Source organism: Gymnodraco acuticeps, unplaced genomic scaffold, assembly GCF_902827175.1.
Source record: "Gymnodraco acuticeps unplaced genomic scaffold, fGymAcu1.1, whole genome shotgun sequence".
Classification (NCBI taxonomy): domain Eukaryota; kingdom Metazoa; phylum Chordata; class Actinopteri; order Perciformes; family Bathydraconidae; genus Gymnodraco; species Gymnodraco acuticeps.
Genome location: NW_022991154.1, coordinates 928,309 through 1,000,397, shown reverse-complemented (window position 1 = coordinate 1,000,397; position 72,089 = coordinate 928,309). Strand labels below are relative to the sequence as shown.

Sequence of the window (72,089 nt, the reverse complement as noted above, 5' to 3'; positions counted from 1 at the left end):
ATGGGGAATATATTAAAGCAGTGTTGCAATGATGGTATCAACGGATGACATCTGACACTGAACAGAAAATATAAGCTGCCATTAATCCCTTGCATCAACTATAAACCAAGCTTAAATCCAGTAAACTGCACAATAAACATCGGTAGCCTGCAGTATATTAATTTAAAGCTAACAGACGAACCAAGAAATTAGCATTGCAAAATAGCATTAAGAGGAAGCTGTTGAAAAGTTTCCATCCTCATTACCCAGAAATGATGTAAGGTTATGTCAGTAAACTGCACGCAGAAAACAGATAATTACCAACGCAGCTGGTCTGTGATGCTTCATGATAAAGGAGAACATATGCATGATTATGGAAAGATCCAGTGTTGTCAGGCTCCCTTGCTTGGAGTGGAGCAGTCTGTCATCACTGCTGAAGAGTTATTCTCCAGCAGCCCATTCTAAGGAGTCCTACCATTACTGCTCAACTGGCTAATACATTGTCTTAAAGGTCCCATGTCATGGCCATGCATTTCTACTGATCATAATTCCATTGATGAGGTATACTAAAATACATTTATATTGTGTAATTTTCCAAACTCACATTGGTTTCTCATACAGCTTTTCTTTATATGATGTGTATTCACTCTGTCCTAAACGGCTTGTTGGAGCTCCTGCCCCCCCCCCCCCCCCCCCCCTCCCTGTGAGCCCAGTGCCCAGGCTGAGTTCCGCGGTGTCTCGCCAACCCCACACCAGTGAGCAAGCTCAGTGTCCCGCTCCTCGCAGCGAGCCTCGCAACGTCCCGCCGAGTGTGTGTGTGTGTGTGTGTGAGGAAGTCCGGGGATTGGTCCAAACGTAACGGCTCCGCGGACGTAATAACGGCTCCGCGGATTGGTACATTTGGACCAATCTGCGGAGCCGTTACGTTACATCACTATACCCGAAATACGTCACTATACCCAGGAAGTAAACAATGGAAAAAGAGAAATCGCCAACGAGGCGTTCTGGGGCAGCATAGACAGGTCTTTTCTGTGTTAGAGTTTTACTCGCTACAGGGTGTACTTTTAGGGTTTGTGACTCTGCAGACCGTTTACATGCATACAAAGCTACATAACACACAAGGGGACGGGTAATAACCAGCAAAGCAAGACATGGGACCTTTAAAGGGGACCTATCATGCAAAACGCACTTTTGGATATATTTTATACATAAATATGTGTCCCCGGTGTGTCAGGGAACTCACAAAGTGTCAGCAAATAAAACCCTCTCCCTTTTCCTCCTTGTGCAAATCTCTAAAAACGGGGGTACAATGGAGCTGATCCAGATTTGCCATCCGATATGACATATCAGAATCAATGCGTGTTTTGGACGTATGATGGTCTTTGTTTACATTAGCAAACATCACTAACAACAAAAGCAGGAAATTAAAAAAGAACTCGCCTTGTGGTAAACCCGCAAGAGAAAAAACATTTGAGCTCCATACTGTTTCAGAAATAATCCTTGATGTGTTTGGAGCATGATATGGCATTTCATCACCGTAGCATTTAGACAGTATCTGCCGGGTCAAAAATGTTAGGCATGGACTGAGACTTCTCCCAAAGTCTCCTCACAGACGTAAACTGATGGGAGACACGTCGTTTATGTTTTTTTACTTGGTGGGTAAGTCCTTAGTGATTTCTCGATGTCCATTGGTCATTTCAGATCATGATGGCTGCCGGCCGAGATTTCCTTGACGGACACACCAATCCACCAATCCCACACAGTCTAAAGTCAAGCTGCTTTGAGCGGCCATATTGGCTGCTGTGCCCTGTTTACAGTCTCACAGGAGATACCGCTGGAAAGTTACCCTTCCAGCGATTCTGCGGATATCTGAATCATATTTCTACTCCTTATAATCAAAAATATATGATTAATTACGTAAAATTATGCGCACACTCCAGAGGGTTAATACTAGACACTTCTTATTATGGGAAATACGAAAACGTCTTTTAAAACTACAACTCCCAGTAGAGACGTGCCCTAGAGCATGTTGCGAAACACAATAGCCAGCATGTGTATTCTGGGGACGGGGTGGGGTGGGGACGGACGGGTTGGACCCGTTCAAATCCAGTTTTGGACAGTCTGCCGTGGTTCCATCCCATTTCAAGTGCTGTTCGACGCTCTGCACACTCTCCAATCACAGAGCTTGAGGACTATCACGGGGTTTGTCAAGCGAAGCGGAGAGAATACTTACTTCTGGGTGTAATATTCTGTAAAGTAAATGAGCTGCTCCGACCCTCGGTCCTGACGGACTCCAACTTGTGTTTATTAATCAAACAAATAAATAAACACAAGGATAATTATGTGTTATTTTTGAGTAAATGGAGAATTGCACAGGGGAAAATAACGTATCTATGCCACAATTTTAGATGCGGATTTTGTTAAACTAATACGTTTGCGCTGTGGACCAACACTATAAATTGAAAGGGAAGGGGGTAGCAATAAAGATAACACCATTAAACAGTTACACAACATAACAGAAATAATATCGATAGCAGCGTCCCTAGCAACCACCTTGGTGACAATGAAAACGTTGTATAGACACAATTTCCTGAAGTAATCTTCGTAATAACTAGCAAACTAAAGATCATCTACATCCACTGCACACATAATCTGAAATAACAACTCCTATTTCTCGCATCAAATGACATCAAAACGCATTTTAATGGCCAAACTAACTTTAAAATAGGCATTTTACACCGAGAATAAAACGAAGTTCGGCCATTTTTTCTGCAGGGAGAAATTTGAAGATTACGTTACATACTGTAGATGCCAGCCATTGGAATGAATGGTGAAAAAAAACGTAGGGATCTTACAATTTCAGAGGCGTTTTTGTAGAAATACTACGTCCTACGTTGTGGACCAACGTAGTTATTACACGTTTTTTTGTGAGACTGGGTTGGTAAAAGCTTACCCTGAATCAGCACTTTAGTAACAAGGCTGAAACGGAGGAATATGATACATGGCTAGAATGGGTGATCTGTTTGGTATTTTGAGCAAAACACTTCATAGACATTTTTTTTAATATATTTGTATATATCTGAGACCTATGCTATTGCCTACAAATTGCATGATAGTAGACCTGTAAACTGTAGTTCTCTCAAATGCAGCCTCCTTTTTTCATATGAGAAAACAGTTATAGTTCTACCTGAAGGAAGGTTTCTCTACCATTAGGAGAGCTAGGTAGAACGGATTTGGAGCCTCGGTGGAAATATGTTCAGGCAACGGTGGGGAAGGGAGAGCTGCCAGTTATGACATAGAGAAGAGGGTTGGTGTGTCAGCCTGGACAGAAACCTTGACAATACAAGGTTACACTTCCATTAGTACCAGGGTTTGGAATTTGATATAAGCAGCCACAGGGAAATGGCACAAAGAGTAGAGGAAGGAATTACACAGTACAGAACATTTTTTGCAGACCACAATTGGTAGAATAACATTTAATCAGTGGCGAACCGTCAGGGCCTTCAAGGTATTCAGAGAATACCCTGGAAAACTTAGATAAAACAAACAAAAAATAGATTTAATTAAATAAAATATAAATAAATTGAATAAATGAGAATCGTATCTGTGTTGTTGATCTGTAATATTACAGTGTTACGTTGATTGGTTTGTCTTTCTCGGTCCATGCACTACACATTTGAGTGGTTTTGTGTTACAAAAAAATGCAACCAATGAGATATTTTTCTGGGTCTCTGGGTAGAATATCCTTCAACCAAGGTATTCTACATCCTTGATAGAATGCCCTGGCCGTTGCACTGAATGAACGTACGTTTGGACTGACAGTTTGATCAACCAATCATATTGATTTGTAGCCAATGGGCGTATTCTTTCAGAGTTTCCCTCGGTTCCAGGGTACTCTAGAACAGTGGTTCTCAACTGGTGGGTCGCGGACCCGTTTCGAATGGGTCGCAGATGTGTGAGAGAAGAAAATAAAATAGAAAACAAATAATTCTTTTTTTTTTATAAAAGTCCCACTTTTATTTTGAAGGCCCGTTGTCTAACGCTGTGCATGCAGTTGGACTGGAAGTACCGGAGACCATAAACAGTTTTGAAAACTTCTGTCACGTAGTGATCATCTTGTTAATAAAACATCTTTGCTGATGTTTTTGCGAGTCTTCTGGCCAATCAGAAACAAGATTGTTGCCGGAAGTCCCCACGGAGAATAACTTTGCGGTATAACTACTCTATAGGCTACATCCATGGGTACATCTTCAGATAAATATGAACACATAATGAAATATGACCCCCGGTTTGATGATTGACAGGTCACAGAACAATGAGAGCTATCTACCCTACCCACAATTGAAAGTAATTCACAAAAACTATCTCCTCTTTGCTCTTCTCTTGCTGGGGTTGGGTTTTCAGCATGTGTGCCTTTTTATGTTATACTGTTCAGCTTTGATTCCATCATCTCATTAAACCTTTTTTTTTTAAACACTTTAGTTCTGTGAAGGGATACAAGGGATGTATTTCACTTTAGTTAATATTGTATGCTGAAAAGCGTATAGGCCTATATTACAGATAGATCATATAATAGATTTGAGTGGTTCAAAATTTCGGGTCGCGATTTATTGACAAAGGAAAAAGTGGGTCCCGAGGACTGACCAGTTGAGAACTAGGGGTGGGCGATACTACAAAATCTGGATTCGATCCGATACCAAGTATTTCAGGCCCAGTATCGCCGATACCGATACCTATACTTTTTTAAATGAAAAGCGTCTTATGTAGCCTACTTTCATATAGGGGAGAGCTGCATGACATGATTTTTGAGCTGAAAGCATCATACATAGACTAAATCTGAATTCATTTTCATGATTAAAGACAGGACCGTTTTTATAGACAAATAAACGTTTTACTTTTGCAAATGTAAAGTGCAAACATGAAAATAACAATACAAAGTGGCCACAGTAGCGAACTGCCTTCTTGCACACATCACAGTTCAACACACTCTCACTCCATAATCGTCCAGGAGCGACGCTTGGTCAGGGTCCTGTGGCGTGCAGTTGTGACGCTCCTAGGCTCCTTCAGCTTCATAAAGGGACGCAAATAGCTTTCAACTGATTTCAATGTATTCCCAGTTGCGGCGGGATTTGACGCTCATGGAAGCACGGCATTCATTTATGTCGGCAGCTCTTAAAGGCAATGTGAGCGTCCATTCCCATTGGATAACGGAGAATTGTACACCCGGAAGTAAGTATTCCCCTTACTGTCGATTGATTTTACAGTGATATCTGCACTACTCATCGACTAAAAAACACCAGATTATCCTTGTTAATTACACAACATTGATTTGTTTAAATTGTGTGCAATGCTTTTGTATTTTTCCCCTTCGATTCGGAGAAACAAATATATTTTCGGAGTAAAGGATAGCAGAAGACACTACACTACCCAGAATCCCCAGCTATCGTTTAGGACTAGACCATGTGCTCTGTTTGACAAGCCCTGTGATTAGTTCTCAAGCTCTGTGATTGGTTGACCTCCAACTGCAATTCCATTCATTCCAATGGCTAGCGTCTATGTCACGTGATCTTCAAATTTCTCCCTGCAGAAAAAAAAACATGGCCGAACTTCGTTTTATTCTCGGTGGAAAATGCCTATTTTAAAGTTAGTTTGGCCATTAAAATGCGTTTTGATGTCATTTGATGCGAGAAATTGAGAACCACTGCTCTAGAAGGCCCGTTAGTTCACTGGCTCGAGACAGAGGATCCAGATAAATGGGACGAAGCAATTCATATGCCGTTGTATTGTTTTTAACGTTGAAATGGCAAGTGCAACAGGTGAAGATGATGATGTTGCAGAATTCTTGTCAGTACCCTTTTCAAGACGACAATTCAGTGAAATCACGGACATTATAACGGCGGGTGGGGGGGCGGTGGCGGGGGGTGTGTTTGTGTCTACAGAAGTTCCAGTTGTGATATACACGGTTCGCTACTGCATTTAATACAGTTTTCTTAATTCACCAATCCTTTTCTAAGTGTTTCAAAGAACCTTAAAGGTCCTCTCTAGAGCCATCGTGTTTTGGTTTCTGTATACTTTGGATATTTAAGGTCTATTTTTTATCCAAGTTATATCCAATAAAAGCTAAACTGGAGTTGGTGAAAACCAAACAGAGTTGCCTATCACAAAAGTAATGCTGATAAATGACTTGCTTATTGGCTGGTTCACATTTATCGAGCTGTTTTCACTTGGTTTTTCAGTGTAGTTCTTTATGGTACAATCAGTGTTTGTCCATGTATATAAAACTTTTGAATGCACAAGTACCTCTTCCCTTTCCCCAAAAGGTCCAAGGAGATTGACTAATCCAACAGTTTTTTCAAATATGTGTTTATTTACTCAATACACCAAGGTCCAATGGCTAAATCAGGTTTCACATCCATTTCAATTCTGCAATCTCCAGACAATTTGACACTTTTTGTTTGTGTGTCGGTTTTGACCTCAATCTGCCCTATCCTGAGCCTAATCAAGCTTGATTATCTCCTGAGAATTTCTCTTTACTGTTGTTTGGACTCACTCAGATGCAAATAGACCTTTCTCACTGCCTACATTTGATTTGGCAAAACATGGAGATTATAAAGTTGACAATGGTGCTGTTCGATTTAAAAAACCATCCCCGTTTCCTCCCAGGTGTAGCAAAAATAACCCAAAGAAATTCTATGAGAGAAAATGAAAATTAATAATTATACCATCCAATACTGCTTTGTTTATTATATGAGTGTGCAACCAAGGTCAGAGTTGAAATAATTTGTACTTTGGTGGGAACTAGGTTGTGATTTTTGAGCGGTGTGCCATGCCAATGGTAGCGTTACTGCCTGAAAACATCGATAACAATTTATTATCATGTGAAGGCATATTTAGACCATTGTGAAGCTATACAGTAGATGATATATTATCCTACAAGTATTCTCATTAACGAAAAAATAACTACAGATTTGAGGTAGACTTTATTTAAAATCCAAACCAGACAATTAATTCATAATGATACAGCCTGTTGGCATCTCTGTGTGACTTTCTATTCAACATTTAGAGCATGTTCTTTCCTGAAAAATAAAATGTTCAGCCATACATCAACATTTGCTTGTATTGTATAGCCTTTTCTCTCTCAGAGAAGTACATATGGCTTGTGTAGGCAAGAACGGTATACCAATTAATTATACTAACATTGGACATATATGCAGCTTGCACTTTAAGTACAATATTTTATTCAACTTTCAGTGCCAATTTGGGAAATATACATATATACGTATATTTTGTGTTTTTCAGCCTATACTTTCTGACTGATCAGAGCATTTGCAATCACATTTATTATGTATTACTTGATGGTGTTCAGATCAGGGGAGCACAGGTTCAAACCCCACTGCAGTCAGCATGTCGTTGTGTCCCTGGGCAAGACACTTCACCCCAAATTGCTCCTGTGGGGATTGCCCACAGTATTGAGTATGTAAGTCGCTTTGGATAAAAGCGTCTAACAAGTAACATGTAATGCAATGTTGATATTCGTTTTTCTATCATAATTCCTTCTTTGTTTTGATACGAGGTCTACAGTAGTGGTTGTAAAATACAGTAGAAGAATTGTAGTGAATAGCAACTTGTTAATCAAGTATTTTATTTGGATAATAAAATAACATAGCCAGCTGGACTCAAAAGAGTAGTCGACCACATGTCTGACAGCTGGTGCTCTGCTACAATAAATATTTTATGATTTTAGTGGGAGTGATTGAGATTTAGATGGCACAGGCATATCCGGGGACACCCGTTGCTACGAGGCTGCCTTGAACCACAGGTGGGAAAACATTGGTATGCGTTGGTTGTAGGTTGGCGCATATGGGCATCATGGGTGCTATAAGAGAGTATAGACTTTTTTACAAAACTGCTGTACTTTATTTCAAAAGTCACAGTTCAATCCAATACAAACATTCACTTATTTAACAATCCCTCCCACTCAACCCACACGGCCATAATCATGACTGTGACCTTTCAACTGTCACTGATAGTACTAAACTAATTAAAAGAACTAAGCAAGAAAAGCCTTGAATTTATCGTTTCTCTCAAATTGTCTGTTTTAGGAATTAAGTGAGAACTGGGACTTATATCTGCTCCAATTTCAAGGCTGCCACTTTTATGTAGCCCCCCCTGTGCCGTTATCTTGATTCTTGCATTTTGTTTTAATGAAACCCTGGATGTTACAAGTTTCAAGCACAGCATCAATCACCTCAATTAGGCAAGAGGGAGCTTCGTTATAGCGTGTGCCTCCTTTGTTCCTCTGTCTGTGTTTGTGTGCATGAGATAGGGCGGCTGCAAAGAGCTTCTTACAATAAAGTTGACTAAAAGATGTACATGTCGGTGTCCTACATTCAAATTGTTGTATATAACCTTGCTGCTTTATAGTTTATACGCTTTGGAAAATGTTGGCGTTGTCTACATCTGGATGTTTTCATTGTATTGTCATATTTTCTCCGCACATCTTTTTTATTTTTCCCCTCTTTTTCTTTTCTACCGTTAACTGAGGCCTTTCAGCAGATAGGAGGGACGAGCACAATGTGAGATTGTCAGGCTTGTCTGCCATCTGCAAAAAAGGCTTGTCACAATCTCTTCTCTCAGCCATATATCTCCGGCAAATGGCTGCGTGCTCCTCTGTGTTACATCCAGCCGCCGGTATTCACCAACAAGGTCCCCTGAAGGTCTCCTCGAGCCACGAGCACTTCAACAGTAGGGTTTGTGGATGAAAAGTGTGAGAAAGAGGGGAAGATTGAGGCGTGTGTGTGTGTTTGTGTGTGCTGAAAGAAATGTGAGAACAGCTGTCATGCTGATGTCAGCATTATAGGACTTAATCTAGCAGCTAACTGTATTGGCAGTGTTGGCTACCAACCCTTCTAATCACTGGATATATTGACACAAATAATAACGTGGTGTATTGGGTCATATATTTTACACATTTTACAGATTATTGACTCCAGAATATGCACATTTTGAATTATGCAGCAACTTTAATGTCTGAAAAGAGAAAAATGCGGAAGTGCCTTAACTATCCAGACATGAAAGTTTAATTATTTTAAAAGGCTAGCGACTTCTGTAGTTGCAAAAGAAAGTCATATTGTATAGAAATGACCTTATCTTTCAGTTGATTTTTTACCTCAGTAAACATTTTCATGATGAGCGTATGTTCTCAATTGATGATTGCTAAGTCCTTCAAAACTGCATGATGTTTATTGTTCAAATAATGAACCCGATTGTGATTGACAGGATGCTAGGGGTTGTCTGGTATGGTTGTTGAACTAAATTACAATAATGAATGACAGCCTTTTATTTTGTTTGCCTAGAACAAGGACATCAAAAAGATACAATGTTTATCTGAGTGTAGGTCACTGCAAATGGCAAATTGACCCACTACTGCCCTAATACTGTTTTTGACATCAGATACCCTGGTGAAACTACAGCTGTGCCCCATTTCCATCCCATACTGAATGCACTGTGTGGTAGTACATATAGTATGATCTGGCATTTAAAGCCTCTACAAGAGGTGAGTGCACTTTGTCATTGTCATAGAACATGACATGCATCTACAGATATGTAATAATCATATTTATTTTAGTTTGTTTGTCTCCTTAAATATTAAAAGGACATTCATAACCCTCTACAATTGCATACTTTTGGTGCATTGTGAAATGGGACAACTGAACCTTTGCTAAACCCTGCCCCTTAACCGCAGGATGGCCATAGCGTTTGGTCAATCAGTTCAGATGTCCTTCATTACAACCAGGTTGGAAGGAGTTACATATTTCTGAACTGTTGTGTTTTAAAGAAAAAACATACAGCTTATGGTGATTGTAGCCGGCGCTACTGTTTTCTGGATTAGCTGTCAGATAATTTCTTCACGTGGCTGGGCCGCCACTGGCCCTTTAAAACACACCCCCCCTTCTTTAGTCAGCTGGCCCTTCCATATAAGGAAAACGCCCAGCTGTACGTAGTTCAGCATCTCCCGCCACACTTTAAATGCCCACTCACTCGTCCTCACCCAAATCAGCTGTGACTATTACGAGTGTTCTTGTTCCAGTTATCGTTGTCTGGCTGATAGGCGTGTATTCCCCCTATACGAGGTATGTGAAGCTGCTGTTAGGACTTGTAACATTCAGTGTAGGCCTACCACTAAATTGTTAACATGTGGCCTGTAAACGCCAGGCTTCTTGACAGCCCCAGCAGAGACTGTGTAGTGTACAGAATCACCGTTGCGGAGGTGTCCAGTGAGGTGATAATTGAGTGAATGCGTTTGCATCAGAGGTAGGAGATTAATTGTATGTAGGCCTACATTGAAGGACATTCATATAAGTCTTTATACAATTTCTAATCTCCTTTCTCCATTTATTTTAGGATTAGTTTGCTACCGTTTTGCCTACCTTCTATGTTTTGTTTTTGACTAGTTTGTTGTATTGTGTACAAACTAGTGATTTAATCTTTAAAGCGACAGCACCCTCATTGTAACGACCCACTCTGTCCCACAAGGTCTACTACTGTCTCTGTGCTTATACTTCTTCAGTGACGATCCTGGCCATACTGTGGAGTGGAGCATGTGGTTTGCTGGGCACTTTTTGCATGCAGATATGGGTGATTTGCAGTGAGTGTTGATCGAATACAGCTACACGTGGTGATATTGTGGTTTTGGGGAAACCCTCAGCAGTTGGCCAGAATAATCACTTTTTAACTATTTAACTATCATTATGTGTGATATTGTTATTCTCTCCTTGTCAGAGCCAGCCTTCAATCGTGGGACTTAGGTGTGTCGACTGGGAAAGCTGAATAAGTTGTAATCTGCATTTTATATTACTGAACTTTTACTTGATTATTCATATAATAAACATTTGAACTTGAGGCCGCGTCCCTGTCCATCCTTTTATTCTTATCTGCGTGACTTGTCCTAAGGGCTCGTATTGGGGAACCCAGGTTAGCGTTAAGTATCCTAACCCCCTTTTATTATCGCAGCCCCCCCTCCCCGGTGGGGCAGGTCACAGTAACAATCTGTGAAGCTTAAATTAGCAATGTACCTAAGCATCATTCACTAGCTTTAACATTTCAATGCTACGCTAGCTACTGAAGGTATGTGTGATAGGGAGTAATTCACTTTTTCCGTGATTGTAATACCCTCTATATTCGCAATTTGTCTACAAATTAACTTGAATGTGAATGTAGCTCTTAAACATGTGTTGTAGTGTTGCTGTCTATTCCAGAATTATCATTTCAAGCAATTTTCCATCTTTTTCTTTGAAATAGTTCACTGATATGGTTGAAAGTGCGAAATTGGCATGCTGGGTGCAAAAGCTTGACAAACCTAACAACAGTAACCTAAGGGAACGTTTATTACATTTTACTTTTGATTTGGATTCAGGACACAGGTCAGAGTTGTGTTCTCAAAATTATAAAGTTTAGGGAGGAACAATGTTAAATTGCCTTGAATAAAATAGGTATCATTCCCCAAACATTTATCACCAGGCATTAGCCTGGAGCACTGAGAAGGATTGTTACATAGCAGGAAGTCTATTTTCCACTTTGCTGGATGACACCTCAGAGATTCTCTGGGAAAACGCATTTTGTCAGGCTTATATTTTACCAGCACATAACCCGATAACCCTACTAATGCACTCTTGGCCTGTGATTTGTTCTCGTTTGTCATCACAGAAAGTGCAAGGGTAAACACCGTGCTGACACATGAGCCTGGTGGAGGTAGAGGAGCTGCATTGGCTGCTGCCCTCCACAACCTCCCATCAGGGAGAAGGCGGACAGGCCTGAGGAGAGATAATTACCACCCCCCCCTCATTGATTTGTGCAGATTAATGTTCTTTTTAAAACAGCCTTGATTCTATTTCTGCTTGCCGGTAATGGTGCATGGTTTCAAGTTGTTTAAGGATGAATGTCAGGCATCAAATAGTGTAAAATATACTCTCCAATGTACAGGGTTTGTTGCTTTTATTTAATAAGGAACATGGTCATAACGTTTTTCTGAGCTGGGGGAGGGTCTGCATGGTATGAAAGCACTTAAGCTTCCATTTCTTCTTTTGACACCATCTGTGGTGTGAATTGCTCATTGCTGTGGTGTTTCTACACGGCTCCTGGCAGTCAGAGATCACCTGTCAATCAGTGTGGGTGCTACTGCAATGTCTCCTATCTGTTGAGGAAGTGTTTCTCTACACAGCTGGCAAGCTTTGGCTGCTGTTTATTCTGAAACATTTGGATAATTGTCAATGCACATACACGGAATTATTCACAGTAATAGATTAACTGCTTTCTCTTTTTAGGTTTTGTGGATAATGCCTGTGTTATACAGTGAAGAGAAATACATGTGTTATTATGATGGCCCATGCAATGCAATACTAGATTAGAAAGGAAACACTGACTTTTGGCTTTATTTATCTAATGCAAAATAATGCTCAATTTGTAGTGGTCATGAAAACACACGTAAAAAAAAAATATATATTTCCCCATTTCTCCCGACAAGCAGACTAGGGGATATTGATATTAATGGTGCAAGAGCAAGAATGCATAATGATTAATTAGCATAATCAATACATCTTAATATTCAATATTAACATTGCCATTCTTCACATAGTGATTTTAAGTATATAGTTGCAGTCATATTTGATAGTCTTAAATTATTGAACAAATTCCATGTGTATTTATTGTTTTCTACTCTATTGGGGCCCTAACACATACACCCGCCAGCATTTCATGGCAGCTGTAATTGCAAGCACATTGCACAATTGAATAACATGAGATAAATTATCAATTTGTACAGTATTAATGTACTATATGGCCTTGATTACTATGGTGACGGTCAGAGGTATACATGTTCAGATATCCTCTGTGTGTTATTCAATGACTTGCTGGTAAAATATCCAAAACACAAGAAATTGGGCTAAAAGATTTTGAACTTTATTTAAACCTATGTATTTGCCTAAGAAAACTTTTACAATCTGTCAGACATTGTTTGTGCTTTTTTCCAGTCAACATTGGCCAAATTAAACCTGACCATATTGCATGGCATTAACTATTCTGCTCCTCAACCCTTGCCGCTTGTGTGCAGTTTTATCCATTATATAACAATGGCTTGCTTCCTGTGTAACTGCTCTGCCAGCGTGCCATACAAACAGCCCCACACGTCTTCAGAGGGCCCTTCAAAGTGCTAACAGGGTTGGATTTGTTTATGTGGGCCTTGGCAGGTTAGATGTCCAACAGTTCTCCTACAATGTGCAGTGTCACTGTCAAATTAAATTTATAAATAGATTTTGGCTCAATGCTGGCACCACCCCATCATTTAGTCTCTGAGTCCTGGCTGGAATCTGCCATCTGTCTGAAAGCGTTAGGGAGTTCTTCCTCTGCTGATCGGACACAGCGGATGTTGCCTGTATTCTGTAGAAAGGATTTTTGTGGAGGTGGCTTTAAATAGGTAGATCTGGTTATGTTGCCTAGAACAGAAGAGTGCAGTAAATATAGAAAGTGGAGTTGAAGTGTTTTCTCTTTGTTCTCTTTATTGTCAGGGTTGGGGAAAATCAAGACCCAAATGCAGGATCAGGAGAAGCGGGTTTCAAAGTGTAACAAAAGGCAAGCTTTATTTACAAAAAGCTGTTGACAATGAAAAAACAAAACAAAACCTTGAATCCAAAAACAGGTAGCACGAGGTAGCATCCAGGCAAAAAGCGACAGTGACAAACATGGAGGGTGACAGGAAAGACAACGAACCGACCTCGAGCACAGGGGAAGACAGGACTATTTACACAGAAGGGTAATCACAGGACAAGACACAGCTGGGCAGGGGAGGCAGAAACACAAGGGCAACAGGTGAACACAATCAGACACAGGACGGCAAACACAGGAAGGAAGACAATATACGGGGAGAACAGAATATCAAAATAAAACCATGACTTGATAATAAAATTATGACATAACCCCCACCCTCAAGGGACGGATTCAAGACGTCCCTAAACAAAGTCCAACATTTCCAAAAGGGCAGGTGGGGGGTTTTCCGGAGGACGGGTTTGGGCTGACAGCCCGGGGGCATGGCAGAGGACCTGGAAGGGGTCTCGGGCGGACGGCCCGGGGCCATGGCAGAGTTCAAGGAGGGGGTCTCGGGCGGACGGCCCGGGGGCAAGGCGGATTTCGAGGAGGGGGACTCGGGCGGACAGCCCGGGGGCACGGCAGAGTCCGAGAAGGTAGTTTCGGCGGACGGCCCGGGGGCAAGGAAAAGTTCGAGGAGGGGCGAAGGCCGCAGCGTGCAAACTCAGGGGGCCGGGCTCGAGAACGGGCAAGACGGAGGCGGGACAGCTCCAGAGGATGGCACACGCCGCAATGTGAACCCTCCAGTGTCAGTTGGATCGCTGTAGCAGGAGTCCTGGGATCGGAGGCAGGAGCTGGCGGGAAACCCGGCGGAGCAGATGTCGGCGGGACCCCCAAGAGGACAAGACATGGTGCTGGCAGGAAACCCGGTGGAGCAGATGTCGGCGGGACCCCCAACAGGACAGGACATGGTGTTGGCAGGAACCCCGGCGGGGCAGGTGACGGTGGGACCCCCAACAGGACAGGACAGAGTTAGCAGGACCCTCAGCGGAACCCCCAACAAAACAGGACATGGAGTTGGCAGGACCCCCGACAAAACAGGTGTCGGCTGGACCCTCAATGGAACAGGACATGGAGTTGGTAGGACCCCTGACGAAATAGGTGTCGGCTAGACCCTCAATGGAACAGGACATGGAGTTGGCAGGACCCTCGACGAAACAGGTGTCGGCTGGACCGCCAATGGAGAAGGGACATGAATCGGAACCTGAATAAGGACTTGAGAAGGCGGGACCCCAGATGAAGAAGGGACATGAGTCGGCAGGACCACCGACGGAGAGGGGACTTGAGAAGGGACTTGAGTCGGCGGGACCCCTGACGGTGAAGTAACTTGTGTCGGCGGGTCCTCCGATGAAGAAGAGACATGAGTCAGCGGGACCACCGACAGAGAGGAGACTTGAGAAGGGACTTGAGTCGGCGGGACCCCCGACGGTGAAAGAACTTGAGTCAGCGGGACCCCCAATGAAGAAGGGACTTGAGTCAGCCGGACCGCCAACAGGAGACGGGGAGCTGGAGTCGGCCGACAGGACACAGGGAGCTGGCGTCGGCCGGGAAGCCAGTACTGGAGCCGAAAACATGGCTGCTGGGACGGGAACTGGAGCCGAGATTGGGGTCGGAACCATGGATACTGGAACCGGAACTGGAGCCGGGACTGGGGCCGGAACCATGGCCGGAACCATGGCTACTGGGACCGGAACTGGAGCCGACTCTGGGGCCGACTCTGGGGCCGGAACCATGGCTACTGGGACCGGAACTGTAGCTGCTGGAGCATGGGCTGGAATCCTGGCCTTGCATCTCCCAGAAATCTTCCAGAGGATCCGCGGACTTCCCAAGGCCAGGCCAGACCCCAGGAAAAAGTTAGAGGTTTGAGACAAGCTTTCAGGGCTGCTTGTAAAAGTCTTAAGCCACTCAGGCAACAAACTCCTGAGCCAGGGCTTGCAAGCAACCTCCTGGCATGCCTCCTTCAAGGCAGCCTCTTTAACCCGTCTAGATGAGGATCCCAACCAAGTATAAACAATGTACTCTAGAGAGTAGTTGAGATAATCCGCCTCTTGAGCTAACACAAAATAAACTGCTGACTCCATAATTGGTCGGATCGTTCTGTCAGGGTTGGGGAAAATCAGGACCCGTTTGTGGAGGTGGCTTTAAATAGGTAGATCTGGTTATGTTGCCTAGAACAGAAGAGTGCAGTAAATATAGAAAGTGGAGTTGAAGTGTTTTCTCTTTGTTCTCTTTATTGTCAGGGTTGGGGAAAATCAGGACCCAAATGCAGAATCAGGAGAAGCGGGTTTCAAAGTGTAACAAAAGGTAAGCTTTATTTACAAAAAGCTGTTGACAATGACAAAACAAAACCATGAATCCAAAAACAGGTAGCACGAGGTAGCATCCAGACAAAAAGCAACAGTGACAAACATGGAGGGTGACAGGAAAGACAATGAACCGACCTAGAGCACAGGGGAAGACGAGACTAAATACACAGAAGGGTAATCACAGGACAAGACACAGCTGTGCAGGGCAGGCAGAAACACAAGGGCAACAGGTGAACACAATCAGACACAGGAGAGCAAACACAGGAAGGAAGACAAGACACAGGGAGAACATAATTTCAAAATAAAGCCATGACTAGACAGACAAAACACAAATCTTAGTTATATTTGTCTTTACATATTGAAATCAATATGTAATTTATATACAATGTATCATAAACAATATTAATTGAGGTTTAGCTTTCAGAAATATTGTTAATTCCATAATTTCAGCTGCTAAAATGGCTGGATTTATGTATGTATATCATTTGCTAATATTTGTATTTCATTTTAAAGGTGGTTCAGATGTTTTTATGTCAAGGGGTAAGTTTCCAGGTGTTAGCCTGCCAATTCAAACCTGTTTATCAGCTTGCCATTGGTTAATATCGATATTGAAAGATAATAACTTATTCTATAATTTAATATATTTCAACAAGTTTTATAGGCAGCTTTGACAAGTCATGGAAGTTTCTCTAAAGGCTATTGCATTACGGTATTAAGGGAGGCTATTTTTCCTTTAAGCTATCAGGCATTAGGCTTTAATAATCCCTACACCAATTGGATTGAGCCACTATTAACTTAGTTTATTGCCTGTGTTATAATAGCCTTAACCAAATAAACAAGATCCAAATCTAATCTTTCAGCTAGCAGCTAGCTTAATCCTGCTTTACAGTGCAGCTACTATGGTTTGATTTGTAGTTACGCTACTACCTTTTTGGAAATTTCATTTTTATGAAAGCTATATTCCATGAACGTTATATTGCATTTGTATTGTATACATATAAAGAGATCTAAAAGGGTGTAGAATCAGAATTTCCCATGGTGTTGCTGCATTCTAGCTTTGTTAGGACAGGTTCAGTGCTTTTCAATGCAGTTGCAGCAATACAATCATTGCTTTTCACTTGCACCAGGTGACATTTGTCCTTCTCTGTCAAATTCAGTTATTCCTCACCTAAAACTTCCGAAACAGATTCATCCGTCAAAAAAAGGGATTCATCAGTCATGCCCACACAACCCAGTCTCATGGCATTTCGTGTTCACCAACACGATTTGTAATCTATTGATTCGTGTTCACCAACACGATTTTCCCCTTTTTTTCGTGTTGCACAGCACGATTTTAAAAGCAATGTATTTCTACTGGTAATGTGTTTCGTGCCTGAAGCACGTCTTTTTCTCCGGTCGGGTCGTGGAAGACCGGAAGCTGTGTGGTTCATAAAAACATGTTCTTACTCAATATCAAGCCACAATTATTGCTTTTATTTTAAATCGTATAATTTCTGACTTTTGTTGCCGTCTGTGAGGAAAATAAATGGGGCTCAGAGTCTCAGAATACTGAAATCTGTATTTTTTAAATCTTTTTTTCCTTCTAATTTGTTATTCTTTTCAAAATAACACACTGTTATTTACTCGCCAATAACACACAATTATCCTTGCTTTTATTTATTGGTTTAATTTCATAATCTCGTGCTTTTTTGGCATCCGTCAGGAACTGAATTTCAAAATAAAAATAACCGGAAACAGACGTAGGCATTTCGAGCGATTACCCAAGATCCTGAGCTATGGTTTAAGCTCGTTGATTGGATGTTTTAGCCGCAATGCATGCTGGGATTTGGTATTTATATGATATGAAATCCGGAAAACATTTAAAAAGAATACAATAATACTTAATTCCGAGTGTTCTTGCTTTTCTCTTTGAAAGTCATCACATAACGGCATTGTAATACACGGTTCGGCTGCATTACATATCTGCCGTAGTTCTTTATTTATAGAGCCCTGATGAGAAGACCTTTGGAAAAACTGGAAGAAATGCCGCCGAAACTAAATACTTGACGTGGATCATAAATATATCAACAATTAAACAACATTTTCAATTTCTCTTCACACAATACGTCTCCTTGCAGTATCAACACTAATTCGGCTGACTTTTACATTTGATCTAATTCATCAACGGTGCACAGCTGATATAAAAGGACTTGTAGTTTTTAAAGATATTACTGATTTTCTTTGAATATAAGAATGTAAATACTGAGTCTGAAATAGTATAGCAATATGCTGTAAAATGATGTAAAACTACACATCTTCAGATGTTGTACATACATAAGTGTCCTACACTAATAATACAAAGTTATTATGGCTGTGTGTACCTTGTGTGCACCGCCTAGTGGTTAAAGCACGTTATTGAATTATTGTTTTTATGTGTTATATTTGATTAAAAAAATATTAAGAGTACATACTTTCATAGGAGGAAAGTAGAAGGTCTGCGATAGAAATATAGAATATACAAAATCAAGAAGATGCTATAAGTGATCTATACACTAAAACAGTTTAGTGCAGGATGTACAAAGATATTATTAGGAGGAGGTGCAAAACAGAAAAACGAATTAACCTTTATTTAAACATTAAATAATACTTTAGATTAAGGTCTTCTTTTAAATAAGAAAAAAACGTTGGGGGTATCTATCTACAGATAAATATTAAGCCTGACAAAGTACTTAACGTCTAATATATTGCTTTCCTGCAATGTTAACTATGTTGAAGCACTTATTTTAACTGATATTATACATATTAATTATACTCTTATGTATGTAGATAGTATAAGAAATGTGCAGAATATGACAGTTTAATGGTGGAGGTATATATACACATATTGATAGATGTCTTGTAATGCGTTGTTGAGGAACCTGTGACCCAAGATTTTCATTCATTGCATACACCGTAGTTGTGTATATGATATGTCAATAAACCTTTGAAAATCTTGAAATCTTGAAAGGGATGTGCAAAATAGCCATAATATACAGTCTTTAATTAACTATTAGTAGAGAATAACGAGTAATGAATATACTTTATTACTCGTTTCCATTCAATGTCAATTGCAGATAAATGTTTAGTCTTCTCAAGCACCAACTATCAAATATCTCTCCTGATTGTCAAGTGCCAACAATCAGGAGAGATATTTGATAGATTTTTTTTTCAAAGGTTGATTTTTATATTCTATATTTCTATCACAGAAAGTATGTACTCTTAATATTTGTTTAATCAAATATAACACATAAAAACAATAATTCAATAATGTGCTTTAACCACTAGGCGGTGCACACAAGGTACACACAGCCATAATAACTTTGTATTATTAGTGTAGGACACTTATGTATGTACAACATCTGAAGATGTGTAGTTTTATTCATGCTTTCACAACATTTTACAGCATATTGCTATACTATTTCAGACTCAGTATTCACATTCTTATATTCAAAGAAAATCAGTAATATTTTTAAAAACTACAAGTCCTTTTATATCAGCTGTGCACCGTTATGGTGTAAATATAACCTATCTATGAATTAGATCAAATGTAAAAGTCAGCCGAATTAGTGTTGATACTGCAAGGAGACGTATTGTGTGAAGAGAAATTGAAGATGTTGTTTAATTGTTGATATATTTATGATCCACGTGAAGTATTCAGTTTCGGCAGCATTTCTTCCAGTTTTTCCAAAGGTCTTCTCATCAGGGCTCTATACATAAAGAACTACAGCAGATCTGTAATATGTAATGCAGCCGAACCGTGTATTACAATGCCGTTATGTGATGACTTTCAAAGAGAAAAGCAAGAACATTCGGAATTAAGTATTTTATTATTTAAAAATGTTTTCCGGATTTCATATCATATAAACACCAAATCCCAGCATGCATTGCGGCTAAAACATCCAATCAGCAAGCTTAAACCATAGCTGAGGATCTTGGGTAATCGCTCGAAATGCCTACATCTGTTTCCGGTTATTTTTATTTTAAAATTCAGTTCCTGACGGACGCCAAAAAAGCACGAGATTATGAAATTAAACCAATAAATAAAAGCAAGGATAATTGTGTGTTATTGGTGAGTAAATAACAGTGTGTTATTTTGAAAAGAATAACAAATTAGAAGGAAAAAAAGATTTAAAAAATACAGATTTCAGTATTCTGAGACTCTGAGCCCCATTTATTTTCACGAAAAAAAGGGGAAAATCGTGTTGGTGAACACGAATCAATAGATTAAAAATCGTGTTGGTGAACACGAAATGACATGAGACTGGGTTGGCCCACAAAGAGGTCAGGTTCCAGTCTTGGCTGTTATGGAAAGGTCAGGAGATGTGTCTCTTCCTCAAGTGTATTTTCTCTCCTTTAGTTTCTGAGGAACAGTGAGCTGTGATGTTAAGCCAGGCCACAGCCTCCACTCCATCATGGCAGACATCTCAATCCGTTTCCACTGTTAGCCTTTTATACCACGTTTACAGCAGCACAGGTTTTCAATACTGATCAGTCACTGCTCCTTTCCCCTTCATTCATCACTCCCTCCTTCCTGCTATTTTTCTCCTTTTCTCCTCATCCTTTTCTCTTTTACTTGTACTTCTCCAGTGGCAGAGCAGTCTATCTGTCTCTGCCTCAGTTTTTTCTCTCACCTCTTACAGCCTTCCACCTTCCCTCCCACCCTCTCTCGTTTTCATCATTTGTGGAAGGGCTGACTGCAGCCCGATGCTGGTAATCTTGCGCTCTGATTGCATAGGACATGCATGAATGATACTAAACCTTGTTCCCAATATCCCCTCGCTTTGAGTCATGACTTTAATCATTACTAATGGAGGTTGCTGAATACCCGGGACCAGTTCAGATTTCATAAATTGCACTCTGCTGGAACAGCTTTGAGAAGGAAATTGGATGTCCTCGTTTTCCTTTGTGATGACCACAAGGTTTTGTTTAATGTAAGACCTAAAAGCATGTAAGCACATTGTGACACATGAATATTTAAAGAATGTATCTTGATTTCAATCAGCAGATGGAGGCACCTCATACAAACTGTAATCAGTTTATAGATTTGGTGGAAGGATGTGGTAGAGGATTGGAGAAGCCACATGGTTATGGCATAGGAACATATTTGTATGTTAAGAGGGTTATCATTCAATCAATCATTTTGTTGTTGACAGTCTTGGCATGTGTCAGTAAAATCATAATTTCCTTTGTGTTGCTTCAAAAGTTCATTCAGTCTTATAATGCATTCAAACCTTTATTGACCCAGTAATTGCTGTGCAATGCTGGCATATATTTGACATATTGAAATAATTCCCTGGTACTGAAGAGAGCTCCTAATTTGAGTGTCCAACTGAGAAAATTGGTCAATCTTTTGAAGGACATCATGTTCAGCTTGTTGAACGACGCCCTGAAACAAGTTGGTGTGGCATAAAATAGTTCCTGAAGACATTAGCAAAATCCGCTTTCTTTTACGATCTGGCTCTGTTTTCATCCTTCCACGCTTTCCAAATTCCAAGCTACAATGGAACTCCTAGAGTACAGACATCCAGGCCAATGTTGCATTCACATGCTCTTTGGATGGTCAAATTGACTGTCGGTTTTACAACTTTAGTGTGTTTATCCTTAGCATGGAAACAACGATGCTACACATAAGCTTTAATTATTTGATTTTTCAGAAGGTTTACAGTATTTTCAGTCAGGTGAACCATGAATGTTTGGTGCACCAAAATGTTAGACATCAATCGAGTTGTACTGACTTCGGGGGGTGTACATGTGAATTCTCCCAGTCGGAATTCATTTCTCCAATTATTTCAACCCTCTCATGAATCTCTCAACTTTACCTAAAAAAGGGAAGCTTGTATATCAGCCCTGCAAATCAGACCAGCACAAAATATGTTTGGTTGCTTCAATGGCCCATGCTACAGTCTCCTTGATCTACTTGACAACTTGACCGCCTTTTATGTTGTTGACCTTCTTTTATACTGTGAACCGTTTTATATTGTTGACCTTCTTTTATATCATGACCTGTTTTATTATGTTCACCTTCTCTTAATATATATATTTATTTTTTTAATTAGTGAGGGCCATCATCATTTTGGTGTATTATTGGTGAATATAATTGATATTCCCAGACTTTTTACAAAGATGTTTGCATACCTCACTTATCAGCCAGATACAGCTGACAGATTGCATCTTAAAACTGCTTTGAGATAACGATGTCTTCCCAAAAAACGTCCTAAACTGTAACAGTTAGCTTAGGTTTAAAGGATGGCATTCTCTCTCACATGACTGCGCACAAACTAACAAATAAAGCTGCTACTTTGCTAGTGGCTCCAGTATCAAATAAATCTTTGTGCAGTATAGCTTATCTTAGATGAACATCTTAATATTCTCTCCCTCAGCTGTCTTTACCTCTCAGCCTCCTCCTCCCTTAATAAGTGTCTGCTCAGTATTTAGCAGCTTAAAATATACCATTGTGTGAACTTTACCCATTTTACAGCTCCCTAAACAGAATCGCTCCAACATATTAAAGCAGAGACTGGCAGATGTGTAGTGGAGGAAGTGCAGAGCCCCCACTTTCCATTAGTTTATTAATAGTACCCACATCTGATACAGGCTATTTCAACTCATCAACCAATTATATATGCTTTCTTTATTGGTGGCCCAGAGCACTGGAGTGTGTATTTATTTATTTATTGCCTCCCTTAAACTGAACACACACTTTTGCACAGGCAGTTCCGTCTGGATTCACACCGGCTGCCTTTCAACATAATATGTATTCATCTTTAATTAAAAATCTAAACTTAGGTGTTTTTGCAGCTGAATATTTTATGTTCCCCGGGGAGACTGAAGAATGTTTAATTAATTTCCCATGACTAAGCCTGATTGTCATCACATTGTTTCCACCTTAGCAGAACTTCTCTGAATGTTATGTTTTTCGATTTGGAAATTAATTCATCTCACCAAGGTCCACCGAATACAATATTACCTTTATTAATGATCGTTGGTGATGTTTGTAGAAAATACACATTATTTACCTGGTTTGCTCAGAATTAGATTTTTAGATAACATGATTGTTCCTCAACAGCCTGCGGTCATAAAGGGGGAAGCAATGAAAAAAGAGCTTGAAGAGAGAATTCTGGCTACTCATAATCACCAAAACGAATGTAAAAGATCCTGGACAGGTTGCACCAGATATTAACAGAGGTGGGAAGTAACTAAGTACATTTACTCAAGTACTTTACTTAGGTACAATTTGGATATACCTGTACTCTACTTGAGTATTTCCAAGTTTGTTGTACTTTTACTTTTATTGTAACCTTTAGTTACAGGTGTGGATGAATGATGTGAAATATAATCAACACTTAAATCAGACTTTAGTTACACCTGGAGTAAATTCACAAGCTACCCTGCAGTATACAAAGTCATTCAAACTCGCTGCACCTTTAACAGCTTTGATAACACTCTAATGCATCAATAATAATCAAAACATGTAATATATATTATTCTGAAATAGACCAACCTGCATAATGAATACCTTTGGTATTTTAAGTATATTTTGATGCTTATACTTTTACTTGAGTAACATTTTAAATGCAGAACTTTGACTTGTATCTGAGTTTTCCTACACTCTGGTACTTCTACTTTTATTTAAAAGTACAAGTTCTACCAGTACTTCTCCCACCTCTGGATGTTATTACATTTATCACAAACATGACTCACTGAATCACCTACAATTAGCACCATCAAATCAGCAGCAGTCAACTGAGAAGATGTCACTGTAGCAACTCAAGCTGTCACATAACTTCCAAAATAATTGTATATTAAATGTAATTGCCCCGCCTTGGTAAATGTTACCTTGTTTGGTTTGCTTATATGCTTAAATGTGTTAATAGGTGTTTCAGAGTTCAGGTAAAACAAGTTGGAGGTATCCATGCTAATCTTTAACTGGCATAATGTTTTGTGATTTAAGTAATTTTTACGAGATGTACATTTTAAATTCTACAAGTTTCTCTTATGTTCAAGTGTCAGGTCATATACTACTTCCTATACCTTTTGTTCTGTGTGTGTATTTTGGGACTATGTGTGTAATTGTAATAACACCAGTGAAACACTGAATTTCCCCTCAGCGATATAATAAAATGTGATCATAATCCTTTTTCCACACGGCTCTAAACTCTCTACCATCCCTCCCACCTCTCCTCCTAATGTCAGTATTTGTATATACGTATGTCTCTAAGTTTGATTATGTGTATGTGCATATATATATATATATATATATATATATATATATATATATATACGTATATCAGGCATGAAAACGGGTCAGGGGTGAAAAAGGTGAGAAGGATATTATCCCTCTGGGGGGGTCCGGGGGCATGCTTCCCCGGAAGAACATTTTGAATATTCCATATTTTAAAGCATCAATCTGATGCATTTTGAGATGCATTTTTTTGCCAACCTGGGGAGAGCTGGAGAAACTTAACTTCAGCCATGAGTCAAAAATATTATGGCCTCCTTACTAAGTATTATCAGGGATGCAAACTCATCAGGTATGGAAAAGGTGACAAGGACCCGAGCCCCCCCACCCCACGGAATATCGGCTTTAAAATGAGGAATAACAGAGGATTTTAGCAGTCAAAACAACTAAAGCAGCAGTGTTAACAATAACAGAAACGCTAAAGAGTCACATCTAATAGAAATATATAAAAACATTTATTTTAATTGTGTAGCAGTCAGTTTATAATTTTGGCAGCACTGTTGAGCATTTTGAAAATCTATTGTCATGCCTCTGCAAGGCTTAGTCTTTCTATCTTTATGGCATCTGGTGTAAAGTAACTAAGTTCATAAACTCAAGTACTATACTTGGGTACAATTTTGAGATACTTGTACTTAATTTAAGTATTTCAATGTTTTGCTACTTTGTTCTTCTTCTCCTCTACAGTTCAGAGGTAAATGGTGTACTTCTACTCCACTACATGTATTTAATACCTTTAGTTACTTTACAGATGTGGATGAATGATGTGAAATATAACCAAGTGTTAAATCAGACTTTAGTTCCACCTGGAGTAAATCCACAAGCTACCCTGCAGAATACAAAGTCATTCAAACTAGCTGCACCTTTACCAGCTTTGAGAACACTTTCATGATCAATCATTATAAAACATATCATATATATTATTCTGAAATGGACCAATCTGCACAACGACTATACTTTTACTGTCTTTCACTATATTTAGATGAGAATACTTTTCTACTTTCACTTGAGGAACATTTTGAATGCAGGACTTTTACTGTGACAGAGTATTCCTACACTCTGGTACTTCTACTTTTACTCAAGTACAAGATGAGTACTTCTACTTTTACTCAAGTACAAGATCTGAGTACTTCTACTTTTACTCAAGTACAAGATCTGAGTATTTCTGCTTTTAATCAAGTGCAAGATCTGAGTACTTCTACTTTTGATCAAGTACAATATCTGAGTACTTCTACTTTTACTCAAGTACAAGATCTGAGTATTTCTGCTTTTAATCAAGTACAAGATCTGAGTACTTCTACTTTTAATCAAGTACAAGATCTGAGTATTTCTACTTTTACTCAAGTACAAGATCTGAGTATTTCTGCTTTTAATCAAGTACAAAATCTGAGTACTTCTACTTTTACTCTAGTACAAGATCTGAGTGCTTCTACTTTTACTCAAGTACAAGATCTGAGTATTTCTGCTTTTAATCAAGTACAAGATCTGAGTACTTCTACTTTTACTCTAGTACAAGATCTGAGTGCTTCTACTTTTACTCAAGTACAAAATCTGAGTACTTCTACTTTTACTACCTCCGTTTATAGCCTATGAAAAACTATTAGAAAACGAAGGCTAAAGCTAACGTTAGCAGATAGTGACAATGTATGCTAGCTTGCCCAACGATAATATTGCGACAGAAAAACTTTTCAGTTTACATCACGCTCTGCTCTGAACACCTGAACGGCCCGTTCTAACAGCTGTTCACCAGCGGTCCAGTCTGTACCACGGTGACTCCGGACCGCACAGTTAATATTAACGAACGCACCCGTAATGTGGCTGCTGAAGCTAGACCGTCATCGCGGAGCAGCAGAGCCGACAGGCAGGAAGACTCGAGCACACAGCTCGCGCTGCATTATAATATATATAAAAAAGAACACCATGCGTGTCATGATGGCACATAACAGCTCGCGGCCGCAGATTACTCTGGGTCCCAGACCCCCCCCTCATACCCCAAAAATATTGTTATTGCAGATCTACATGAATCACACAAACGACCTATTTTGGATTCAAAACGGCGAATTTCGCCGAAAGGTGAGTGATTCTCATGCCTGGTATGTATTAGATATTTATGTGTATTCCTCTGGATTGTGAGGAACAGCATTTCTCCCTGTCTGTATCTCATACACAGAAGATTGAAAATAAAGTTGACTTTGACCATCTTAAATAATATATTTTTTTAGAACAGATCCCACTAAAATATCACTATGTTTAAATCATAACAATGTAGAAACTACACCAATCGTGAGTGAATTATGTCCCAGCCCCATGCTGATTATGTACAGAGTAATGCTATTGAAGAGACCTAATTGTATAAAAGACTCACAGATAAAACACACTCACAACTGCAAGTTTGAGTTCAGTACATTTAATTGTTAATTAATTCATTGCACATTTGCTCAAGTGCAGAGTCATACTCAATGTAAAGCTTTAAAAAATACAATCTCAGTCATCTCTGACGGGACGTGAGTGCTTCCATGTAGATTTAAAAAAAAAAAAATACAGTATATGATGGATAAACCTTCTCTTTAGAGTCATGTTCTTTGATAAACCTGTAAAGTAAACACTGAGAAACCGGGCAGCATAACTGGTCAACGTCAAATATATTTTCATTCATAGTTAGGTAGTGTAACATTCGACAAAATACATGTGCATTTCTCTTTTTCTGTGTAAACACCACTGTCTATTTTTATTTTTTGTAAAGTGTGACATACTGTATATTACCCTTTAGAGGCGAGCCTTCACATTAACTGTAGCATGAATAACCACCTTTCTCTTGGCACCTGAATTATCCTCAACATCACCCTTGAGACAGCAGCAGCACGTTATGCTCCACATCATCAGACAATCTTCCGTTTTAGAAATAGCTCAACAGTTTTACAATACTTAACATTTTTTCCTCAAATTAAAAAAATAGTTTGGATCATCGACTGTACACAATACCAAAAACAATGTGCTTTTCCCCATATAGTGTATAGTACTGAGTTCATATGCCCTCCAAGACTGTAGTAACAGTGTGCTCATCTCCCTTTGTCTCTTGAGCAGGGGTTGTAATCACAGAATGCGTCAAGGAGGCCTCTCTCCGTGAAACTTTCGGTGTCTGTACCTGCTGTTCTTTTCCTTGGCCACGTTGACACAGGCGTTGTGCTTGTTGCTCTGCAAGTGATTCCAGTACTTGATGAGTTCATTGGGGTGGAACTGATGGGACGTAATCAGGTGGCTGTACTTACAACTGGAGTAAGACACCCGCCAATGGTTGAAGAGGAACTCGTTGGGAGGAGGGGCCGGGTCGATGCGCAGCTTGGCCAGGCAGATTCCCACGTAAACGTCCTCCAGGTGCAGCCTTCGTATGCTCAGGGACGCCTGGTAGATCAGATCGGCCATGTCCCCTGAGAACACATACCCCGTGCCCGAGCAGAATATCGGATAACGCTCGCTTGGGTACAGCTCGGGCGGCATGTACCACTTGCTGTCCTTGTTTCGGTTTGGTGCATAGCCCCTCATCAGGTAGCCGGTGAAGTACCTCTGTTTGGGAGGCAGCTCGGGTTTAAGCAACTTTTGGATGAGATACTCGGTATTGACAAACATGTCGCTGTCTGTCTTCATCACGTAGGAGGCGTGTGGGCAATAGGTGGCCACCCAGTTCATGCCCATCAGCGTTTTGATGGTCAGGTTATAGTAAGTGTCCTGATAGTCCTGTTGGATGATGTCGTGGTGAACAAGGCTCTCTTCCTCTATGCTGCTCTGCAGGTAGGTGTCTGAGCTCTTTCCAGTGCCGAGCAGGAAAAGACGGACAAACCCTAAGCCCATTGAGTTGCTCTCATTCCCCCATGTCTGACGGATGGCATTACGGGCATCGGCCTGTCCGGGTTCTGCAGCGATCAGGACGATGATGAAGGGCGTCCTGTCCCTGCACTTGAAAGGCTCGTTCAGGATGTAGCGGTAGGGCTGAGCACTGAGCCTCCCTCCCACACCCATCTCCTTCTGTAAACTGTTGTTGGTGCTCATGGAGTCCCCAAGTCCCATTACCCCCATCCTGGAACCCCCTCCGCCTCCTGCTGCTGCTGCCTCCCCCGCAGCCCCATCTGCCTGCTGAGAGCTGAGGTTGAGAAGAGTCTTTGGTGCCACATACCCCGTGTCCCTCCACAGGCTCCGCAGGGAGCTGCTCTGGTTGGCTTCGCCTTTGGGGCTGCGGAAGCCCCTGACAGTGTAGGCCAGCGGGTTTTCCCGGGGCCCGCTGCGTCCCGGAAGCCAATCCTGATGGCTGAAAAATAAGAAAAGGGTGAAGAGTAGAGCCAGCGAGAGGAGGCCGGCCACATGGGTCCTGAAGAGCGACCGCTTGACGGTCCAGGTCATCTTGATAGGACAGCAGTGCCGCCGTCTCCACTGCATGGTGCAGATCGGGGTCGCAGGAAGCTGCTGCTGCTCGAGAATGGGCGGCGGCGGCAGTCACTCACAGTCACCTCAAACATGTGGTTGCCAACTATCAGAGGGTTATCTGAGCTGGCAGATGGGTTGGAGTGAGCCTCCTGGTGGAGTCAGGGGAACGTTTGAGCCCCCCAGTGCAGCTTGCAGCAGGGTTAAAATAGCTCAATGGAGCAAGGAAAGCAATGTTTCTCTGGCCATGAAGGCTTCTCCCTGGCTCTTCTTTGGAACTGTAGACAAACACAAGGTCATGCCCGATGTCTCGTCTCCTTCAGGATATGATAAGGGTCACCTCCTCTGTGTTTGCTGTCTCTAATCTGAAAAGAGAAAAAAGGAACAGATACAAATGTTGGCATCGGTCTGAAATAAACCTCAAATTGCTGGCACTGAGCCACATGTCAATGCCTGATTGTAGATGTGTTATTTATTATACTTGCGGGGAGAGCCGAGCATATTTCTTAATCATTTTATTTATGGTTTGTTTTGACAGAGACATTCTGAATTAATGTCTTCCAGATGCAAAAGCCCCAATTAGAGCTTTTCTGTGAATGCAGCAGCCACTATGGTGAATGGCTCTTTTGATAAGCTGACTTTACATTTTGAAAGGGAGAAGCTGAATCAATATGACAGCTTTGTTTGTTGCATCTTTGATTGGACGGGGACGTGAAACACAGCAGGCTCTGGGGATGTGATGGGAAAAATATATATGAGATTTAGAAAATACTGTTGCCAGCAGGGTAGTGGCAGAAGGGAAGATTACTGCTATAAATGTTACCTTGCATACAGTGCACCTGTATGGTGGAAAATAGGCTGCCACCTAATGTGTGCGTTATTGCTATCATACAGCATAACACACGTTTTTTGCACCATTCTCACAGTAAATACAACATACTAAATGAGCATATTATGCTAGTACTTTTTTACAGTGAGTGAAAACAAGAGAATGTCTTAGATAAACACATCAAAGACTCTAAAAACAGTGAAGAATGGAAAATACAATTCCTCCTCGAAACACTTCCTATTTTTAAATCCCAACTAAAAAGGCACCTATTTGCCGCTGCTTTTAATTGAGCTGCCCATACTAGTGTTGTCACGATACCAACATTTTGGTTTCGATACCGATACCAAGTCAAGAATTGCGATTCTGATTGTTTTTCGATACTTTTCTTTTATTATTTGCATGATGAATACAATTGTAGTTTATCTGTTAAGTGTTTTCTTACAACATGGTCTCTTCTTTATACTTGAGTTTATGTGATTTCTTTGATAGTTAACTTTATATTTTATTAGCATGTAATAGTACGGTAATATTAAAATTATTGACAAAATGTACATTGCAGATGTTAGCCACATTGGTAAGTTAGCTAAAAAGATAGCCATATTAGACAGTTATCATCAGAGGTGGGACCAAGTCATTGTTTTGCAAGTCCGAGTCAAGTCTCAAGTCAGGATGGGCAAGTTCAAGTCAAGTCCAAGTCCTAAACTTTGACAAAACGAGTCATAAACAAGTCATTATGTGATTTTCACCAAATGTAATGAAATCGATCAACAGAATAATACTTAATAATCAAATTGCTCTTTATTAGTCAAATTAATAATTTAATAATCCATTTTCTCTCTGCTGGTAAAGTAACATGTTTTTTTTCTATTTTAAGAGGGAAAAATAAGGTAAGGCTACCGTGACGGTTTGATTCAGAAGGAGTTTAATTGATAAGATCCCTGATGTTGAGGTAACCAGAATGTATATGTTGTAAGGGACCCACAATCTATCTTTATGCAAGGGATAATGTGCAGCCAGGCGGTCTCTATGGGGAAGAGAACACCTGCATCTAGATCCCTCTGCAGGTGGTACTTTAACTATATTTTGATGCTAATACTTTTGTACTTTTACTTGTAACATTTTGAATTCAGGACTTTTTATTGTAACCGAGTATTCCTACACTCTGGTACTTTTGTACTCAAGTACAAGATCTGAACTTCTCGCACCTCTGATAGTAAATCCTGAGTGGTTACCAAAATAAAGGTAACCAAAAAAGGTTATTTTCATTTTACAAATCCTGCACTCAGCTTTGCTTTCTCCAATATCATTGAAATGCAGCCAGATGCTGCTTCTTTTTTCGGTTTTCGCTAATTTCTTGACTTTTTCCGACGCACTTGCATTTAAATCCGTCTCCCCGTCGCTCTGTGCAGCTGGCCTGTACTACTACACCTGCTGTGCCCCCCACCCTTCTTTCACATAATGGTATGATCCTAGTGTGTCCTCGCATATGATCACTGTAACGGCGTTATCTTTGGCAGTAACTAGTACTCTAACGCATTACTTTTTATATTCAGTAACTCAGTTACCGTTACTACATGGTGCGTTACTCCGTTCGTTTTTTTATATAGTCAACAGCCAGGCGAACAGAGATGAGAACTGTACTTAAGTACAGTACTTGAGTAAATGTACTTGGATACTTCCTGTGTCACATGCGGAGACGCGCTGTGGGCGTGTTTGTGTTGTTTACTAACAAGACTATCATGGCGGCGGCGGAGCTCAAGTCTAGTTTCTCCACCTGGAGATATTCTCACTATTTCACTTTTGTCGAGCACAAAGAAAAGAACATTTCTGTTAAATGTAAGTTGTGTCCTGGCGGGTCAAAGATCCTATCTACTGCCCAAACCAGTAATTCAAATCTTTTAAAACATCTGCAAAAACAACATGCTGGGATGAAGCTAGTAACTAAGACCGGCACAGACCCAGACTCATCCAACGCCACTCCACCTCCACCTAAGCAACAGCGGCTGGATTTTAACCAAGGGACTGCTAGCCAGGGAAAAGTCAATAAAGCCATTGCACGGTATGTTGTAGAACACATGCAGGCTATTGCTACAGTGGAGTCACCCGCTTTCAGGGAGCTAGTTAGCATGATAGCATGTCCGGGCGGCACACGGCATATGGGACGGAAAACTTTTTCCAACTACCTGGAGAAAGAATATACAAAAATGGAAAGCCAGCTAATATCGATGCAATCCAGATTGCATATAATGCATGTCAAGTTGATCAACAGATTGTATTATTCTCCAATGCAATAACAGTACTGAAAGGAAGGCTATAAGGGCATTAATGGGAGCCCTTTTTCTAAGTAAAAAAAAAGTTACTTTTCACAGTAACGCATTACTTAAGTAATCAGTAAAGTAACTGAGTTACTTTTGAAATGAAGTAACTAGTAATGGTAACTAGTTACTGGTTTTCAGTAACTAACACAACACTGCATATGATTGGCCGCATGGTGGCCCAGCTAAATAAAGTCCCGCCCCTGCCTGCAAGGATTCTCAGCAAGAGTAGGAGCGGCTGAAGATTCTGCTCTCCCCAACGGGAGTCTGCTCTTCTAGCGGCATCTCGCGATCGGCGTGTTGGAGACCTCTGAATTAAATTATCAAGTCACCTCAAGTCAGAAGGCTCAAGTCCAAGTCCAGTCCCGAGTCATTGGTGTTCAAGTCCAAGTCGAGTCGCAAGTGTTTTGTGATTTTGTCAAGTCGAGTCTCAAGTCATCAAATTGGTGACTCGAGTCTGACTCGAGTCCAAGTCATGTGACTCGAGTCCACACCTCTGGTTATCATTGCCATTAATTGCCTCGTCAAACTACGAAAACGTTCGTTTGTCACAAAATAAATTACACTTGTTTGACTTAGATTTGAGGGCATTGTCTTGAGCATGATGTAATTATGTTATCTATCACATTCGCTAACCTGTTAGTCTTTAAATTCTTTAAACAGCTCTGGATGCCGTTCGGCGAGGTGCTTAGCCAAGTCTGATGTGTTGGCTCCCTTGGTTTGCAGGGATCTAAAACATGTCTGACAGACAGGCCTCGTGGTGTCCGTAGGCTTGCCCTCACTGTCAGAGATATAGCTAAAATACTTCCAAATTTCGCTTCTGCCGTCTTTTTTGTCAACAAGCCGAGGCGCAGCGGCAGTTGCACTCCCACTTTCAGCCATGCTTCTCGTTTTCTATATATAGGTCGATTGTTCAGCAGCTAAATACGACCCAGTCACGTTTTAAAGTGTAGCACCTCTAGTGGTCGTGTAAGAAACAACATGCTCCTGTCGATTGCAAATGCTCCGGAGGGTCGTTTATTCACAAATAACCCTCTCTGGAAAATCCTAAATTGTGGAATAGTTTGGCCATTCAAATGCTTTTTTATTAGATTTCTAGCGAGAAGTGTATATTGTACTTTTATAATCTACGTCCAGTGGATGTGTAGGATCTACAGTTTGATAGATATACGAAGATGATTTGAGGTCTCGCCAGGAGAACGTGTACTGTATATGGGGCAGCTTCCATGTAAAGTTAGCGTGGGTGAAAACAGTATTTCCGGTCTCGAAGTTTTCATAATAAAACCGGAAGTATTCCCCACACTGTCAAATGATTACACAGTGATATCTCCATTATTCATCCACTAAAAAACATCAGTTTATCCTTGTTAATTACACAATATTGATTGGTTTAAATTGTGTACAATGCTTTTGTGTTTTTAACCTTCGATTCGGAGAAACAAATTGTTTTTTCGGAGTTTAGACACTACAGAGTTTCCGAAGACACTACACTACCCAGAATCCCCAGCTATCGTTTGGGACTACAACATCCGCCTTGCTTTACAAACCCCGTGATTAGCCCTCAAGCTCTGTGATTGGATGTTGGAGTGGCAGTGCGACAAGGTTACGCCGAGTGTCAAACAGCTCTTTGAAATGGAATGGAACCACGCCAGACTATCCAAAACTGGACCAGAATTACACATGCTGGCTATTGTGTGTTTCGCAACATGTTCTATGGCACGTCTCTACTGGGAATTATAGTTTTAAAAGACGTTTTTCGTATTTCCCACAATTAGAAGTTGCCAGTATTAAACTGTATACATCCCTGGAGGTTTAGGGGATACGAAACACATTGGTGTTATCAAATTTAAAACATATAATTAATACATGGGTGAAAATTGCTTGTGTCCATAATGGGCAGCATTAATATACCCACATGACAGCTAAGGTCAGAAGAGCTTTGTTTAACAGCTGGTCTTATGTCTGTGACCCCTCCTGTTGTTAATTGATAAGCCTGAAACATGCACTTGTCAAGGTTCAGATGCACATTTAGCAAATATGGCAGTAGCCATCGATCATCTTAAGATAAGATAATTTATTGATCCCAAGTTGGGAAATGTTTTATTACAGCAGCATGTACTACTTTGTTCTACTCCACTACAATTCAGAGGTTAACCTGGTATTTTTACTCTACTACATTTATTTTTGTTACTTTGCAGATTCTGATTAATGATGTGAAATATAAACAACCCTTAAATCAGACTTTAGTTACACCTGAGTCAAATTCAGCCTTATCAGTTTGTCTGTTTTGCACATCCTCCTGTTAATATCTTTGGACGTCCTGCACTAAACTGTTTTATTGTAGAGATCACTACAGTATCTTCTTGATATTTTCTATTCTATATGTCTATCATTGACCCCTATTTTGTATGTAGGCTACTCTTAATATTTAAATGTTTTCATCAAATATAACTTATTCAATAACGTGCTTTAACCACTAGGCGGTGCGGTTTAGACCAGTGGTCTAGTTAATAAAACATAATAATATCAAACATAATATGACTATTCACTTTATTGTGAAATTAAAACAGAACGGTAAAGGAAAATACAGTTTCAGTCTCTCGATGTGAAGCTTATGCATTGTACCATGAACTATAGACCTGTAACAGTCAACTGCATGAGGAGTTGGAAAGGTAGTTCAGAAAATCAGTAATATCTTTAAAAACTACAAAAAAGTCCCTTTATATCAGCTGTGCACCGTTATGGTGTAAATATAGACGATCTACTAATTGGATCAAATATAAAAGTCAGCCGAATTAGTGTTGATACTGCAAGGAGACGTACTGTATTGTGTGAAAATAAATGGAAGATGTTGTTTAATTGTTGATATATTTATGGTCCACGTCACGTATTCAGTTTTGGCGGCATCTCTTCCAGTTTGTCAAAAGGTCTTCTGATCAGGACTCTATAAATACATATCTAGGGCAGATATGCAATATTTAATGCAGCCGAACCGTGTATTACAATGCCGTTATGTGATGACTTTCAAAGAGAAAAGCAAGAACACTCGGAATAAAGTATTTTATTTTTTTAAAATGTTTTCCGATTTCATATCACATAAACACCATATCCCGACGTGCATTGCGGCGTGATTTTAGCCTCAAAATCAAAACCTCTGAAAAAAGAAATGTGTCTCTCAGAATCGAAAGAGAAAAACCTATGGGAAAAACACAAAAGCATTGTACACAATTTAAACCAATTAATGTCGTATAATTAACAAGGATAAACTGATGTTTTTTAGTGGATGAGTACTGCAGATATCACTGTTAAATCATTTGGTCATTGGTTTTATTATGAAAACGTCGAGACCGGAAATACTGTTTTCAACCCGTAACTTTACATGGAAGCTTGCCGCATATACACGTTCTCCTGACGAAACCTCAAATCATCTTCGTAATATCTATCAAACTATAAATCCTACATATCGACTGGACGTGGATTCTAAAAGTACAATATATACTTCTCGCTAGAAATCTAATCATAAAGCGTTTTAATGGCCAAACTATCCTACAATTTAGGATTTTACAGAGAGGGTTATTTGTGAATAAACAACCCTCTGTAACGTTTGCATTCAACGGGAGCACTAGAGGCCGACAATTTTAAAACGTAATTATAGGTCGTATTAAGCGCTTGAACAAACGACATATTTGGTCGTAATAAGGGCTTAAACAATCGACCCATTTGGTCGTATGAGTTGGAGGACTTAGCTCTGGCAGCTAGCGCGTGCTTGAGAGGGGAGGGACTGCAGGCACGGCTGCAGTGCAGGGAGTGGAAGCAGAGCGCTGAACACACACGGCTCTTATTAAAACGGCGCTTTCTCACCGGAGTACTTTTCCCCGTCATTCTTAAAGTACCGATACTAATGAAACGGAGGAATCGTAACGTTTTTAACGGCAGGGTATCACGGTACCTTTCAAGTATCGGTACACCGTGCAACACTAGCCCATACTCACACTACAGTATGCCTTTTTAGTCATGTATTCTGTACCTGCTGTGTTTATTTATTTATTTTGATTTCATTACCTTTGCTTATTATGCCTGTTTTTAAATGCCTTTTTAATAATGTATTTATGCTGCATTTGTTCTTAAATGTCTTTTGCTTTTAATCTGTAAAGCACTTTGAATCGCCACGTGCTGAAAAGTGCTATATAAATAAAATTGCCTTGCCTTGCCTTCATGGAAACTATGAGTTGGCTGTCTGGTGCTGAGCATGGGGAGACAGTGCCTCTTGCATGTCATTATTCAGCTTAATGCCTGGGGCAGAAGTATAAATTGCAGGTTTGCTCAACGTGTTGCCGGTTAAAGCTACACAGAGCCACCCGTGTCAGCCCCCCACCGGGCGTCGACAGCTAGGGGAGGAGATGCATCTGTCAAAATGAGATTTTCAGGGTCCGGCAGGCAGTGGTGCCAGAGCCTCAGCCAGCCTCTGGCGATGACAGCCTTCATCTGCCATTCAACTTCCACCTTCGGCTTATCAACGCTGCCTAACGTCTAGATGAGACCACCCAGGCTGCTCGACCCTCTACCACAGGCGTAAATAAAAGATGAACACACAGAAACATGCAACGCTGAAAAAATGTGACGTGAATGATGTCAGGGAGTTGTGCGCCAGGGGTAGCACAAAGGCGAGCAATCGGTTTGCACAAGCAACAAATGTACTGTGCATCGCAAATAATCATATGTGCACCAAATACTGCACGCATAATAATTGTTTGTGTTCACAGACACACTAACACAATGCAGATCAGACTTAATGATGTACACAAGCCTACTGCACACAAGTCACTCTGTGTCTATAGACCCACACAAAAGATGCATGTGCTCCTCAAACATAATTATATCCACACTAGAAACATACATCATTATTGCTGTGCATGAGAACACACGCACGCCAGGAAAAAAAGAAAATGCCAGCAGTATCTTGCAGGTTGTACTTGATTTTTATATAGCAGCATTGCAAGTCTGAAAAATCCTTTCTTCCTGAGTTTGTTAATTTACTGACTGCCTGCGTTTGCGTTTTTGTTTATTTGTTTGCTTGCACTTTAATAAATTGCATCTACTGAACAACAAAGCATTATTTTTGTGCAAATGCTACATGCCGACTCGGTGTGAGGCAGATTTTCCAAACTTCCCATTTTCATTTCCTGCTATGTTTGCTCATTCATCATGACAACTGGCAAGGAACACGATAACCTTTTCAGGAAACTGTGCCTACCCAGCGCAAGCAATTACAGGAGAATGAGAGGGGCCAGGGCCGGCTTTGTTTTAAAGGTTAACATACTTTATATCGAAGCATATCCAGCGCTTGAGAGATTTCTCCCGTCAACTAAATTAACATCTAGTTACGTGAGCTCTGATGAAGTGTGCACACACAGGGACACATGCACACAAAGTTAAACACACACGACGGACGTCCGTACCCACCCACACACTCACATAGAGAAGAGCATGAATGGTGGAGTGTATTACTTTGTTTTTGTTTTTCGCTTTCAACAAAAATGCCAATTTCACTGAGAGACCAGACATTTTTACTTTTTAGCAGTTCCACTTAATCTGCCAATGCCTCTCCTCATTAATTCATTTTCCTGCCTCCCATCAATGTCACTTTTATGCAAGCCAATTAGTTACACTAGCACTAATTAAAGCCCCAGCGATTCTGCAGCGGTCAATAATCAGAACGAAGGCTGCGGGAGTGACATGCTAGGCATATATTATAGTGTTGTCTCTGTCACCACATCAGCTTTAAAGCTGGAGGAAGAAAACAAGGAGGGTGGGGGGGAATGTGAGGTATAAATGCAATTTTCCACACTTTGATTTCTTTGTCTCCACGCCCATTTTAACAACCTAGCTTGTTTTTGCCTCCACATTGTGTGTAATAAATGCAAAATGAGCATGGCTGATGTTGAAGGGGATGTGACCTTCATTTAGTAAAGCGGTGCACTTAGTGACACATTTTCCTCAAGACAAATACAGCTACCATTTGGGAGCCGTTTAGACTGGCCGCTCTCTGGCGTAAGGGGTTACATTCTGCTTTATTGAAATAGGCATGACTGATTATGTGGCTGACTGAGGTTTCTCGCCTTGAAGAATAACCTTAATACAACCACTATATTTATGATTCATTTTAATGTTTAACACTAGAACCGCCAGGGGTCGCTGTATACCTAAAACCGCCAATGGGTCAAATGTACCCGCTATTAGAATGCATTGATTTTCAAGGTACAATGTTCTTTTATTTATCATACTAGAACACAGGGTTAAGAGTGAGTTTTGATCGCACAGTGATTAAACCTATACCAATATAATATGTGGACTCTCAGCTTTTCATATTTGTATACTTCATGCCGATTGCATGAAGTATAAAAGATCGCTACCGTGAGTTATGTGCAAAGTGTCTCTCTATCTATTTATAACTATCGATCTATCTATAACTATATATCTCTCTCTATCCCTCTATCTATCTCTCTATAGAGAACCGCAGTGACGCGTCCTAAAACCCGGAAGTAAGTTAGCATTTTTACCACGTCCGGTTCCTTCGATAAAAAGCAATGCAATTTCTCCATAGGATTTTGGAAAATAGCTCCAAATAAGGTCTGTGTTTGACACAAATTGAAGAGACAGATCATGTTTTGTTCTACGACATTAAATACATCAGCAGTGACCCCGCTGGTGATTTTTGAAGAGTTTACGTGTCTGAAAAAAGATGGTTGTTAACAAGTGGCTGAATAGGACTACAGAAGTTGTCCAGGCCGTTTTACGTCATTACACCGAACACGTAAAACACTCCCGCTAAGTTTGTTTGCCCTGTTCTGCTTGAAAGAAAGTACCTGCCTCCTGCAAACTGTTCAAACAAACACTTCAACTTGTACCATTTACAATCTGTATGTTTGAATATGGATCTTAAGTTGGCGTGACGTTGAAGTAGCGACTCTGCTGTAGTTCCTTTATAGCATAACGTTAGCATTTTGTTTCTTGCGACTAGATTTATGCTTTGAAAATTATAAAAGTAGGATGTGGATATTATCCGGCTGAACAAAATGTGATCCGTCTTTTAAATGTGTGTCAACCACAGACCTTATTTCGAGCTATTTTCCAAAATCCTATGGAGAAATTGCATTGCGTTTTTGACGAAGGAACCGGAAGGAGTTTACACCCGGGTTTTAGGCTGCGTCACCGCAGTAAACAACAGGCGTTGCTATAGCAACACGTCATGTTTATGTTTTCGCGCGAGATCAATAGCGCGAAGATCAGTGCATTTTCTATAAGGTAAATATGACCTTATAGAAAGTATAAGGGTCCACCACATTAAGTGCTGTTACAAACCAACAAGTGTGGAGTGGTGTGGAGGGGGAGTGGGTTATCAAGCCCTCAAATAGCGAGTCTTCATCGGTGCTGACTGGAGACCATATGGATGTATAATAAGAACTGGATACAGCGTGGGAGGCGGGGCCTCATTCATTCCTATGAGAGCTGCTCATTAGCGCATGATGATAAAATTGCCCAACTTTTGAGAGAGTGAAACGTCACAGAGTACCCGGCATGCCTGAGAAGTACCCCTATGTGCGCTCATAGCGCATGCGCAACTTTAACCAAAATGCTCGTTCACATCAAGCACGTCAATTTGCGTACACGTAACAGCACCGCGTTTTCATGACAGCATGGTAATGGATTGTTATTATGATGGATTTGATATTAAGGAGGCGGCAGTTAGCAGCTAGCGGCTAGCTAGTAATTATGCTAATGCAACATCAATCGTTATGTAGGCCTACTTATATTACGCTGTAACAGGATCTAGTGATATCCAAGCAACAGAGCTTCATTTAGCATGAAAGAATTATTGCACTGTATATATATATATATATATATATACATATATATATATATATATATACACAGTGCAATAAGCTTCTTAGTGCAATAATAAACTACAGGGACGTTAATCTAACGTCGGTAATATTAACTTTATTTAATACAACATTTACGATACAAGATTTAATCATACAGCCCATGTAGTATAATATTTTACAAATGATGAATTACAGCAAACATGTGCAATATATCCATTATTACAGCTCCGTGGGATGGCAGTAAGTTGATATGGGTTCGTTCTTATTGTGCATCCATGGGTAAAGGTAAACACATGTAGTGCTGAACACGTAACATGAACGTGCCGGGCGGACCGGTCCCGTGGGTTAGATGCGCGTTCATAATGCAGAGGGAAATAACTCTCAGAATAACGTTATTAGCACATTTTTACAACTTGAGGAACAAATGTTTTTAATAAGGGCTATACAAGTGTTCATACTGGGTTGTTTATTTAGTTTAAACAAAATTATTCAACGATTTACAGACCACTCTTTCCCCATGTAAGTCAATGGGAAAAAGTGTTTCCGGGCCTGGCAACCAAACGGAAGTGTAGTACCGCCGTTTGGCCACCACAAATATTTTCATTTGAGTCCGGTGCACTTCCTGGGGGCTTGCTGGAGACCGGTCTCTACTTGACCGGACTCAACGCTGTGTGTCCGTCAGGAAACACGCTGTTTACAAGTAGTTCCTGCAAACATCCACTGATAAACTGCAATGTTAACAACCTCATATTTCTTTAACTTAGGATCATACCTGTGTGTAGTCTAGAAAAAGGTAAATGTGTGCATTTTATTATAAAGTTGTGTATATTTACAGACTGTTGCAAAAACTATGAAGCTTATAAAAATCAGGTTTAAAACTAAAAGAGCTTTACAAAAACACAATTAAAGATGTTTGGAGTTTTATTTTAGTTATTCATTTTAATTCTTTGTCTAAGAGATGCTGATTTGAAACCGTTGTTACATACAGTTACGGCATTTCCTGTTTCGGCCGGAGAGAGGGGAGGCCGTCCCAAAGCTTGCCGCTGTATTTACTCCCTCCATCTGACAGGAGGGAGCCTCATTTTGCTGCGAGTGTCACTCCACAGAGTTCACTCCGTCACGGAGGGGTAGTGTGTAGGGGTAGGGTGTGGTTTGGGATTGGGCCAAAGCAGTCACTTGAAAGTAAAGAGAATGCTATCAAGTACACACCTCTCCCTTCAGTGCTGCAATGGTCTTCCCAGAGGTAAAAAAAAAAACAAAAAACATCAATCTGGTGCACTTTGAGAGCAACATTAAGAGATCTATGGATACATAGACACATACAACTGTAATCAGATGTTCTTTTTCTTTATGGATATTTTACAAAGCACTCCCCTTTCAAACTGAATTCTTTTTTTACTGCTATAGTATTTCATAACTGTTTTTCCTTTATTCTCTTGTTTTTTTTATAACGATAATGATCATATGAAGGTGTACCGCGGAAATAATCTTTTGAATCATTTGTGACCAAACCGTTTGAGACCCACTGAGATAACTTAGACTAAAGTTAACTATCTAAACACTCAGAGAGTCCTTTAGCTCACCTGAGTCTCTCAGTCTGAGAGGAGAGCTCTCCTCCAGCTTGTTGTGGAAATAGCTCCTTATGTCCATTAGTGCAGCTAGCTAACCAGATGCTAACAACACGGTCCCTGCTGGCACCGATCTCGGTCTCTCTCTCGGTCTCTCTCTCTTGAATGACACAAGCACACTTTTATTTCCATGAAACTCTCTGATTGGTCTGGTGTCTTGCCTCTGTTGCATTCACTGAACACGGGAAATTACAGTCCTGCCGTCCTCTCTAGTGTCATGATGAGGTTCACGTAAAGCACGGTTAATGTATTACATTATTGAGGTAGAATTGTCCGGGGCTACAGAAAAAATATTCGGGGCAGGCCAGGCGACTCCACTGGCGAGCACACACACTACAAAGATGTAAAATATTATTTTACCAACAATGTGGAATTTATTGGCTACATATTACACAGATTATACACAGCGGGAGCAGCAATAACCGTCAAATAATAATTCAGACAGGGGAGCTCCGCACCGCCTGCCTGCCGCTAGGGGGTGCTGCAGCGCCCTCAGCACCCCCCTTCCCGCACCCATGGAGGGATTTGTGTTTTTTGAAAAACACTCGTTATCATCATGTCAGGTTTTTGGTGGATTTAATCAAGTCTTGGATTGCGTATGAATGTCCTCTTGCTATTTTCAGTTGATAAATACTTGTGTAAAGTTTGTGAAGGCAGGAGGAAAGCTTCCGTGATCACCAAACCCCGCCCCCCTGAAAATAATGAGTGACAGGCTGATAGTGACCCGATAGAAACTTTATTATTCACGTAATCACTGATTGAGATATGATGAAGCTTACTTAATCTCATACATTCATGGGATTTATGTAACAGTAAGACAGAGAATGTAAGTGTGCACCCACATGCACTATTTTTGTTTTTATAATGCTGTTGTAAATACTCCTGTTGTCTGCTGTGTTCAGACTTAAGCCATGCGTGTGATGCCACATTCAGGACATTCAGTGTCCTTTCTTTAACAGAAGACCGTTGCTAGAAGCTGCAGCTAGACTGCAGAATTATTCGTTTTGTGTTGTGCTAGACCTATACAATTTATTTATCATGGCTTATAATTTAATGTCAAGACGAAGAAGAAGATGGCTGAACTATTCAGTGTCAATCCTGTGGAGATGGAGGTTATACATCTCCAAAATAATGTTCAGCTTGAGTCTCAGCAAAACTCACAACATTTATAGAGCCTTGTAGACCCAGAAAACGATAAGAACATTCACCAAGCAGCACTGTAAATGTCTGCTTTAAATGGTTCTGTTCTACAGACCTTTGTGAAGCAGCTTTTTCTGACATGAATGTCATAAAATCTAAATACAGAACAAGACTGACTGATGAACATTTAAATGACTCTATTAGAGTGAACCTAAGTGGGGTACACTCCAGCATACACCTCTATGGTGGACTCCATGCAGTGCCAGTCATCTCACTAACTGTAAAAAATAGTGAATGCACTTATTTTACACATGTGCCATAAGATGCTTGTAAGGTGGAGATTAAGGACATTTATGTGAATTTTCAGTGAAGTACTTGTGGGCCATAATAATATTTGAGAAATTGTCGTTTTATCGGACCTTGATGTCAGATTTTTGATAAGCTTTGGGTTGTGCAATTTCACACGTGTACAAAAGTATAGCTTAATTCAACTTGGCCACTTTCATTTTTTCAAAGTAGCTCTCAGATGAAGAAAGGTTGGAGACCCCTGGTCTAAGGTGCTCCCATATGACACTGTCTCATTATTTTCCTAACTGTCTGTGCACAAAGAAATATTTGTGTCGGACACACACAAACACACACAGAGCAGAGCTGAGCAGAGCACAAACACCTCATGTGCCTTAGTGTCCGGACATCTCCTTCATAAAACGAGTAATAGGGGGATTAATCGGGCAGTTCGACGTGTGTAGAGGTGTGTGTGGTTAAAACGTAGCAGCCTGCGGTCGCTCTTTAGCTGTTCTAATGAAAGTAAACACAGTGAAGGCGTTGCGTAAAAGGCACATCTAACTTTTAAAACCATTGCTTATTTTAACCAACAGTAGTTGGTTAAAAATAAGCAATGGTTTTAAAAGTTAGATGTTTATTTATTACTTTGAGCTGTTCTTAACCGTTATTCAATTACATTTAGCCACATATTTCCAACTGTTTATTAATTACCTTAACCCTAAAATTCCCAACAGTTTAGCCGCTACTCTAAATTAAGCTAACTATTCCAACTGTTTTTTCCTTACGTGCATTTACTGTAGCAACCTTGTTCTATTACTTTTAGCTAACTATTTCCATGGTTTATCAATTAGTTCTGGGTAACTTCACTAAACCTTTTATCCATTACTTTTAGCCAACTATTCTCAACCATTTAAACATGCTACTTTAAGCAAACTATTCCAATTGTTTATCAATTACTTTTAGCTCACCTTTCCTATATGTTCAACCATACAGTATGGCTACGCTTATGCGTTGGTGTGTTTGTGAATATGAATAGTATACTAAAATAGGGGATAAAGGACCGACAACGCCACCTGGGGGATGGCACCACAGGATATAGACACAAAAAGACAATTCAGGACACAGGTTCGTTAACTAAGGGGCAGAGACGTGTTTCAAAGTAAAGTCATTTTAATTTAAATGTAATCAAAAGAAAAAGGAAACTCAGGAAATGTTGCAGTAAGGTAAGATAAAATCATGGGTTATAAACACAAGAACTATTCAGTTTAAAAATTATCTTTATTAAATGTTACAAATATTTAACTAAAATGCAACATTAAAAGTCTATACAAGAACAGCAAATCAAAACTAAGGTGGGCTGAGGCCAGTTAATGGGGTGGCAGGCTACTTCATGTGACACTAGGGTGCAACCAAATACTCACCAGGTGCAGTCACAGCAAACCACACACAGCAAACAGGCCACTCACGCGTGCTCTTCACCACAATAAACAGTGAGGGTGACTAGCCCCCCCAATGACCGGCACTCAGCTTTACTAAAATAAAAACAAACTGAAACAAGGTTAAAAAAGGATCCCAGTTGGTAATGATAAACAGGTAAAGTATAAGCGTATGACAAATGCAAAACTAATCAAAATACAAAATCAACCAAAACTTGACAAAAAAAACAGCACTAAGTCAATGAGAATAAAACAAAACAGCGGCAGGTGAACCTATAAGCAATAGTTAAATAAAGATTATAAATGGCTCTCCATGCGGCATCCAAACAATTCAGGTTCTGCCCTACTCACCACAGGAAGAGGTTTTAGCACCTTGCTGAGCTTCAGTAATCTGCAAGGAAGCAGCAAGTAATACAATACTAGAAGAAATGAGACAACGTATCCTACATTTTAGTATTGCAGCCTACTTGTACCACAAACCATGAAAGGAGAGCCAAGGGGCCAAGCGTCTTTGGGTTCAAGAAAAGCGTTAGAGAAATCAAATATATTATTAAGGGGAAGAACATAGGGAACCAGGTGCCTTGTATACCCTGCTCTAATGAGGGGAGTGTTTGGGGGAGGAGTCAGGCCCTGAGCTGCCTTCAGGAGCACTACTCACTACACTTAGCTAACAATTCCATTTGTTTATCAATTACTTTTAGCCAAGCATTAAGGTCAGTGTTTCTCAAACCTTTTCATACCAAGGACCACTTAACCAATAAAAAAACACTCGCGGACCACCTAACTCCACAAATATCCAAAATCACATCGTTTTTCTAGAACAGATTACAAATCGCCTGAAAACGGTACAAACAAGTGGCAACATGTGTGATGATGAAGGTGTTGCGCTGGGCTATGTCATGCAATATAATTGAAACTTAAGCTTGCTCCATTGCGGAGATATTCCCGCGAGAGTGCGGAAAACTTAAATGTATTTATTTATTTCAAATGTGAAATTTGACCAATATACTCACGGACCACTAGGGGGCGCTCACGGACCACCAGTGGTCCACGGACCACACTTTGAGAAGCACTGATTAGGTCTATCCAGCTAACTACTACCCAACAGCATCTACTGGAACTGTCATTACACTAAATGTCAACTCTTATCACTTGCTGATTAGTTTTCAAACACTCTAAATAGGTCTCAATAAAAGTTCAGCTGTTACAGCTTACACAATGTATTTATGTTGGCAATAAGTCAAGCGTCTCGACAATCTTAACACATCTAATGGCAACTACAAAATACCCACATACCCCTGGCTGGATGATACTGGTATGAGAGGTATGCAACAAATAAATGTATACATCCAAGTACGCTATAAACCATTTAGCAATATACTTATTTATTAAACATCTTTAATTTGCATCACTTTTAAATAAAGTTAAACTACTGGGCAACATGTAACTGCATTAGTTACATTTAGTTTTCCATTGAATTTGTCCGTAACTGCTTGAGTCCACTTTTTGTGGAGTTTTTTAATCATCGAAACAGTTTCAGTTTTATCTGCTGACATCGAAAGATGGTTCTGAGAAATATCATGGACATGAATCTGGTGCTCAAAGCATTTCAATTGCATTAATTTCTAAATAAAGATACCACTGTCTGTTCCTTTAACTAAAAGAAAGAGATAGATGTTTTGGGGGCGTTTGATTGACCTGATGCTTTGAGAATGTAGTTTGGTCGGCTAGGATAGGGAGGGTGCGTTCTCAATAGTATTTCAGACATAGCAGATGAGTGACGCTGGATGGCCAGCTGTGGGTTTTGTTTTTTGCCATGCATCACTAGAGACTGGTCAGATCTGGGCCAGGCCACTGGAGCGGCGGTCACAAAGTATGAACATAAAATCCTTAAAGGGTCAATTCACCGAAATGACAAAAGAAACTAAACATTTCTGCCTTCTCCACTTAATCTCGATATGGAGATGTGCCAAATGTTTATGTGGCTCCGGTCTGACAATCTCTGTCTCCACCTCAAAGCAATAGTTACTTTGTTTTGATAGTAGTTCCAGTGAAACATGTTCCTTTTGAGATCTTCTGTATTATCAAAATAATAGGAGCTTTCTTTCTCTAAAGACATTTTGCTGTTGATTATTTTTAAAGCTGAGACAACGAGTCGCTACATTTTCAATCAACTTATTAATTCATTAGTTAAGGTTAGGATAAAATAAAGTAATTTGTATAGCATAAATGCCAAGCAAAATTGTTTTCATGTAATGTGACAAAAACTGAATACCTTTTGGTTCCTGACTGTGGACACGAAAAAGCTGTTTTAAGATATCAACTAAACACTTTTATGAAACTGTCCTTGCCAGTATTGAACACTTATTCCTCCATATTTCTTTTAGACCAAACACGGCTAATTGTAAACAATAAAATAAGCATTATTTGACACTGTACCGTATAGTACATGCAACTTTTCCATGTAAGCTTAACCAGAAAGATGTATATGATATGGCAATTGTTTTTCATTCTTTGCTGACCCTTTAACACACAAGTCAAAGCAATAAAATATAGAGCTCTGAGCTTGTAGCTGTAGTACATATTATATGACAGTGATTTTCTTCCACTCAGTGAGAGTACAATCCAAACACTCACTGTGCTGCTGCCAACTTCCTAAGCAGAATTGTAGTTTTACTTCGTTAATAAAGCCACGCCATATAGTCCTTACTTCGAGTCTTGTCGGGATGTCTGTTCAGCAAAAAATTATAAGGTGGTTTGAAAAGTAGACCCTATTAAAGTTTCATAGTCTAGTCTGGGCAGAGTGAATACCCAGATGGTGAGCTTAGCTGCTGGTTTTTTTTTTATGTCCATCTCAGCACTTAGGATGCAAAGGCTTTCAGTGCCAAATACTTTGGGCAGCTGGATGTGATGAAGTGGATAAAAAGCCCTGTTAATTGAACTGGATCAATTGGATCTCCCTGGCCAAGGAGGAGTTTCCTAAACTTAAACCTTTGTAATACAGTATGGACTACTGACCCCTTTTTGATGTCAGTGATTGTCCCTTCAGGAATCTCTGATCTGCTCTGGGCAAGGATAAATGAAAGCTATAGTCAACATTCACCCTTAGCGGGTAAAGTTAGCCTATATTTTAAAAAACAATTATTCCTTCATGTGTCAGCAATACACCTGCCCAAGGGGGACCACTTACTGTCATTGCAACATTGAAGGAACCCTCTTGGGGTAAAAAAAAGTGCCTTATGGTAAGGAGATGTTTGGACATGGAGGAAAGGCATCGATGGATTCATGTATTGATTGATGGGTGAATGGATACTCGTCAAGGAGGCTGGCAAGGGTGGATGGCTGGATGTAATGGAGAGGAGAGGAGGGTGGGGAAGGCTAAATGAATAATGAAGATGTGGAGGACTGATGAGACGTGCAATGTTGCGTACCTTTTCCTCCTCATGCTGCTGCGGCTGCTGACAGGGCTGCGGTCGGCTGACGGAGTGTGTGAACCCCGGTGCCTTCACCCGCCATCACCGCCTCCTTGGATTGGGTACAGCGTGGACTTCAATGCCTCTCCTCGTCCAGCTCCCTCTCTTCTAATCACAGTGACACCTTGGATGTGTTACGTCCCTGCTAGTCCTCATCCCCACAGGCAACAAACCTGCAGGCTTTTAGTTCTCCTCCTGCTGCGACTCCTCCTCTCCCCTGTCTCCTGCTCCTTGTGTCCGTCACAGATTCCCTCTACCTCAGTACGTTATTTTGGTTTACCCACTGTTGTTTCCTGGTCTCATTCTAGTTTATCTCACTCACAGGATAGGTTATTAAATGTAAACATGTAAGAGTAAAGCACCACAGCATCCACGCATTCCCAAGCCCTAAGGAGGAGAGAGCAGCGGAAGCCGAGCAGCGGGAGTGCGGCTGGTCATTCACGATGCTCGGCAGGCTGATGTACAGTATCAGCGCAGTGAAAGCAATGGAGAAAAATGAAAAAAAATATATCCTCTCTCGCATGTGAGTCCAATAAAGCTACAGAGAAAACATGTTCCTCGTACTCAAGGTACAAATAAAAACAACTAGTAATTTACTTTAAACCCCTGCTTGGGTTTTTGCCAGTCCGCTGCTTTGTGTTGTTTTTCCAGAGTCTTCACTCCGCTCCGTCCTGAACCTGGTCGTATTTCCTAGCCGGGCAAGGGAGCTGCTGGCCCGGGCAGGCAGGCTGTCAGACACCGCTCTACTCTGACAGAACTCTACCACGTCACTGCAATATTAGGGGAGCATCTCACGTGACCCTGTTAGACGCTCATGCTGCGTTCAAGGGGTGTGGGTGAAGCTTACACTCTCCAAACAGAAACACAATCACGGACACACTAACAAACACATTATAAATACTATACTGATATCCTATTATATTCTTGTTTAAAGCTAGGAGTATAGGAGCAATTTAGTCAAAAATGAAATAAGATATTGAGACATCAAATTAATGGACTTGAAGATTTTGAAGATACTCAGTAAACATTTGATAAATACAATTGTGTTTTTATATATTTTCAATGTTATTTTTGATTGTTTACTATATTTTGTGGAAAGAAAATAAATTCCCTCTTTTTTCGCTTCCAAATTTGTATGCAAAAAAACTAAACCAAAACGTATCTTGCATAGGTCTTAAAAGGGAATAAAAAAGCCATAAGAGAGAGTGTTACATCAGCAGATGGTTTTGGTATGAAATGTTTAAAAGCAATTTGTTGTGTTTACATACTTCTTGCCACTTCTTTTAATGTATTCAATAGAAAAATGTATGCCCAAGTTGATGTCTTATTTAGGACATGCATACATTCCTCTGTTACTACTTAAAAGGAAATTATAAAGCCTCATTGCGCAGAGTGTCTCTACTCTTGGTCCATAAAACAAACGATCAATACAATTCTTATGGATCCATCACAATGTCTGCAAATAGCATACTTTTATTATTGATTTGTGATGAAAAGGAGCATCAAGATAGTGTATGGGTCGGTCGCTCATCCCTAACATCCTATTGCAGATTAGTGATTACACATAATATTGTCAGAATTCAGCAGAGTAGTGTAGCTATGAGGATCTCTTCTAGAAATAGAAAATAAGACAATTTCAAAGCAGTGTGTGGCACCTGAGAGCTAATATGAATTAACTAATTATTCCCATATTTCCCTTATTCACGTGAATGCAGCATCTCTCTCTCCTCTCCCTCTCCTCCCAAGCCAGCCACCCTGCTCCCCCTCTGTGGGCGGAATAAAGGGGATTTAACTCCGTAAGAGCATGGTGGCCAGTGGTTGTCTGGTAACAGCTGGATTGGCTACCATTGTGCTCTTTGTTTAACCCTGCCTGGCTGCAATGTTTCTCATATGGACAGGACCATTTTAAAGCACATTGTTTCCCTGTTTGTTACATTAGTAATGCATCATTATGCACACATTCATACCAACTATATTTAGCATGCTTTCATATCTAGAATGATTGCAAAAAACAAACACTCCAGGTCCTTGACAGCACTGACTCTCTATCTCGTCTTCAGCATAATGAGGAAACTATACCTGTCTCATTAAGGACTTAAAGACAATGCAAACCCTTCATCAGCCTTCAGTCATGTTCACACGCAACTCCAGAGCACTGTTTCTTGATAAGCAATGAAAGCAGCTTGTCTCTTTCCTTCTCTCAGAAGAATTGGAGCAGATGGAATTATGGCTCATGCAAAAGCAGCTCACTTCAGGGAAAGTAAGCCGATGGGAGAGCAGCCCCTTGCAGCACTGTAAATATTGTAAGGTAGCACCACAGCATAGTGACTGAATAATTAATAGGAGCTGTGTCTTTGACAGATATACTTTGGAGGCTATTAGCTCTGCTACCTGGCCAGTGAGAGCGCATTTGTCAAAAGAAAGTAATGCCGGGGTGATGATTGATTTCCTGAGGCTACCAGGTTAGAGGCAGCATGCCTCTGAACATTAATATCAGGTGGCATCTATTAGATAGGTGACTTTCTCAACTTGTCTGGCCCAGTTGCCTCTGCAAAGACCAGCATATCAAAATCTAAATTGTCATCATTAATTGCTGCTTGGGGAGTATCTCGGAACACTACGTCTGCCTCTCCTGCTGTTACTCCGAGAAACCAAGTCTGCTGTACAAACACAGTACATGGATGTCCTCCTGTGCAGTAGACAAAAGGCAACATTCCCCCATAGACTGCATGTCAGAAGTGAAGGTAAATACCATGACGCCAACCATTGCTTTTTGGACTACAACACATTAAAGTCATAGACCTTTTCAAGTGGCAAACAAATTGACAATTGTCTTTAATGAACTGAATCACTTATTTCGATCAAAGAACGACCAAAGAATGGTGTGTCGTAGTGACGTCTCAATCACAAGCTAGCCATGTTCTAAATAATACACGTTACTGTCTATTTGAACCAAAATGGGATAAGAAGACATGAAACTAGCAATTGAGACTATAAACATGTAAGAAAATGTTTAGAGAATCAGTGAGGAAAAGGATAATTTTTTCATAGACTTCTATACAAGCGGATTTCATTGTGCAACTATAATGTAATCTTTATTCCATCTATTGGAAAGTATGCAAGTTTAAGCAACGTCCACATTGACTTAACTTTTTCAGACCCCAAAGCACACAAACTTATACGTCATAACTTCTTCAATGTTTCTTAAATGTGATGACTTGGCAATTTTTTTTTATAAAGAGGATTGTACCTTCTGTAATGGGATCTCCTTTTATTTCATGAAATACAAACAGCCATGCCTTGAAGTGAAAGTCAATAAAAGCATGTGTGTGCTTTGGCAAGAAGTGAGGTGCTATTCGCAATATGTGCCTGCTAGGGAAAATCGAATAAAGAAAGAGACTGTATTTATTTTAGTTTTATTTAAAAAACCTTCTCAAAGGGGAAAACACATGAAAGTCACCATATTTTTTTCTGTCAAAGGTAATACGTTCATATACAAATGATCCAGCATTTGCATTGCAACCTGCACCTTCCTCATTTGAATAATTTCTAATTTCTATGCTTTCAGTCATGGTCTATTCGCTCTATTGGCACATTCTGAAACAGACATGCCAACTGACATGGCAAATTAAGCTGTTATATATCCCCATTGTGAGTTTCTCCATTCCCAAAGTATTTTTTCTTTGTTTTAATTATTTCTAAAGCGTTATTTCCTCAGGTTGCTCTGTACGTTACTTTCGCTTTCTCTTTGAGATACTGCTGGAGGAAGGAAAGGTTGGTTTTCTCAACGCTACGAAAATACAGTCTCAGATGACATGCAAGCTGTTATTGCTTCTCTTAAAGAGTGCGGTCGCAATATCCTGCGGCAGAGCCTCAAGAGCATGCAGGGATGTCTCTGTGCATATCTTTGCCTTCACTCAGACTCAGGCCTCCGTTCACGGTCAACTCTGATATATCACGGGACATCTTATTAAGCATTAATTCACTGAATTTTAAATTATCTTTGGAACTAATTATATCCTAAAATTATACAAGTTTAAATGTGACTTACAATTCAAATCATTAGAGACGTGGGAAAAAAATATATTTTGCTGATAGCGACTACCTTTGCAAATGCAATCAACACGCTTTAATTATGTGTGTGCATGTTGCGATTAAATAGAAACATTTGCATGAATCTCACATACTGCATGCACAGGAGGCCTTATTACAAAATGTCCTCCAAATGTCATGAGAGATGCATTGGACCACATTAATGAAAAAGTGAGAATGCATGCGACTCAAACAGTTGGCAGGCAGTTTGGGCAGTAGCATACCTGTCATAATGGTTTGTCTGGATTCCTGCAGATGGGCCACAAGCAGTGCTGCGTTTACTGTCAATACACAGCCAACACACATGGTCTGTTTCTTCACAAGAAAGAGAAATCTGATTTCAGTCTGTATACTGGCAACACATTTTAATTTCATGCCTAAATCCATCTCAACCCTATCCACACACGTCTGGAATCTGGATACACGACAAGACTTGTATAGCCTGGGCTTAAGGAGCTGTATGCCCATAACTGCCATTTATAGACGTGGTCAGAAAGTCTTAGGCCCTAGCCACACAGTGACGAAACAGGTCGTATCCGCTACAGTTCTCTATCTTAGAGATGGTTCGGCCACACGAGGCCGACAGGGAAATGCGAATAACGATAACTATAACGAGAGAAGACCTCTGACCGGCACTTTTATTTTCTTTTTTTGGAAGAGGCGGAGAGCTGGGTGTTTTTCATCTGCTGGTGGACTACCGGGGAGATTTACAGCAGGAGCACACGCTTGTCTCGGGAGGGAGGAAAAGAGAAACAGCCAGAGCCCTGCCTCTCCCCACCTCTTCCACCACGGAGAATAAACAGAAGGGCAACCATGCTCGGGAAGTCTTCTTCGCTGCTTTTGGTGTATTTTGTGGCGGAAGTACAGCGCCACTTACAGGCCAGGCATATGTACTACAGTGTATCCAGCGGGTGGAGAGGTCTCGTGTGGAAGGACACATTTCCGGTGCCTATTGCGTGTGGATGGAAGACTTTTTTTATATCGAATTTGGTTCCTTTTTGTTTCCGTTTCCATGTGGCTCCAGCCTTAGATGCAGGCACTATGTACAAATGAGCCAGTGGCGTAACTATCAACGGTGTAGCCGGTGCAACGCAGGTTTAATCAACCTGTACTGTACTGTAGCTAGCAGCAGCAAGTTCGGCAGCATTATAAAACATGTAATGGCTTGCATTTATAATGTACAGCAAACCAAAGCACAAGAGCAGCGCTCAAAAGAGGAAGGACAAGAGAGAACAAGGAGATGTAACAGCTAAACTGACAAAATTAGACTTTTTTTTGTTATACATCGTCCTCGAAATCGAGCGCTAACGTTACCAATGTTGACGTGCTCACCTGCCTCACCACCATCATCACCATCATTGCCATCTAGCTCCACAAGTGAAGCTGTATCCGTGGCCGTAGCTGTGCAACCTTTTTCTCCAGCCAGCCAGGAGCAGAGGCTGGATTTGGCTGTGCCCGGCGGTGGTCCAACAGTTCCCCCAAGGGCCCAAACCGATAGGGGACTCTATGGCGCAGAGATCAAAAGCTATATTATAGCAACCGGTCTATGTAGGCCTACTGGCCCATGCCCAGAGACAAACATCAAGGAAACAGGTGTAATCCTCTTGTTAGTTCGCTGTGCCGTTGTCAGGCTGTGGTGGTCTGAGGCCAGGGCAGGCTGTTGTTGATAGCCTACATGTGGCGCTTCTGAGTGGTTGTGTATGGCGATGGGGGGGGGGGGGCACAACCTTGTTATGCCACATTACATTTCTTTTAAGGCAACAGAATACTGGGAAGTGATCTCGTAAAATGTGTCTGTCAATACAGTTTGTAAACACTTTATTTTAGAGGTGCTAATATAGGTATCATAATTTGAGTCTGAAGAGTTAATCCAATGCTTTAATGCCCTAAACTTGATAGGTTCTATGAGAAAATTACCCTACATCCCACTTTTTATCTCAGTAAATATTTTGTCTGCAAAACACATTGTAATTCTATTCTAAATATACATTTTATACACTAATATTACAAAAATCGCCAATCTTGAGAGCCCTTTTCAAAACACAAGTTCAAAATGTTTCTTTAGAAAAAAATACTCTTTAAAATCGTTCAGCTATAATTTTCTATTCAAGGGTGAATATAAAATGAGAGCATATCCAACACAATTTAACATATATGCTAAACAGGCTCTTACAAACAGATAACAATCTATTCTAGACCATTACATGCTTCAGATTATAATTAGTATTATAACATTATCCAATGAGTTGTTTATTAATACGGTTTTAAGAGATGCAGCATGTAGGAGGAAGGCAGGAAGGTGGAGTAGTTTAAGAGGCTGTCTCGGCCCCAAGGCTCTGTGTGGGCCACCAGACACCTGGGTATATAATGCCGTCAGCCATGAGACTAAGTGCATACCAAATGATCTCTGACCAACCTGTGAAAAATTAGATAAAACTGTTTTCTGCAACCAAGAGAATGTTCCTAATAAACACTTTTCCTTCTGTAACAACAAGTCCTCCAACTCATACTGTACGACCAAATAGGCCGATTGTTCAAACGCTTATTATGACCAAATATGTCGATTGTTCAAGCGCTTATTACGACCTATAATCACGTTTGAAAGTTTTCGACCTCTAGTGTTCCTGTTGACTGCAAACGCTCCGGTGAGTCGTATTTTCACAAATAACCCTCTCTGGAAAATCCTAAATTGTAGGATAGTTTGGCCATTAAAATGCTTTTTGATTAGATTTCTAGCGAGAAGTGTATATTGTACTTTTAGAATCTACGTCCAGTGGATGTGTAGGATCTATAGTTTGATAGATATTATGAAGATTATTTGTAATGTCAAATGATTTTACAGTGATATCTGCCGCACTCATCCACTAAAAACATCAGTTTATCCTTGTTAATTACACTACATTAATTGGTTTGAATTGTGTACAATGCTTTTGTGTTTTTCTCATAGGTTTTTCCCTTTCCATACTGAGAGACACATTTATTTTTTCAGAGGTTTTGATAGGCTAAAACATCGAACTACCCATAATCCTCAACTATCGTTAAAGCTCGGCGATTGGATGTTTTAGCCGCAATGCACGTTGGGATATGGTGTTTATGCGATGTGAAATCCAAAAAAAAAGGAAATTAATACTTTATTCAGAGTGTGCTTGCTTTTCTCTTTGAAATTCATCACATAACGCAGCGTTTCTCCAAGTGTGGGGCAGAGATGTGATAGGTGGGTCGCGAATGGACGCGATGAACGGGAGATTATTTTTTTATTAATTTTTTGGACCTCAGGCCGGAACCGAACCTGGGTCCTCGCGGGCGATAGTGGACTGTTACAGCCGGAGACTCGCAACGGCGGTGGACTTTCACAGTGCCGCTGCGCACCTATGCCAGAGCCAGCGGCCCACCAAAGATAGCAGCCCACCAACGGCAGCGGCCCACCGGTAAAAGTCCCCAATCTCCCGATGGCCAATCCGAGCCTGCTCACACACACACAACTGAAACCAAATAATTTACAAATGTATGTAAAAATCTCTCATATAAACATATGAAATGCACTCACACACATATGAAATCCAAAGTTATTCACATATACATGTGAAACGGCAGGTCACTCCACAGAAACTGCTCTCATTGCTGTCACGGAGGAACTGCACACTGCCAAAACTGCATCCCTCTCCTCTGTCATCATCCTGTTTGACCTGTCTGCTGCATTCGACACGGTGAATCATCAGATCCTCCTTCGCACTCTCCAAAACTTGGAGTTTCAGGCTCTGCACTTTCCCTCCTCACCTCATACCTCAAAAACCGTACCTACAGGGTGACTTGGAGAGGGTCTGAGTCCGACCCTTGTCAATTAACTACGGGGGTCCCTCAGGGCTCTGTTCTTGGTCCCCTCCTCTTCTCCCTGTACACAAACTCGCTCGGATCAGTCATTAGCCCGCATGGTTTTTCTTACCACTGCTACGCTGATGACACCCAATTAATTCTGTCCTTTCCCCGCTCAGAGACCCAGGTCGTCGCACGCATCTCTGCTTGTCTAGCTGACATCTCTCAGTGGATGTCTGCTCATCACCTCAAACTCAACCTTGACAAGACTGAGCTGCTCTTCCTTCCGGGAAAAGATTGTCCCACTCTTGACCTAACAATCAACATCGGCACCTCAGTTGTTTCCCCGACTCAGACTGCAAGGAATCTGGGTGTGACCCTAGATAACAACCTGTCCTTCACTGCAAACATCGCTACTACAACCCGTTGCTGCAGATACACGCTTTACAACATCAGGAAGATACGTCCCCAGCTGACACAGAAAGCGACTCAGGTTCTGGTCCAGGCTCTCGTCATCTCACGCCTAGACTACTGCAACTCCCTCCTGGCTGGTCTACCTGCATGTGCCATCCGACCTCTGCAGCTCATCCAGAATGCAGCGGCTCGTCTGGTCTTCAACCTTCCTAAATTTTCCCACACTACTCCGCTCCTACGCTCGCTTCACTGGCTTCCAGTAACTGCTAGAATCCACTTCAAGACACTAGTACTTGCTTACCATGCTGCGAATGGATCTGGCCCTTCGTACATCCAGGACATGGTTAAACCGTACACCCCAGCGCGTGCACTACGCTCTGCATCAGCCAAACGACTCGCTGCGCCCTCGCTGCGAGGGGGACCCAAGTTCCCAACGGCGAAAACACGTGGGTTTGCTGTCCTGGCTCCAGGATGGTGGAATGAGCTCCCCATTGACATCAGGACGGCAGATAGCTTGCACATCTTCCGGCGCAAACTGAAAACTCATCTCTTTCGACTCCACTTCGAGCGATAGAACTATTAACGAAGCACTTTTATACTAATAAAGGACTGGCTTTTCTAAAGCCAGTTGAGTAGCACTTGAAATGTTTTTGCTCTATGAAGCCTGATGTATTTATATGATTCTGTTTTCTTCAAGTTGTATTTTGTTGGACGAACGCACTTATTGTAAGTCGCTTTGGATAAAAGCGTCAGCTAAATGCAATGTAATCTAATGTAATCTAAAACGCTCTCATATAGGCTACACATGTGAAATACACACACACACACACACACACACACACACACATGAAATGCATTCATATACACATATGAAATGCTCTCACACACACACAAAACACTAATGCTTTTATTTATATTTGTTATTATTGACTGGTGTTATTTGTTGTAAGATGTAGAACTTGAAGTTATTTAAATACATTTGAAAATGTTAAGCATGGCCTATATAACACAATTGCATAGTAGGCCCTTTTTCTATATTTTTTGGAACTCAGCCCATTTGAGGCAAGGATTGACACCATTGCACTTTTATTTTCTCTATTTCTGAACTGTTATTTGTTATTGATTTTCTCTGTTTTTGAACTGATGTTATTTGCTATAGATATATTGTTATATTGTTATAGAACGATTTGACAATTTTAAGCTTGGCCTACCATTTTATTGGAGCGACGAGGGACAGGTGGGGCTTGAAATATTACACATCTGCCATAGTTCTCTATTTATAGAGCCCTGATTAGAAGACCTTTGGACAAACTGGAAGAAATTCCACTGAAACTGAATACGTGACGTGCATCATAAATATATCAGCAATTAAACAACATCTTCAATTTATCTTCACACAATACGTCTCCTTGCAGTATCAATAGTAATTTGACTGACTTTTATATTTGATCCAATTGATAGATAGGCTATATTTACACCATAACGGTGCACAGTTTATAGAAAAGGACTTGTAGTTTTTAAAGATAATACTGATTTTCTTTGAATATAAGAATGTAAATACTGAGTTGAGAGAATAGTCAGGGGTTTTGGGTGATGGGAGACACATCTATGGAATCAGAATTTCAATAGCTTACCATTAAATGACGGATATACCTTTCTGTCTATGATGTTTTACAAATCAGATATTAATGTGTAGAACTGTGAAATAATATAGCAATATCTGGTACAATTATGTGAAAACATGAATAAAACGACACATCTTCAGATGTTATACATACATAAGTGTCCTACAATACAAGGTTATTATGGCATTATATGCTGTGTTATTTATAACATCTTCAAAAACTACCTTTCCAACTCCTCACCAGTTGACTTTTACAGGTCTATACAAGTTCATGGCACAATGCATAAGCTTCAAATCGAGAGACTGAAACTGTATTTTTCTTTACCGTTCTGTTTTAATTTCACAATTAAGTTAATAGTCATATTATGTTTGATATTATTATGTTTTATTAACTAGACCACTGGTCTAAACCGCACCGCCTAGTGGTTAAAGCACGTTATTGAATTTTGTTGTTGAATACGTTTTATTTGATGAAAATATTTAAATATTAAGAGTAGCCTACATACAAAATTGGGGGAAAGTAGAAGGCATGATAGAAATATAGAATAGAAAATATCAAGAAGATACTGTAGTGATCTCTACAATAAAACAGTTTAGTTCAGGACGTCCAAAGATATTAACAGGAGGATGTGCAAAACAGACAAACTAATAAGGCTTTATTTAAACATTAAAGAATACTTTAAGTTAAGGTCTTCTTTTGAATAAGAAAAAAACGTTGGGGTTATCCACAGATAAATATGAAGTCTGACAAAGTACTTAACGCCCAATATATTGCATAGTTTATTTTGGCACTTGACAATCACCTTCCCTGCATTTGACTCAGGTGTAACTAAAGTCTGATTTAAGGGTTGTTTATATTTCACAGCATTAATCAGAATCTGCAAAGTAACTAAAATAAATGTAGTGGAGTAAAAATACCAGGTTAACCTCTGAATTGTAGTGGAGTAGAAATTCCAGTTTTGGAAAGTCTGCCGTGGTTCCATTCCATTTCATAGAGCTGTTTGACGCTCAGCGTAACCTTGTCGCACTGCCACTCCAACATCCAATCACAGGGCTTGATGACTAATCACGGGGTTTGTAAAGCAAGGCAGATGTTGTAGTCCCAAACAATAGCTGGGGATTTAGGGGTAGTGTAGTGTCTTCGGAAACTATAGTGTAATATTGTGTAATTAACAAGGATAAACTGATGTTTTTTAGTGGATGAGTAATGCAGATATCACTGTGTAATCATTTGACAGTGAGGGGAATATATCCGGTTTTATTATGAAAACTTTCGAGACCGGAAAAACTGTTTTCATCCACGCTAACTTTACATGGAAGCTGCATACACGTTATCCTGGCGAGACCTCAAATCATCTTCGTAATATCTATCAAACTATAGATCCTACACATCCACTCGAACTGGATTCTTAAAGTAAAATATACACTTCTCTCTAGAAATCAAATCAAAAAGCATTTTAATGGCCAAACTATTCTACAATTTAGGATTTTCCAGAGAGGGTTATTTGTGAATAGACGACCCTCCGGAGCGTTTGCAATGAACGGGAACATCAGCCCATATGCCGCAAATTGTTATTTCTTACACGAGCACTAGAGGTGCTAAACTTTAAAACATGATTATAGGTTGTAATAAGCTGCTGAACAATCAACCTATTTGGTCGTTTTTTGGAGGAGGACAGGCTGTTCTGCAGGGGCGGTTCTAGACCAATTTGAGTGGGGGGGGGCCACAGTTATTTTCTGAGGGGGGCACAATAAATGCAGGACGAAAAAGAGAACTAGACAGTACGAAGTAATTGCGCATAAGAAAACAATGCAATACAGTTATTGGTATTTGTTTCAGTACACTTATTTATTTCAGACAGATCTTATACTGTTAGCTTCAGCATTACATTTATACATTTTTAAATCCACAGAAAAGGATTTAATGCAAAAGTTTACAAATCTTAAATGTTGACTTTAAATGAAATAAAATACATGGATATAGATAGAAAACATAGATCTCAGATGTATTATTTCCCATAAGCACAGACAAGTAGGCTATTTAACAAAACATGAAGACTGAACACACCTGTTCTGCACGCGCACTAATCAGTTTCGTCTATTCCGTCACATTTCTAATAAACATAAAACAGTGATATCTGGAAAACACACAGATAGTTTCCTTCCCAAAACGTCCCATTACAGCAACATAATCCTGCGGTTTTTGTGATTTTTGGCAAACCGATCAACAAATAAGTCAAGATTCAAAGCCTTTGACCTCCTTGACTCAATACTAAGCACACCCAGATTGCTCAGTCTCTCATCAGTGATGGTGGATCTGAGAAATGTTTTGACCAGCTTCAATGTAGAAAAACTACGCTCACAGGAAGCAGAACTGACTGGGATTGCGACTGCTATTTTGCAGAGTCTGAAGAGCTCAAAAAACACTTCTTTATAAGGTTCAATGAACTGAACAAGCTCCACTGTACTATCAGGTCTCTGCATCCCAGTCTTTATTTTCCTATCTAAAATTCTGCTGAACTGATGTAGCTCATGCCCCAAGTCCTCAATATTTGCATCATACAACTGAGCAAATGAAAACAGAGTTGTCTCCTTCAGAAATGCATCATTTTTGGGGTTAAGAGCTTGGATGCTATTCATCATGTCACAGTTTGTGTTTGAAAACCGTCTATTAAGCTCATTGAGCATCTGATCAATGACAGGGTAGAAAAAGGCTGTACGAAACCCGTGTTTATCTTGTTCTGTCTCTCTCTGTCCAACAGTAGTCAGTACGAAGCTTTCAGCAAGTTTAGAGCTCAGTCTTTTTTGTCGTTTTGCTGCTGGCTGTATTGCAGTATCACATTGCTCAGAAATGATCAACACTTCATCCCACAAGTTATCAAAAAATGACTCCTGTCTGAAGTCATTCAATGTCTGAACTAAAGATTCAACTAAATCCACAGCCTTTGAAAGGTCAAGGGATGAAGACTGCAACATGTCAGAGAGAAATGTTGTTTCTGCAAACACTTTACGGAGTGTTACAAGATGCACAATGAATTCTAGATCCAACTGTGCCAGCAGACCACGTGCCTCAATAGATCTCTCACCATTGCGTTCTTGGGCTATGTCTTGCAGTACTCGCTTGAGGGCCGGTAATCTATCCATTATGTTACGGAGAGATATAAATCTGCATGCCCATCTAGTGTCACTCAATCGCTGGAGTTCTCTTGGGGCACCTTCGTACATCTCTCTTTGGATATCTAGCCATTTGGGGTGGACATACGACCCAGATGTGAAGACGTATAGCTTTTCTAGTAAGGAGAAGAACTGCTCTGCTTCTGGGACAGCTTTGACTGTATCTACTAAAACTAGATTTAGACAGTGAGCATTGCAATGAACATACAAAGCATATTTAGCTTGCTCTCTGATTCTAGCCTGGACCCCTGAGTGCTTACCGCTCATGACAGCAGCACCATCATATGCTTGGCCTACAAGGTTGTTTTTGTATTCCAGACCGTTACTTTCCAATATGTGAATTATTTTTTCAGTAAGCCCTGCTGCATCTAGCCTCTCTGCTGACTCAAAATGGAGAAAACTCTCCTGGATAGCACCATTGAAGTAGTACCTGACTACAAGAGAAATCTGTTCTTTTTTTTTAAACATCTTTTGTTTCATCTGCCATGATGCTAAAGACTTCACTGTTTTTCACTTCCTCTGTTATTTCAGATCGAACCATGTCTGCAAGACAACCCAGAACTTCATTCTGAATGGTTTTGCTTGTGTACTTTGCATTATGAATAGAAGTCAACCTTTTTTTAACAGCTTTGTCATGGTTAGCAATTGTCTCTAGAATAGTCATGAAGTTCCCTTTATTATCTGAGCCTGCAGACTCATTGTGTCCTCTTTGAGCAATGTTTTGTGTCGCAGTAAGTAGCAGCACTTCGGCTATGGTTTTTATATATTCCCGATTTTCTTGAACCAGTTTCTTATGTTCTTTGTTAAGTACATTTGCCAATGTTGCATTGGATGTCACAGCTCTCTGGTAGTCTTTCCATGCAATCATTGCGTGCGTGTGCCGCTCAGATTTGGCATGGATTGCAAATCCCCTCTCTTTGTATGTTGCCTTCTTCCAGTTTTTGAAACCTGAAGGTGAATCAAATACAGTGTCTGTGCTATTCGGAGGGCTAAAATGTCTGCAGGCGTAACAATGAGCAGAGTCTGACATTTTGGAGTACTCAAGCCAGGGGGGAATCTTGTACCAGTCAGCCTTGAAACTCCTTCTCCGGTCGCCCATCCAGGTCCTTGGAAACAATTTAGGGTGTGGTTGCATTGGTGGCTCCTCTTTGCACTTTCTGATATCTGTGGAGAAAGATAACGCAAATAAATATGTTTATTATTATTATTATTATTATAATTGAAACAGATCATTATAAATGCACATTTACCATAGCAATGAACAACCACAAATTAGATATCTATATTAATAGATTTATGACACGAAGCTGCTTTCTACCTGTTATATTTGGTTAAGCCAGACAACAGGCTTTGGGATAAGATAAGGACTTGCCCGGACTCAAACAATCTCGGCTGCCAACAATAAATATAATAATATTAATAAATAAATATAAATAAGCTATGAAGAAACAGAAAAATAATTGTAATAATGTGCATTTATATTTATATATGTATCTATTTATTACACTTTTTTTTGTTTTATAATAAAAAAGAGGGAAAAAAGAGGTATATCTATATTATGAAGTAAATCATGTATAAATACAACTCCATATGAATATATAAAATGTAACTGACACTGTAATCCCCCTGCCCGCCACCCTTCATGTTATTGTCCTGTCCTATTTGTGATGTGTGTGAGCCATGTCCTCCGTATATTTTTGTCTTTGAAAATGTTTAATAAAATATAAATGTTAAAAAAAATGAATTAGTATCACACACACTCATTTGATCTGTAACTAAGATTAAAGCAGGCACATTTGTTTTTCAAAATCACAAACCTGATATTCCAGTAGCTACTTGTGGATCTATCCTCTATCTCACTCTCGATTTCATCCTCAGCCTCACTCTGTGACTCCCCATCTTTCTCTGCCTGCTCTGAACCTTCAATTTCCAGATCAGTCTCTCCTGAAAAGTCCTCCGGCTCTGTCTCTGTGGCAATCTGCACTTCCTGCTGTGTGTTACTGTCTGCCTCATCATTTTTTTTTTGGGGGGCGAAAAAGGAAATGTCCTTTTTTCGCTTCATTTTGAAACTATAGAGCAAACACAAAGGAGGAGGACAACAATTCAGCAACGCAGAATATAAATGTATAACCGCTAGATATATTTCACAACTATATAGCTAGGGTGACCAGGTGTCCCGCTTAAAATAGAACGAAATGGCGGGATGGTGGTGTAAAATGGAGCCTGGGACAAAGAAAATGCAGCTACAACAAAGCCTGGGTAGGTACTTATTATTGGGTAAAACCGGTGGATGGAGATTCCACCCAGAGCGTGTTGTGGCTCGGTTCGCTGACGGCCGGCACCCCCCTTTATTATTTATTTATTTTAAACGGCATCATTTAAGGCGCTGACATGTCATGTGACAGATGATGAAAGCAAACTGTTTGCTGTCGCTGATTACTTTGCACACTACGTTAACTAACGTTAGTCAACAACAACACTTACTGACCTAAAGTCTTACCTTGTAACAATTACACGGATATAATAGTTTAACTCACCTTCAATTATCGTGGTGGTGGTCTCTGGAAACGTAGGTTTCAATCAGTCTTTCACTCTTTCTTGGATGCACAACAGCCTCTGATGATCCAAGATGAAAAGTGTTTATTTTTCGCGCGCTTCAGCCGCACAGTGAAAGCGAGTGCACCGCTCTAATGGGTCCTGAGTGCACCGCTCTAATGGGTCCGACTAGAATGATGAATAACGTTAGTTCCGCCTATTCCGCAATTCAATAAATCGTGTAATAAATCATAATTTTTTTTCCAATTTTTTTTCTTCACTTTTCATTGTTAGTGGGGCCACAGGGGGGTCAGAGGTCAGTGTTAGGGGGGCACTGGCCCCCCCTGCCCCCCCTAGAACCGCCCCTGATGTTCTGTAACTATACTGTATATGATTAGATGTAAATAAATATGCTTGATTGTATGACTGTAGATTGTTGTTTCAGTGCTATTGTTTTTATTTTTCAGATCCAATCCAAAACATTCAGCTAAGTGTCATAACGATGTAAATATGAAACAAACATTTGCCAAAACACATGCAAATGAAGCATCTTCACCTACTTGACAAAACATTTGCCAGCACCAAACACCAGACAGCTAAGAAATCAATCAGTGTGTTTTTCTGGTGCGGCCATCCTCTAATACTGCAATCTGCTTAAATTTGTGTATGACCAAATGGTTCAGCTGACTGGTTTGGAGAGATAGCCTCTGTAGATCTTCAGTGACGGTGTAGATGGAAGCAGCCAGCAGGATGTGCACCTGTACATTTATGATAATGTAAGGACTACTGACACTGGATATGGCTCAAACAGGGCTCAGGCCATTTCTATTCCAAACATTTTTTTTCTTTAACTGTGACATTTGTTATATGTTTCTATATTTTATAGCATGCTAGTAAAACATTTTAAACTTTTACATTATCTGAGGGGTGAAAAGTATTTTGAATTTGATATGAGCAGTGGGACAGAGACTGAAAGGAGACGTACTTTTTTGAGTTACACAAGTATGTTTACTTGAGTACATTATGATGATACTCTTTACATTCTTGTCTGGTTCACATAAAGCATTATAAGTGAAGACCAGGTGCTGCCAAAAAGTTTAAATGATTTATGTCCTGCTTATTTTCAGGGGAGCTTTTTCATTTTGTGAATGAGAAAACACTGTATTTTCACACACACAGTCTGTGAAGCGTTCCCCCTTTATGATCTATAGCGTTATGTGACACTGCAAGATCTGAAAAAAATTACAAAGACTTGGGGTTTGATTTGCCACATTTTGTTTCCAGTGGAGCTGAAATTAAACCTGTGTAGACTTGACATTTTAGGAACAGGCAAAGCATCTCACTTGACTTCATTGTGTGGTCAACCGTATGTGGTTAACAGAACAAAGCAGGGATCGTGTCGTTCCAAAAGGTTCATGATGGGAAAATGTCCTGTTGGATTGCTTCAAACATGACTGTGTTTGTTTTGTGGTTCCAGATGGTTTTGAGGGGGTTTGTTCCGAAAATTGAACAGTTTGTTCCAATGGTGTACAGATTGCTCTTGTCTAATCCAAGATGCATGATTACTCACATTCTTAGCATGCGGCCACCAAAGCATGCATGATTAATTAATGTCATAACCCCGGTACTTTGTTTGGGATATGTTGGCTGGAACTGTATCCCTCCTTTCCTTCTTCCCTGGAAAGATGACACCGACTTGATTGAGTTAGTGCTTCATTATTACTGTCAAAGCAGCATGAGGAAGTTCCACTTTGGTGAGCCCAGTTGGAAGCCAGAGATAGATGTTTACATTTGAATTCATTGCTAGATAAATTAACTTCACATTTCTCTGACATTAATATCAGAATAGTGAGAAATATTTTTTCTAAATGCGAGTTTTCTATGGACAGAGACAAATATTTGTCTGATCTATAATCATAATGCTTTTTCTTTAAGTTTCCCTTTTTTGCACCCTGCTGCAATTTTACAAATTATAACACACATTTTTACTCTTTAATATAAAGTGTTGCAACCACAAAATGAGATTTGAGATTTAAGCCAATTTTGCTTTGTGTAGTTGAGGTTTACTCATGAGGTGATCCTATGGAAAATGTGTATTTTATGTGGGCTCCCCCGTGTGTGTGTGTGTGTGTGTGTGTGTGTGTGTGTGTGTGTGTGTGTGTGTGTGTGTGTGTGTGTGTGCGTGCGTGTGTGTGTGTGTGTGTGTGTGTGTGTGTGTGTGTGTGTGTGTGTGTGTGTGTGTGTGTGTGCGCGTGTGTGTGTGCGCTAATGTGTAGAAGCAGGCTCAAACACACTGTGTCTGTTCGAGCACGTTTCTCTCTGTTAATGTGTTCTCTCCAGGTTTTTCTGAGCACAGGCGTGTGTGGGTGGGGAGGGTTACTTTTTACTCGTGCTACCCTCCTGTGTAAGTGAGCATGTGTGTTTGAAAAACGAGGGCCGCTGTGGGCGTGTTGGCTGTAGGATGGGTAAAACGCAGAGGTCAGCTATCACTTTGAAACATGTTGGTCCTTATCTCTGTCATGAGGCCTAATAGAGTAATGAATCAACATAAAGTCTGGGACTCTCCTGAATGGACCGCTGCCTCCTCCAGCAACACTCGCGCATCACTTCGACTACACATACTGCCTCTGTAAGCATCTTTCGCCTTCCCCCGTTGTTTATGGGCGGTTTTCAAAATTGGCTGAATTGTGACTACTGTAGGGTGTGTATTCACAGATGAGCAGCCATGCCGCATCATCGTACACTCAGCCACTATGAAATAACCCCGGCCACGGAAACATTTGATGGAGGGTCTTTTGAAGGGAATGCAATAGGGCACAAAATGGAGAGCCACATATTTGGGATCACCTCATGATCTCATCTCGTGACTAGTTCCAAATCACTGACTATATTCATTATAAACTTTGTGATTTATCATAGAAAAAGAGGGGTAGGAGGGGCATTATTCATTGCATTAGGAGACTAATTCAAGAAAAGGTATTTCTTTAATGAGCTGTTTAGTGTCTGCTACAACAAGATACAGTTTGGTCAATGCTTTCAAATGGCAGAAAGATAACAAAGGCTTGCATTGGACTTATTAGTTGTTCAAAGCTGTGTGGTACAAAGAAAATTACTTTTTTTTTTCAGTGACAGTTCTAGTGATTATGTGTTTCACAGTTTCAACCATTAGCCCGCTTATTATACTGTTGACTGAATGTAGGCCACACCATTTTAATCAATTTACCTCAATTATTATTGGGAGTCCAGCCTAGCAACATTCCGGCAACTGTAAAGGTAGAGAGGCTTAGCAAAGAGTTTATTATCCATTATGTAAGAATGACGTAGAGTCACAATTGTGAAAGATGTATCGTCACTTTTAGCTTCATAAACAAATGCATAAGGTTGAGTCCGCACTAATGGATAGACTGCAACATTAAAATGGCCTAAGGCTCTTGGCTCTTTGTTTTGGTCCATGCTTTTCATTCATTAGATTCTCCTCTTTTATTTTGGTAAACTTACTTTTGTGTTTTGTTTTCTGTGTGTGTGTTTCCCTTGTGATTATCAGCCCCACCCTGATTGTTTTCACATGTCCCTCGTTAGCCCTGCTATAACCTGTGCCTCATTATCAGCTTCCTCTCTATGTGTTTTTAGCCTGTGTGTTCATCTTGATCTGTGACAGTGGATCATTTTTGGTAAGCAGACCAGTCTTTATTGATGTGATTTTGTAGTGTTTTTAGACCATTAATTAGTTACCTATAGTCAGAACTACTTAGGCTTTCGGTCAGCTTTCCTGTCTGCCGAATCGTTGCTTCTAATCAAATGTTTTCTTTTTAATCCACTTATAACCTCCATGCTCATTCAGCAAATTACTTTTTAAGATATCTAAAAAAATGCCAAATGGGGTAAATAACATTACGTTACATGGAAAAAGAAAAGGAATGGCTCAAGTCAGTTATTGCTGTATTCATCAGTACTTCACCTCCTCCAATGTTCCTTTTTATGAGGATATATTTAGCTCATACAAGGAACATGCACATATGCTTCCTGTCTATCCTCCAGATATATTTGATGTCATCCTATGACCTGAGCAAGTCGTTGCTCCCTCAGCCTGCATGATGATGCTTTTATGATAGTTGGCCTGTATCAAAAAGTAAACCTCGGCACAAATTGGCTAGGTTACCAGCCTTCAAAGAGAATACATTAATCAATTCCATTGGCTTTGAAATGCAAGTTCTCTGTTTGAAATCTGCTGGTGCTGGTGGACTAAATATATTTTCATCCTCAAAAAGAACATGTACTCTAATCCCTCTCCCTTTGTACTTTTTCTTTCATTCTCAGTGCTCTCCTTTTTCTTTCAGTTGAACAAAATTCAGCATCTCTACCCAAAACATAGTATTGGTTTTAAATAATAACAAGCTATCCTCTGCCTGATGATAGGTGGTAATCATTAATGTTCACATCTGGAAATTGCCCTTTGGAAAAAAAATAATAGTGTAATAAGCGCGGAACTGGTCAAAGTGACAAACTGGATGTGTTTGAATGTGCATTACTGCCCTTGTTCTATTTTTGTACGACATCTGAAGATCAGCTTTTCAAGGGGTTGATGCCACAGCACGACGAGGCTAAGAAGAATTGCGATGATTCCTTAACGAGAGGTTGGTGCCTACAGCAGCAACGCTTAGCCCTTGTCAGACGTGGCAATGCCTTGTGAGAGGAGAATATTATGCTTCTCGTATGATTGTTTTACCTCTCTGTCTAAATCGGAAGAGGCGTGCGGTTTGGCATGCACATGCATTCACTTCTCTCTGTAGAGCAGACAATCCTTTCACACACCATCCTGCCAAACTACCCTGTAGGCAGGCTTTGCATTTAAAATGTACAATTAGTTATCCCTGTTTGGTTTGAAAGCAACATTTCTGAAACATCAAGCCTGAGGGCAGCGACCCCATACAATGTTCCTTCTTGTTGTGTATTCGGTCTTAGTCCCTGTCTTGATCTTTTATTTCCTCTCCCTTTTTTCTTGTTTTACCCTGAAATGAACTGGAAAGTGTGAGTTGTCAACTGGAGAAGGAGGGGGCTTGGTTACGTCTGCAGTTGTGTCTTTATTTACCCGAGTACGTGTTTTGGCAGGAGCATAAACAGGCTCCCTAAGCTTCATGGTCAGGGTTGAGGGAGTAGATGGGATAAACTGAGGTACTTCATCTAATCAGCAGGGCCAGCGGCGCGCTGTAAAGCCAGCTGTTGGCCAGGAAGGGTGGGGGCAAAAATCTGCTTGTTCTACCTGCCTTTAGCGCTGACCCCTAGCGTGCCCCCTCACTGTGCCTAATCTGCAAATACATTAATACAGGCAGAGCTGACTCACAACAGAGCTGTTAGGGGAGGCTTTTTCATCTCGCTAAGTGTTCTGCTGGCAAATGGAGGGCTTGTTTTGTGAACTGCCCATGAAGGATTCAAATCTAGTTCAACATGCTAAATGGTTGTGATAAAGGAATGCATTTTAGGCCTGTATTTTTTTTTTTGTTGCGAGTTTCCATTTTCTACATCCTCCTAGGCTTGAGCTTTTGGAACTGTTTCACAGCAGCAAAAGCTGCATGAAAATTCCCCAGTGAATAAGGTTTGATTTTATAATTTCTGCCAATAGCCATTCTTTTATATCAAGGCCAGAAGAGGCTTGGTGAGGTCAGGCGGAACCACCTACATATCTCTGACAAGCACAGATTTGAAAACACAATTGTTTTGTATGACGCCAAAGCTTTGCGGATGAATTAAGGGAAATCGTGTGAATGGAGCTGATCGTTTTATTGGTCTCTCTGCTCTGAAAAACCAAATAGCTTTGAAAACAACATTTCACTTCCTGGACAAAACACTAGACTCTACAGAATATCTGTTTTAGTAGCGTGTGACAAAGAACTATTATCTTTTTTTCTGTTTATTTCTCAAAACTGTTGCCTTCATATTGTTACCAGACATGTGCAAGGCTTTTACCAGATGTCAGATGTGTTCAATATTTGTACTCTTTTGTATTAATGTAGCTGCCCTGTAAATTACAAAATGAAAACAAAATGTTACCATAAATCATCCAACTCTTTACGGTCCAGATGGAGGTGAATAGTAAAAACAAGGTTTTAATATAGTATAATAATAGTAGTGCTGTACCCGAATATTCGTTCGTTGGAGTACTATTCGGGTTTCAATTTCGTTATTCGGGTTTTTTTTCTGCGGCTGCCAAATTGAATGTATTGAAATCTTCAATATCAACGTAAGAGCTTGTGCCTCTTCGGGGGCTGCTAACACTTAACCATAAACTTTATCGTTTACTTTCTCCATCTTTATATGTAGATATTACTTTTCTCCGTTAATCTCCGTCACGTTGTTTCCATAGCAACAACAACATCCTGTGAACAGCGCTAACTCTCCTTCAAAATAAAAGCATGTCCATACAAAATAGAGTGGCGAAGTCCCTCCCCTTCCGGGGGAGCTCCATGGGACCTTATTTAAAAAAAAATATGTATTGAAGTCAATGAAGAGAGAAAGATTATCTTTCGATCCCGTTTGAATTGTGCCACGAATTACACATATGATGTTTGTCAAGATAATTTTGCAAGTCAAAAAAATAAAACTGTGAAGTAACACATTTTTTTTGTGTGAAACGATTAATGAACTACATCTCTGGTCTCACAGACTCTCACAACAACACACGTCACCAAGATGGCCATCACTACTGTCTTGTCAAAATTGATTGACTACCCTCACTATCAACACGTCCAGAAGAATGGCATGCAAAGCTGCCTGCCTTCCTTTGATTCTCTCTGAACTGCCTGGTCTTTTTAATATTTAATGTCAACCATTTGTGCAGATAGCATGAAGTAGAACAGATCGCCGATGCTAATATAGCGTTAGCATTTCTCCCCCGGGCTTAAATGGTGTATTATAGTCTAGAATGATCACACCGGTGTGACAAACTCTTCAAAGGGTTCACGAAATATGACTACTACGCATACTGTTTAATATTTTGGTTTACTTGATGTTACTTCATGTTAAGGATAATACAAATGACAAGGCTAAGACTGTAATCCTAACTAACATGCTTGCTACTAGCTAGGTAGCTAACTTGATCCAGCCAGCCACTCCTGGTCCTTTCATCAGGAAGCGAAAGAACGAGCAAGACCCATTGCTGGTATGATAACAACCTGGTACTAAGCACACAGGCATCTTGTTAAAGTTATCTTATCTTAGCTATCTCTTATATTTAGCGGAGGAAAACAATTGTGACATCACTTACGTGACGGGATTTGTAGTCTTTCTAGTTGCGTATTTTTCATAGTCTTATATTTCAACAGTTTTACGACAAACTGTGACTTTTTTGACATGGAAATGATTTTTTAAGATTGACAAACATCATATGTGTAATTCATGGCATAATTCAAACGGGATCGAAAGATACGTTTTCTCTCTCCATTGACTTCAATACATAATCTTTCCGAAATAAGGTCCCATGGACCGGAAGTAGATGGGCGTGACTTCGCCACTCTATAGGAAGCCAAGCCAAATTACACTTAAGACAACTGCAACGAAAGTAACAAACACAATGCAATATCCTTTTAAATTTCAAAGAACGCAAATTGGGTTGGATACATTAACAGATAACAATAAAACAACAATAGTGTAGAATAACAAAATGAATGCCGTGAATAAACCGAAATACACGTGTTGAAGCGGTTCGCTGCTGATTTAACGGTGGTTTGATATGAGCTTTCGTTGCAGTCCGTTAGCTCTCACAGCTCATGAAATAAAATAACAATTGTGAAACATCATTCAATCTTTTTTTAATATATATATTTTTATATTCAACCGTGTACAAGTGCTGTGTTAGCAATTCTTAACATCTATATGGTGTAAGTGACTTCAAGTCTAAATGGCACAGTCTTGGTAAGTTGTGCAGTTTTGTCATTGTTTTCCATCTGAGAAATGTCTGCTAGTAAGCGTTCTCTCATCTTAAGGGCTGTTGATGACGGATCTGAAGTATGTTTGAAGTTCTATTTTTTTATCTCAGCTCACTGATGAAAACTGCAACGCCATTGTTACGTGTCTCATTTTCGACACCACTCAGACTCACGGCAAAGTAGCGAAAGGAACCACTCATGCCTAACTGGATGCTTTCTGCTCACATTTCCTCAAGATACTTAGCGTATTCATGGCCTCTTATCCCCCCGGAAAAACACATCGGGAGGGAAATGAAGCCGACTGAGGAGAAAAAAAAGTAGGAATATTTCCCTTATTTCTTATCAACAGGCGACAATGGGCAAAGTCAATGAGCAAATCCTAAACTGCTTCAATATAAGCAGCAGCGGAGCTCTTCAGCTCCGATTCCAGTGTGTCTGTCTGACTGAGCGGCTGATATTAAACATTATTGAATCTTTCCAAAGACCTGGACTGTAGGGTTTTGAAATTTGATACAGTTGATGAAATCTGTGCTGGAGATATAGGGGAGGGAAATGAATCTGGTTTTATCAGGTCAGCGAAGCATTTCCATGGCAATCGCAGAAAACGGCCTTCAACCGAAAATCAAAGCATCACAGAGCCTCACTAAGAGCAGAACTTTGAAATACATTTCTTAAAGCTGATATCCATGTTTAAAATAATCTTCTTGACAAAGTAGAACTCAACCTATAGCAGGATTCTAAGGAGGAGTACATTTCATCCCTTTTATGCATTGGTTGAAAGAACTGAGGGGAAAGGAGTGTGGGTTAGAGAAATGCCGTGTAATTGGTCTGAGGTTGAAAGGAAACGAGTTCAGAAGCAAGCACGTACGTCGTTTTAATGAATCAGACATGTTGAAAGGCAAGAGCACATTTTCAAAGACATACATAATT

The 72,089-nt window shown here is 40.3% G+C and overlaps 2 protein-coding genes across 2 annotated transcripts; both read right to left on the bottom strand.

Annotated features, from left to right (window-relative positions):
- Positions 1–26,568: 26,568 nt before the first annotated feature.
- On the bottom strand, positions 26,569–48,337 carry b3galt2 (UDP-Gal:betaGlcNAc beta 1,3-galactosyltransferase, polypeptide 2). The gene is made up of 2 exons (XM_034237381.1): positions 47,544–48,337; positions 26,569–28,958 (listed from the first exon to the last, which is right to left on the bottom strand). Exon 2 carries the CDS (start codon positions 28,606–28,608, stop codon positions 27,283–27,285), a length of 1,326 nt encoding a protein of 441 aa, XP_034093272.1. The 5' UTR covers positions 28,609–28,958; positions 47,544–48,337; the 3' UTR covers positions 26,569–27,282.
- Positions 48,338–59,352: 11,015 nt separating this feature from the next.
- On the bottom strand, positions 59,353–63,378 carry LOC117560489 (zinc finger MYM-type protein 1-like). Its single transcript, XM_034237341.1, has 2 exons — positions 63,240–63,378; positions 59,353–61,866 (listed from the first exon to the last, which is right to left on the bottom strand). Exon 2 carries the CDS (start codon positions 61,180–61,182, stop codon positions 59,707–59,709), a length of 1,476 nt encoding a protein of 491 aa, XP_034093232.1. The 5' UTR covers positions 61,183–61,866; positions 63,240–63,378; the 3' UTR covers positions 59,353–59,706.
- Between the last annotated feature and the right edge of the window lie 8,711 nt (positions 63,379–72,089).

Excerpts from the sequence above, each read along its gene's own strand:
- b3galt2 (XM_034237381.1), bottom strand. The coding sequence starts at position 28,608 with ATGCAGTGGAGACGGCGGCACTGCTGTCCTATCAAGATGACCTGGACC.
- LOC117560489 (XM_034237341.1), bottom strand. The coding sequence starts at position 61,182 with ATGAAACAAAAGATGTTTAAAAAAAAAGAACAGATTTCTCTTGTAGTC.